The sequence below is a fragment of the Protopterus annectens genome, chromosome 4.part0 (genome assembly GCF_019279795.1).
Source record: "Protopterus annectens isolate FY-2018-M chromosome 4.part0, PAN1.0, whole genome shotgun sequence".
Taxonomy (NCBI): domain Eukaryota; kingdom Metazoa; phylum Chordata; order Ceratodontiformes; family Protopteridae; genus Protopterus; species Protopterus annectens.
In genome coordinates, this window is record NC_056733.1 from 730,975,614 (window position 1) to 731,047,702 (window position 72,089).

Here is a 72,089-nt window from a genome sequence, read left to right on the forward strand (position 1 = left end):
TTATTCACTAAGTCGTATAAATATGGGGAGATTCCTCAAGATTGGAGACATGCATTTATTAACCCTCTCTTTAAGGGAAAGGGTTGTAGGACAAACCCAGAGTCATATAGACCCTTAAGTCTACTTTCATGTTGTGGAAAAATAATAGAGAAGGTAATATTTTATTTATTTTTATTTTTATTTTACATTTGTTGACCGGGCTAATCTGGCTGGATACCTGTCCATTTTCAGCAGAGGCCCGAGGAGAAAAGCTCCACTATATACTAGTAAATCATAAAAGAACATGAAAACAGCACAGTAAGATAACAAATTATAGGCATGTAAAGAACTATTAACATAGTAACAGAACAGAAGCAAATTCAACAAAATCTAAAATACAGTGAGGATTCCTAATCCCATATTCTTTACAAGGCAAGAATATTAAAGTTGAACAGAAAGAGAGAATAGTGACTCGCCCAAGAGTCTATATAATATGTACAGTATTAACAATAATGATAAACATTTAGTACCAGAGCACTAGTTATAAAGAAACAGTTAGCACATCAGGGAGCAGGATAAGGTTTAAATAAATGGAGAGATGACTGGTTGAAGTAATATATCAAGTAGAACGAAAAAAGGGATGTTGTAGGAAAGTAAAATGCAAGTGACATTCAAGGTGAGCTACAGAGGAGGGGTAGTACTAGTGATACAGACAAGTAGAAGAGTAAAGGAGAGAACTGTCAAGAGAGTTGGATACTGAGGTCAGTCAGGATTAGAGCAAGGGCATAGCCAGTGAGATTTGAAATAGTTCTTTAGTTGTTTCTTGAAAAGTTGTGGAGAGCCTAGAGTGGTCAGTTCTGTGGGAAGTTTATTCCAGTATGAGCCAACACTATTTGCAAACAAGGAGTCACCAGCTTTATTGTGTGATTTGAAAGTGGCAACTAGTAGTTTGTTAGCTGAGCGGAGGGAAGTAAGATTCCTGTAAGGGGCAATAAGGTTATTAAGTATGGGAGTATTAGCAGGGTAATGGAGAATTTTATAGGTGATAACTAGTTGATGTAGGAGAATAAGATTTTGGAGTTCGAGCCAGTCAAGCTTTTTGAGATTAACACAGTGATGGGTTTGAAATGGGGAACCTGTGGCAAACCCCGCAATGCTATGGTAGGCTGTGGCAAGTTTCTGAAGGTTAGATTTTGAAAGGTTTATGAGAGAAGGAGAAGCATACAATAATGTAGAGATGAGATGAGTTTGGGCTAGAGACATCCTGGTGGTAGGTGTAAGAAAGGGCTTAAGTCTATAGAGGGCACCTATCTTTTTATTAACTGTTTTGATGGTTAGGTCAATGTGGCAATCAAAGTTTAGTTGATTATCTACTGTAAAGCCTAGAAGTTTAGTGGAAGAATCAGGTGTAATGATAGTGCCATTATTAGACACAACAGAAAAGGAGAAAGGGGCAGACTTAAGGGTTGGGGAGAAGAGTAATAATTTGTTTTTTTTGGGGGATTCAGGAGGAGACAGATATGTTGGAACCATTTTTCTGCTGCTGTAAAGACTTTTTGGGTGGTAGAATGAAGTTCAGGTGGAGAAACAGCAGAACAGATGAGAGTTGAATCATCTGCATACTGAATACATGTGGATGTTGGGAGTGAAGTAGACAGGTTATTTATAAATATGGAGAATCATTGGTTATGGTAAGTATCATATCCTCCATCAATATTGGATAAGTTATTGTCAGAACTGGATAGGTTGGGACTTGAAACCATATATTAGCATGCATATGTTGAAAACATATCTATTACCACCTGTAACATGATGTTCTATAACAATATAATAACAACTATGAATGAAAAAATTGTGCTGTGATGTAATTTATATAGATTTAACTTCAACGTATGACAGGATCATACACAAAACACTGATCAATAAAATGAGTACAACTAGGTATTAATATACTCTTGATAAGATGGATAGCTGCATGCCTTACAAATTGGTTATGGTAAGTATCATACAGTAACTGGACAAGTGAAATTCCTGGTTACAGTCAAGGTGTCCCACAGGGATCTGTCCTAAGTCCTTACTTGTTTAGCTTTTATCTTTCAGACCTAATTTTTTTCATCTGAGGTGTTCTACAGTCTATATGCAGATGACCTGAAATTGGGTAAAATAATTACATGTGATACGGATAAGGTATATCTGCAAAATAACGTGTCTATATTAGATGATCGAACTTTTAAAAGTTCGAATGTCATATGGTCGACACTATATGATCGAACTTTTAAAAGTTCGAAAATCTAATAAAAACATAAACCACAGAAAAAAACCTGCCTGAACATTTTAAGCAGGAGACAAGCCCCCCTTCAACCCCCACACCCCCGCTCTTTAAATATACCAACTTCAAGATCGCACTACAGTGCAGGACATAGAAATCTTCCCATTCCACACTGTATGGAGATCTCCATTGAAATGTTCGAACTTTTAAAAGTTCGATCATGTGATGTCGACCATGTGATGTTCGAACTTTTAAAAGTTCAATCACATAATATAGACCCAAAATAACTTGACTAAATTGATCATTTGGGCACAGGAGAATAATATGCTGATAAACACATCAAAGACTAAGCATGTGAGATTTGGAAGACATAAATTGAAAGATGAATATTTAATACAGCACACAGTGATTAAAACTGCAGACTCATTTAAGGACCTGGGTATGTGGGTAGATTCAACTATGAGTTTTTCTAATTATATCAACCAATTGATTAATGATAGTTTTATAACTATAGGTTGTATATAAAGATTTATAAAGTCTAGGAAATCAAAAATGATGATGTCATTGTTTGTTGGCTACATTAGACCCAAACATGAGTATGGAATAACAATATGGAAACCCTATAAGAATACAAGTATGAGTAAACTGGAAAAAGTACAGAGGAAATATACCAAGAGCATCCATGGATGTGATTATGAAAGACTAAAATATCTGAACCTGTACAGTGTCTCGTATAGATATTTAAGAGGCGATCATATTCAGGTATTTAGGGCATTTAGAGACAACTACCTCTGGGAATGTTTGGGATTAACAAAAAGTACTACAGAATCATCAGACAACCTATGTAGAAGATTCTATAGGAATGAAAAGTGTATTAATTGGTTCTCTGACAGAGTAGCTGATGCATGGAGCAGACTACAAAATTACATTAAAAGAAGCTTAGATATTTTTAAGAACAGCCTGGACACTTATTTTGGGAACAAATGTTTTGATATATTGGCAAGCTAAAAGGGCATTAATGCCCATGCTTAAAATATTTGTATTTATGTATGTAAATTTAGGGATCCATTTTTATCCCCCCCCCCCTTTCCTTCTCAGGAATTGTTCACAGATGCTTCAGCCATGAAATGGGTGGCAACATTTGGCTCCTTAAAAGTACAGGGGGTGTGGTCACCTCATCAGCACAAAGAGCACATGAATGTCAAAGAGATGAGAGCTCTTCTGCTTGCTCTTCAGGCCTTTCATCCTCTTTTTTTCTCCAGGGCCTCTCAAGGTGTTCACAGACAATGCCACAGTGATGTGGTATATCAACAAACAGCAAGGAATGATATTTTATCTTCTTTGCCGGTTGGCACTTCAGGTATGGGATCTGATATCAGGTGACTCTTCAGGCAGTTTATATCCCTTTTGATCAAAACATTGTGGCAGACACTCTGAGAAGGTCCTTAACTCAGTCCCATGAATGGATGCTTCATAGGGATGTGTTTCTGTACATTATCCACCAGTGGGGTATTCCAAAAGTAGTTCTTTTGGCATTTCATCTGACCAGACAACTTCCTTTGTTTTGTGCCAGAGTCCCAGGTCCTCTGGTGTGAAAGCTGGACATCCTCTCATTTTCTTGGAAGGTGATTTTTATTTATACATTCCATTCAATTCCTCTTATTCTGAAAGTCCTGTTCAAAATTCAACAGGATGCTCCCAAAATCTTGTTGGTGACTCCCTTTTGGCAGTGGCAGCACTGGTTCCCTCTACTTCTACATCTAGCCAGGGCAATCATCACAAGGTACCTCACAGGGTGGATCTAATCACACAAGCCAAAGGATATTGCATCCATCCGCACCTGTCCACACTTCAACAGGCACTGTGGATGATAGGATTTTGATTCCTCATAGACATCTTTTTTCTGAGGATGTGCTGCAAGTCCTGCAGGAGGCCACAAAACCTTCTACTATGAAATCCTACTTATCCAAATTGAACACATCTTCTATTTGGTGACTCTCTCGTAACCTGGACCCACTTACTGTTGATGTTCCCCTCTACTCGACACTCATTAGACCCATTATAGAGTACAACACCCCTTTTGGAATGTACCTCACAAGACATCTGTAGCAGCTGGAAAGGCCACAGAAGTACCTCACAAAGAGGATTACTGGCCTCAAACAAATGCCCTACACTGACCGCCTTAAAAAACTCTAGCTTTCCTCTGTAGCATATCGCCTATTCCAAGGTGATCTCTGCCTAACATATAAAGCTATATCAAATCCAGAGCTGTTGGGCATGCTACACCTAAAGAAATCCCATCCCTCCAAGCTACATGCCACAATAAACAGGACATGCTGGAGGGATAGATTCCTGTCCCAGAGACTTCCCCTACTCTAGAACAGGCTACCCATCTATGTCAAGCAAAGTTCTTCATTAGCACTCTTCAAGAAAAATCTTGATGAGTGGATAGGAAATAGGAAACACACCCCGGGGATCACTTCTGTGTCTCTGCTCAACAGCGGCACAGGAAAATAACTTTTTTGGGTGGCGTAAGCCAGGGAACCTTGTTGGCTAGGCTTACGTAGGCCCTTGGGCCGATAGCCTAGTACCTGCCTATGAACCTATGAACCTATGTTCCTTTGGTTCTCTCTTATTGGCAAGACTTACTCAATGCTGGTTTGGCCTATGCTTCTATCAAGGCCCACTTATCAGCTATCTCTGCTTGTCTACATTTTTCTCCTCCTTTAGCTTCTAGATTTGAGGTGAAGCAATTTCTTAAAAGTGTCCTTAATATTAGGCCTCTCAGAAAGCCTGTTCCTTCTCCCTGGGATCTTAATTTGGTTTTGGAAAAGTTGACTCAAGCTCCTTTTGAGTTTGCTGCTTCTGCTTCCTTGCAATATTGTTCCTAGAAGACTGTTTTTTTGTTACCTCTTATTCTGCCAAATGGGTGTCTGAGTTGCAGGCCCTTATGGCTTGTCCTTATTTTCTGATCTTTCACGACAACAGTGTGTCCTTGCGCATTAACCCTTCTTTTACACTTATGGTGGTTAATGAGCTATCACGTAATCACTTTATTAATCTGCCTACTTTTTTCCCCTGTCCGCAATCTGACAATGAGAGGGTGCTGCATACTTTGGACGTGCATTGGCAACTCAGAGTTTATTTGGATAAGACTAAGGCTATTAGAAAATCTGATCAGTTATTTGTTTCTTTTCATCATAGATCTTTGGGACTTGCTGTATCCAAACAAACTATTTCTTCTTGGATTTCTAAGGCTATTTCCTTGCCAAGAGCCTTCCTTCTTCAGTTAAGACTCATTCTAGTAGAGTTGTACCTTCTTCTAGTGCTTTTTTCGAGGACTTTGATACTACTTCTATTCTTGAAGCAGATACCTGGACTTCTGTGCATATGTTTACTGAACACTATAAGTTGGATGGTATCTCTAGAGCTAGGCTAGTGCCATTCAGCATAGCTTTTTAGGGGTCTCTTCTGCTCCTACCCCCTCCCATTTCCTCTTGAGCTTTAGCACTCTCCCATATGTTAAAACTACTGCAGCAGTGAATGTAAGGACATAGCACCATTGTGTAAAATCTTACCACAGCAGTAGATGCCCTTGCCTTCAGCACTGCAGCATTCACTCCTTCCCTTCATTCCCATAGTCCTTTGCCTTCCTGGATGTAGAGTTCCTTGGACTGGTGTTCCTACTGGGACAATCTGCTGTGATTATGGTAGGTCTGAACATCACCTTTATGCCCTACACTATGCAAGGAGTGCTTGGATGATGTTCGGCATATGTTAAAGCAGCAGTAGTTGTTGGTAGATTGGCCGGACATCAGACTTGCACAGCATGGAATCTTTTATTAAGAATACTGCAGCAGTAAAGGCAAGGACATCTACTGTTATGGTAAGATTTTACACAACTGAACTGTTCAGTGGGTGAGTTTGCAGAATGATTTTACAGGAATTGCTGCTATTAGTTTACCAGTTGTAAAGCACAACCTCAGCTGTCAACTGCTTGTTTGCCTTAACCATACCGTTCACCTCAGCATGTGGCTTATTAAAGCAAAGCTTGTTAATTACAACCCCACAAACAATTTTCATATTATCATAATAATAATAATAATAAATAAAAATAATAAGCTACCTTGTCCAGATCTACTCATAAATTGTTCACATTGTCATCATCTCTGTTACATAAATATCATCAAGGCAACATTTTATATTTGGAGTTTACTGGAGCACTTCATCTTTTGCTGTTTGCCAAATGCCTGGTACAGACTCCACATTAACATACAAGATGTCCTTGGAAGATTCTTAATGATTTCTTTGCAGATGTGAATCCACAAAGTCAGCCTGTCTAGATCACCCCTTACCTTAGTAAGGCAAACAGATAGAAAACAGTATCCAGTGCTGACTTAATAATAGCTTTAAAAATATCTCTCTAAATTTGGACACCATATGTTCTGCCTTAATTAAGGATCTGTGGGCATCCCACCCACACACCATTCCACCTTGGACTTTATTCTAGAATTTTCTTGGTTTGATGTCGGCTATACCTTGGGCATGAGAAGATACAGAACTGTTTGGCCTCTATACAGATTAGCACTTTGACCTATCTCAGTCCAGGACCTCATGTATTTTAATGTTTCCATTCCTTCGGTAAAAACTCGTTTGGCATCTGCCAAAATTTGAACAGTTTCAGCAATACAATTAATATACCACTCCTCAATTCTGGTGTAAAATCAGAAAAAAAAATCACCGCTCACAGACCTTAGTGTTTTAATCCAAACTTTACTCTACTTTAGTGCAATCTTCCACAGTATAAACAAGGACGTAAGGTCATAAGCTCTGCCTGTTCAATTTTTGCACCTCCTTCCCTGGCATCAATATTTCTTTTATGAACTTCCAGAGTAGAAGACCGACAAATGTTAATTAGTATATTATTCGATAACATGACCAGATAATTTATTTGATCAGATCTGAAATTTCATATTTTCATGCCTTGGAGCCTTTTCATTCTTACAAATCTCGATATTGAAAAGAATTTGTAATGTAACATTATGAAAAGTTTTATAGACAAGAATTAATTCCCCTCCTATACACTAGTAACATATAGAGCCTTCTTCTTCTCTTATTCCCATTAGGGGTCGACACAGTGGATCATCTGTTTCCATTTCTTCCTGTCCTCTGCATCTTGCTCTGTCACACCAACCACCTGCATGTCCTCTCTCACCACATCCATAAATCTAATCTTAGGCCTTCCTCTTTTCCCTTACCTGGCAGCTCCATCCTTAGCGTCCTTTTCCCAATTTACCCAGAATCCCTCCTCAGCACATGTCCAAACCAACACAATCTCACCTCTCTGGCTTTGTCTCCATACTGTCCAACCTGAGCTGACCCTCTAATATACTGATTCCTAATCCTGTCCATCCTCATCACACCCAGTGCAAATCTTAACATCTTTAACTCTGCCACATCCAGTTCTGACTCTTGCCTTTTTGTCAATGCCACCTTCTCCAACCCATATAACATAGCTGGTCTCACTACCCTCTTGTAGACCTTCCCTTTCACTCTTACTAGTACCCGTCTGTCACAAATAACTCCTGACACTCTTCTCCACCCACTCCATCCTGCCGGTACTCTCTTCTTCACCTCTCTTCCACACTCACCATTTCTCTGAACTGTTGATCCAAAGTATTTAAACTCATCCACCTTTGCCAACTCTACTCCGTGCATCCTCACCATTCCTCTATCCTCCCTCTCATTCACACACATATATTCTGTCTTAGTCCTGCTGACCTTCATTCCTCTTCTCCCTAGAGCATATCTCCACATCTCCAGGGTCTCCACAACCTGGTCCCTACTCTCACTACAGATCACAATGTCATCTGCAAACATCATAGTCCACGGGGCCTCTTCTCTGATCTCGTCTGTCAACCTGTCCATCACCATTGCAAATAAGAAAGGGCTCAGAGCTGATCCTTGATATAATCCTACCTCCACCTTAAACGCATCTGTCACTCCCACCGCAGACCTCGCCACTGTCACACTACCCTCATAAATATTCTGTACCACTCTTACATACTTCTCTGCCACTACTGACTTCCTCATACAATATCACAACTCCTCTCTAGGCACCCTGTCATATGCTTTCTCTAAGTCCACAAAGACACAATGTAACTCCTTCTGACCTTCTCTATATTTTTCCATCAACACACTCAGAAAAAACATCGCATCTGTAGTGCTCTTTCCTGGCAAGAAACCATACTGCTGATCACTAATCATCACCTCCCTTCTTAACCTAGCTTCCACTACTCTTTTCCATAACTTCAAGCCGCAACTGATCAATTGTATCCCTTTGTAGTTACTACAGTTCTACACATCACCCTTATTCTTAAAGATAGGTACCAAAACACTTTTTCTCCACTCCTCAGGCATCCTCTGACTTTCCAAGATTTCATTAAACAATTTGGCTAAAAACTCTACTGTAACATATAGATACACACACACACACACACACACACACACACACACACACATATATTTTTTATATATATATATATATATATATATATATATATATATATATATAGATATATATATATATATATATATAGATATATATATATATATATATATATATATATATAGATATAGATATATATATATATATATATATATATATATATATATATATATATATATGAGATCCGGACACATGCTCGACTAGCATATGTCCAAATCACAAAACATAGAATAGGCATACATGAAAGTGCTTAACATCGACAAGCGCATCCATGTATGTGTGCCTGTTTCGTAGATCGGACTACAGTTTGGGTAAGGGAAAATTCCCTTTTCCCCACTGTAGTGCAATCTCGGAGTGAGAATAATAAAGTAGGGTAGATATGAGAGGCAGAGCTCCCCATGTGGGGGTGCAGGTGGGCGAAGCCCCCCTGCAGAAACGCAGATTTTTTTTTTGAGCTACATGTACACAGAAGCACTTTTCAATGTTAAGCGCTTTTGTGTATGTGCGTTCGATGTTTTCTGATTCGGACATATGCTAGTTGAGCATGTGACCTAGACCCATATATATATATATATATATATATATATATATATATATATACACACATATATATATATATATATATATATATATATATATATATATATATATATATATATATATACACACATATATACACGAGTAACATATAGGGCAGGATTCACAAAGCCTCGTGTAAGAGATACAAGGCTTACACGGAGGCTGCAGTTAACGGTGTGACGTCAGCATGTCATGCATATGCATGAGGGCATGCTGAATCACACCGAGGCTAACACGGTCCGTGGAAGACAGTAGGGGGGCCCATAAGCCCTGCAAGCGGACACGCCCCCAGAAGAGTAAAAGTGCCCAAAGTAAACACCCACGACAGAGTCCATGGAAATGTGAATAAACACAACACAACACATGCCCCACAGACTATGAACATAAAATATATAAATGAACATGTTATATATTTTTTTAATTGTAAAGATGTTTGCCCGTGAGTGCGCTCGTTTGCGGCGTGCCGTAGCTCAGCCACAGTTAGCAGTCTTACTTAAGGATCTGTGGGCATCCCACCCACACACCATTCCACCTTGGACTTTATTCTAGAATTTTCTTGGTTTGATGTCGGCTATACCTTGGGCATGAGAAGATACAGAACTGTTTGGCCTCTATATAGATTAGCACTTTGACCTATCTCAGTCCAGGACCTCATGTATTTTAATGTCTCCATTCCTTCGGTAAAAACTCGTTTGGCATCTGCCAAAACTTGAACAGTTTCAGCAATACAATTAATATACCACTCCTCAATTCTGGTGTAAAATCAGAAAAAAAAAACTCCGCTCACAGACCTTAGTGATTTAATCCAAACTTTACTCTACTTTAGTGCAATCTTCCACAGTATAAACAAAGACGTAAGGTCATAAGCTCTGCCTGTTCAAATTTTGCACCTCCTTCCCTGGCATCAATATTTCTTTTATGAACTTCCAGAGTAGAAGACCGACAAATGTTAATTAGTATATTATTCGATAACATGACCAGATAATTTATTTGATCAGATCTGAAATTTCATATTTTTATGCCTTGGAGCCTTTTCATTCTTACAAATCTCGATATTGAAAAGAATTTGTAATGTAACATTATGAAAAGTTTTATAGACAAGAATTAATTCCCCTCCTATACACTAGTAACATATAGAGCCTTCTTCTTCTCTTATTCCCATTAGGAGTCGACACAGTGGATCATCTGTTTCCATTTCTTCCTGTCCTCTGCATCTTGCTCTGTCACATCAACCACCTGCATGTCCTCTCTCACCACATCCATAAATCTAATCTTAGGCCTTCCTCTTTTCCCTTACCTGGCAGCTCCATCCTTAGCATCCTTTTCCCAATTTACCCAGAATCCCTCCTCAGCACATATCCAAACCAACACAATCTCACCTCTCTGGCTTTGTCTCCATACTGTCCAACCTGAGCTGACCGTCTAATATACTGATTCCTAATCCAGTCCATCCTCATCACACCCAGTGCAAATCTTAACATCTTTAACTCTGCCACATCCAGTTCTGACTCTTGCCTTTTTGTCAATGCCACCTTCTCCAACCCATATAACATAGCTGGTCTCACTACCCTCTTGTAGACCTTCCCTTTCACTCTTACTAGTACCCATCTGTCACAAATAACTCCTGACACTCTTCTCCACCCACTCCATCTTGCTGGTACTCTCTTCTTCACCTCTCTTCCACACTCACCATTACTCTGAACTGTTGATCCAAAGTATTTAAACTCATCCACCTTTGCCAACTCTACTCCGTGCATCCTCACCATTCCTCTATCCTCCCTCTCATTCATACACAAATATTCTGTCTTAGTCCTGCTGACCTTCATTCCTCTTCTCCCTAGAGCATATCTCCACGTCTCCAGGGTCTCCTCAACCTGGTCCCTACTCTCACTACAGATCACAATGTCATCTGCAAACATCATAGTCCACGGGGCCTCTTCTCTGATCTCGTCTGTCAACCTGTCCATCACCATTGCAAATAAGAAAGGGCTCAGAGCTGATCCTTGATATAATCCTACCTCCACCTTAAACGCATCCGTCACTCCCACCATAGACCTCGCCACTGTCACACTACCCTCATACATATTCTGTACCATTCTTACATACTTCTCTGCCACTACTGACTTCCTCATACAATATCACAACTCCTCTCTAGGCACCCTGTCATATGCTTTCTCTAAGTCCACAAAGACACAATGTAACTCCTTCTGACCTTCTCTATATTTTTCCATCAACACACTCAGAAAAAACATTGCATCTGTAGTGCTCTTACTTGGCATGAAACCATACTGCTGATCACTAATCATCACCTCCCTTCTTAACCTAGCTTCCACTACTCTTTTCCATAACTTCAAGCCGCAACTGATCAATTGTATCCCTTTGTAGTTACTACAGTTCTACACATCACCCTTATTCTTAAAGATAGGTACCAAAACACTTTTTCTCCACTCCTCAGGCATCCTCTGACTTTCTAAGATTTCATTAAACAATTTGGCTAAAAACTCTACTGTAACATATAGATACACACACACACACACACACACACACACACACACACACACATATATTTTTGATATATATATATATATATATATATATATATATATATATAGATATATGAGATCCGGACACATGCTCGACTAGCATATGTCCAAACCAGAAAACATCGAGTAGGCATACATGAAAGTGCTCAACATCGACAAGCGCATCCATGTATGTGTGCCTGTTTCGTAGATCGGACTACAGTTTGGGTAAGGGAAAATTCCCTTTTCCCCACTGTAGTGCAATCTCGGAGTGAGAATAATAAAGTAGGGGAGATATGAGAGGCAGAGCTCCCCATGTGGGGTGCAGGTGAAGCCCCCTGCAGAAACGCAGATTTTTTTGAGCTACATGTACACAGAAGCACTTTTCAATGTTAAGCGCTTTTGTGTATGTGCCGATGTTTTCTGATTCGGACATATGCTAGTTGAGCATGTGACCTAGACCCATATATATATATATATATATATATATATATATATATATATACACACACATATATATATATATATATATATATATATATATATATATATATATATATATATATATATATATATACATATATACACGAGTAACATATAGGGCAGGATTCACAAAGCCTCCGTGTAAGAGATACAAGGCTTACACGGAGGCTGCAGTTAAACGGTGTGACGTCAGCATGTCATGCATATGCATGAGGGCATGCTGAATCACACCTAAGGCTAACACGGTCCGTGGAAGACAGTAGGGGCGTGTCCATAGGCCGAGCCCTGCAAGCGGACACGCCCCCAGAAGAGTAAAAGTGCCCAAAGTAAACACCCACGACAGAGTCCATGGAAATGTGAATAAACACAACACAACACATGCCCCCACAGACTATGAACATAAAATATATAAATGAACATGTTATATATTTTTTTTAAATTGTAAAGATGTTTGCCCGTGAGTGCGCTTGTTTGCGCGGGCGTGCCCGTAGCTCAGCCACAGTTAGCAGTAAGTGGAAAAGCATATAAGAACTAACTATGCAAAGTAAGCCAAAAAGCAATAGCGTAGCGGTAGAGACGTCGGCTGAAGAGCAGGCAGTCATGGTTCGAGCCCCCACAACATCAATTTTTATTTTTAGTAAAATAAGCACAAAACAAGTCCCTGACATATATGTACACATATAAAATTATATTTTATGTAAAATGTAATGAAATAGGCCATTTATTTTGAAGAAATGTGAGATAACAAAATAATAAAAAATGCCAGATGTGCCTATAGCTGAGCTACAGTTTAACAAGGTGAGTGCATCTGCCCGTAGGTGAGCAGTGGTTTAACAGGTGTAAAATGAGTGCCCGTAGGTGAGCAGTGGTTTAACACGCTGAAACTGTGTGCCCCTAGCTGAGCTGAGCGTAATATGCGTGCTGACAGCCAAATGAAGCGTAAACCAGCGTAACCCATTTGCGCTGAGCTGCGCACCGCGCCAACAAGCTAACCGACGGGCAACGTTGAGCAAGCTGTAACAAAACTGCCTTTACACAGACACACCCCCTAGCCTGTCTAGACAGTCATAAAATATAAAAAGCAGTGGCCAGGTTCGAACCCAGGATACCATGCACCATAGTCAAGGTACTGAACCACTAAGCCATGACAGCTGTACTTAGAAATGCAGTAATAGCAAATATATAGGAATGAATAGAAAGTGGAGCATGACAAAGCAGGTTTTGTGAAGTTGATACAATTCCAAAATGGCCAATCACAGATAAGTGCGGGAAAAACGGCATATATAAGCCCCATAGGCGGAATACACAGCATAAACGATTGTAGAACTAACTTGCAGCCAGAATGTCAGGAGTAGGTGAGGGTAGTTGCTTTTGAGCACAGAGGTGGGGCATTGAGGAGTCCAGATATATGGTCTGGCTCCTAGTCCACAATCATGAGGCCCAACTCATGCAGGGCCAGGTCCTGTGGGGAGCATATAGGGCTGAGGCGTGGGACCGGTTGGCTCATGATCTCACCAGTGCCACAGGGATTCCAAGGACTGGTGAGCAGGTCCGTCACCACCATGCGGACCTGAAGAGACGTAAGCAGGACCAATTGAACCTTTGGATCCAGGAGGCCCGGCAAATGCCCAACACCCCACTACTGAGTAAGTTACATTTAATTATGTATGTAAGAAATTAAACTAGCTGATATTATGGAGATGTGTATTCCAATATTACTTCATTTATATTACAGCTGCAGGTGTCCGTTCTGCGAACCGCAGAGCCTATGGCGATAGGCTGGTGTGGTTGCGCCACCAGGCAGGTCAGTAATCCTCTCCCAGTAACTGTAAAGAAATATAAAAGTATGACAGTTAGCAAAAGAGTGCAGTGTAGTCACTAAGTAATAAAATGTGCAAGTAACAGTGTAAGAGTGTTTGCAAGTATTGCTTGATTACAAAAGTGTGTTGCAGTCTGTAATCCAAACAGAAAAATGAAAATGTCTGAAATAAAGTCTGAAATAAAGATGCCCCACCTGTAATATAATAGTACACAACCTGCAGCAGGCTGAAAAGTACAGCTGCAGAAGATGAGCAAATCACATGTGTGAAATATATCCCTGTTGAAATACTGAAACATGACAGAAGTGAGACTGCTGGAAAGGATTGTAATAACTACAGGTAAAACATGTCAATAAAGCCTAGAAGTAAGTACCATCCTGAATAGTAAAATGAAAACAAGTGAGAGAGTGTGAGAAAGAGTTATGAATCCACCAATAAAGTAGTAATAACCCCTGAATAAAGTATACTGCAGTCAGTACAGAATGAAATGAATGTGACAAGCAGAACCAAACTGCGAAATGTGTTCAAAGTGTTGCTGCAGCTGGAATGTGTATCCCAAAATCTGGATATGTTGCTCTCAGTCTGCAATATGCAGATAGTATGATTGTCTGAAATACCAAACATCCACAGTTGTCTATAGCTATATAAAGCAAATGTAGCAGGATGATGTAGCTGAACAAAGCCAGATATGAACGTGTATGAATAACAATAAAATGTATATTGATGTAGCAGTAACAGTCCTATCACCAAATTGAAGTAGTTATCATATAGGAAACTGTAGTTAGAACAGTAGTGTGTATATATCTGCAGCTATTAGAAATGTACAGCATATGTATTGGTATTCAAGGTGTTAATAATATTTTCTTCACCCCACCCTATAACCACATATAATCCATTCCACGTGAAATTGGTATGTGCAATCACAATTAACACCCCTGGACATTTGTCCTGTTGGGTCATAAATATTTGCATGTACGTTGATGCATCTGCCCTGTTCATACATCCAAACCTGATGGCCTGTTGCCATCAATCAACCCTGCATGTTGTTGGACTGTGTATTGCTGTTCAAATTATGCATGTGTTATGCTCGCTGTTCAATGGTGTGAATATCTGGGTGTTTGGTTAATGGGAATACTAATGCATGCTGTTACAACTAATTGCGAATGGTATTGTATGTTACTAACCCAAACTGTCATGACATAATGCAAAACATAGGATGACAGGGAAGGCGGGTTCCAGCGGACCCACCTCTCCCACCTCAGCTGGCGAGTGCACCTGGCACTAGTGCCCAGTCTGGACCCTCCTCCGGTGGCCCTGTGCCACCTGTGGGTGGAAGCACTGCAGGGGATGGGGCTCGTCACCCCTCTGCAAGTGTGGCCAGAGGAGAACCACCACTCACCCTCCGTAGCGTCCGGACTGTGGTGCGAAGGGAGATCCGGGACTCTGTTCTTGGGCCCCTATGCCAGCTTGAGGCACAGGTGGCACAACTTACGGGCATGCCTGTTGCCCAGCCTACACAGACCCCAGCACAGCCCCATCCTGGGCAGTGAAGGAACAGTGGCAACTGCCCATGGGTGGGGATATCAGTTCCACTGTTGCCATCTGTGGGCTCATGGGCTCTGGATATCCAAACATCCGTCCCTTCAATTGTGTAACCCCCCCCACATGTCATACACCGCCCCTGTATGCGTCTTGTTTGTCTTGTCTGTTGACCTACCCAACCTACCTCCCCAGCTATACCGACTTCCTTTACCTGACATACCACTCTCACCTGGAAAAAAAAAAAAAAGGGCACTCTGTACCCACAAATTACACCCCATACCTAGCTGCCCATTCCGCACACATGTCTGCTGGACATGGAAACTATCAATTACAATTGGCTGTACAACAAGTATTATTGTTGTCCTGACACCTCTCTCAGGGTGGAAGGTTTCAAATGTCACACCAAATTACAAACATATGCACAGCTGTTGCTGATGAAGAAATGGGCAGCTATGGGCCTTACCTACATCCCTCCTGCAAAACCCAAGCTTGTTTCCCTACTGTCTTACCCTCTTTGTGACCCCTTTTTACCACTTTCCTTTCTCCCCATTTTCATTTCTTTCAAAGAAAATAGCGCGGTGTGCCAGAGTAAGCACTGTTAAGCGGTTGTAGCGGGTGTCGTGGAGCTGAACGCCAGTGCGCATGCGGAGCTCCGCAAACCAGCGCTAACCCGGTTACAACTGCTTAAAAGTGCCTTAGTCACTCTGATTGACAGGTCCTGTAGTCAGTTCAAAAGCAAAATAAAATCCCACTGTCAGGACCTTGGAAACAGTAGTCTGCATGACCTACCACTAAGCCATGACTGTTATACAAGAACATTGTGCTAAAATAAATATATCATGTAATAGTAGGAATGAATGTAAAGGGAATATAGGATGTGTAGTACACAAAGCATGTCATGTATACTTACTGTCAAATCTAGTGGATTTCTATAATAGTAGTGTGTGAACAGAAACAGCCATGCTAGTTGGTAGCTAGTAGGTAATAATGTCAGTTAATGTACATATATAAATGTATGTATATTTACATATATATATATATATATATATATATATATATATATATATATATATATAGTTGTAGGTGTCAGTGTGCATACACACTTACTACAGGAAACAGGAGAGAGGAATGGAGAAATGTGAATCTACAACACAGCCTGAATCATGAGAGAGATACTAACCTTTACACTCACAGAACAGTGTCCACAGCATACCAGCATGGTCCCCGCCCTTACAATCTGAAAGGGCAACGCCTATCTCACATACCCTTTTATAGCACTGTCCTGAAATCACAGTGAGAACTGCAATCAGTACACAACTGGCTGCATGCAATTAGCAAATGCTGGCTTACAATTGGTGCAGAGGCCATCACATGGACTTATGCAGATACCTACAAAAGCATCCTGTACTCACACTCCACACATGCAATACTTTCATTGCACCATCTGGAGGCAGACAGAGAGAGAGAGAGAGAGAGAGAAAGAAAAAAAAGAAAATAAGAACACAAACAACAACACACGTTACACAAACTAAGTTGAAGCTGTCAGCAGTGTCAGTACCAAGCTGGGCTAGCAGCAGCAGGAAGCTGTAGTAACGGTAATGCAACCAGCTGCGACAAACACAGGTAATGTAAAGTAACAAGTTAATAGTCTACATACTGTGAACCCTCCATATGTGTCATAGGTCTGTATCTATAGGTATGTCCATGTGATAAGTTGTGTGCACGTAGTTTCACCCAAAGGGGATGACTATACATTACATGTCATTCAGTGTTAGGCCATGATCCTGGCACCAGTTGTCCGTTTCAGTGAGGCCTGTCTGTAGGATGTGTGTGTCAGCTGGTGTAACGACTATGGCTTAGTTTGCAGTCATCTGGGAACTTTGTCATCCACAACCCGCACGTTTGCTTTCACATCTGAGAAGTAAATGCCAAACAAGAGGGGTCCTAGGACAGAGCCCTGTGGGATACCACATGTGACTGGCATTGAGTCTGACATGGCTCCCGCAATATCGATATTATGGATTCTGTATGTCAACCAGTGTGCAACCCATCATGTGACATATGTAGTAACATGTAAGCTAATGAGCTTGTCTATGATGCCTGAGTGGAGTACTGTGTTGAAGGCCTTAGGCAAGTCCAGGTAGGCTGTATGGACTGCGTTGCCCTCATCAATGGCTGTAGTGACTGTTTTGAAAGGTCAACCAGGTTCAAAAGGCAGGATCAGCCCATCACAAAGGCAAACTGGGTGGGATCAAGTGTCTGCAGGTACCCAATATCGCTGTATATGTCCCATACTGAATCATTCCATAGCTTTGCAGACCAGGCTGGTTAAGCTTATGGGGCGGTAGTTCCCAGGGTCAGTAGAGGTGCCTCCTTAGTGGAGTGGGACCACTGTTGCTGTATGCCAGTGTTCAGGTACATATCCCGTAGTGCGGCCAAGGTTAAATATCAGTCTTATATGCGGTTGTATGTCCTCTTGGAGTTCACGTAGCACACATCCAGGGATACCATCAGGTCACATTGATGCTGTGTGTTCTGCTTTGCTGAGGGCGGTCCTCTCCTGGACATCTAAGATGAAAGGGAGGTTACATTCAGCTGTGATAAGTATTTCTAAGTGTGGGGAGAAGGAGGGGGATACGTGCACTGAACCTGTCTGCCAGAATGTTGCCAATATCTGTGTGTTCAGTGAATGTTAAGTAGGTGTGTAGTAACTCAGAGCATATCTGAGGCATTTGGTCCATATGTCTAACATAACTGAAGAAGGCCTTGTGGTTATCTATAGTGTTCGTGGCCATTTCCCTCCCAGAGTAGGCCGTGGATGTTGTTATGAGAGACCGTAGCTTATTACCAGTGCTGACCACAGATGCCTTCCCTTTATGTGAATCTGCTCTGTCCTGCAGTAGCCTCCTTCTATCATTATACAATCTGCCTTTGGCTGGGGTCCACCAGACAGGATGCCTAACCTTTGTGCATAGGGTCTGGGTTAGAAATGTGTGTGCATGTTCCATGCATTCTTTGGGATGTCCGTGGGAAGCATTCGCAAAGGGGTCAGCAGTGTGGGTTGTGGCTTCCACTGGCCCAGTGGGCTGCATGGATACCATGTCAGTCCTAACAAGTGAATATCTGTCTAATCACATATATATCAAAGTAGTCTACTGTGCTGGTGGTGGTGGTGGGATATGTATATCCAGGCCGAGTAATTTGTGTCCAGATCACACTAGTGGATGGCATTCCACATACAGTACCTTGGTATGAACCCACAGAGTGAGGTTGTGCATTGGACCTGTCTCAGTGTGCTGACCGATGGGGCATGCTACTATGTTGTATGGAATGTGGCAGGTATTGTTGCACAGGTGTTGGCTGAGCACTGATATCTGGCCATGTACTTGTGTATCCACCAAGAGACACACATGCTACATATGGGAGTAGTAGTATATCACTACAGTTGAGTATCATGTATAGTATGTGTGCCATATATTGCTGACATAGTCTGCTGATATCCTGTTTGTGTTCTCTTCCAGGGACATGGCGTCAGCGAAATCCTGCCTACTCTGCTGCAGAAGATGAAGAGATACACCAGAGCCTGGTGCGGATTATGACATACTGTTTTTCCGCACCAGCCAGAATCAGCAGGAGAGGGCTGCACTGTGGCAAGACCTTGTCCGTAGGGTAAATGACATTGGCACGCATAATAGGACATATGAGCAGGTACGACATCACTGCAGTGATTTAATCAGAAATGTCCATCAGCGTGTGTCGGATATCCACAGGCAACAGGTCGCCACAGGAGGTGGGGTGGCCACACATCCCCCTCACCAGACTGGAGAGGCTACTCCTAAGTGTTGTGGCTCCAGCCCCGGAACATCAACAGCAACACACCTGCATCATGATGGAGGCTGGATCCACACAGCAACACGACATGGAGCGTGCAGGTAATATGCCATATGTACACTTGACTGTTCTGTACACTGTTAGTTTATGCATGTGTAAGGTGTGTCCGTGGTATGTAGCTGTCAACATAGTATGTAATTGTGCAGGTGTGATATTGCCAATATCAGCAGCTGACATGTGAAAGGCAACTGGTGTACTACTGCACTGTATCATGCAGTATCAATGGCACAGTTGTGCCCACTGACATTAATCTCCTCATTTCTGCAGGTCCCTCCGGTGTTACAGCAAGGCAGCCCATCCATGCTGGTGAGTGTGTTTTAACAATACCTATAATAGTCCTGATAGTGCTAGTAATACTAGTGTAACTCAGTAGTGCTCTGTGTGTATACTGCGGGGTGTGCATGTGTGCATGTGTGCATGTGTGCCTGTGTCCACGTGTGCATGTGTGCATGTGTGCCTGTGTCCACGTGTGCATGTGTGCATGTGTGCATGTGCATGTGTGCATGTGTGCATGTGTGCATGTGTCCATGTGTGCACGTGTCCATGTGTGCATGTGTGCATGTGTGCCTGTGTCCACGTGTGCATGTGTGCATGTGTGCCTGTGTCCACGTGTGCATGTGTGCATGTGTGCATGTGTGCATGTGTGCCTGTGTCCATGTGTGCATGTGTGCATGTGTGCATGTGTCCACGTGTGCATGTGTGCATGTGTGCATTAGTGCATCACTGGTAACATTGTGTAGACATTGTAAACTGTGTTTCCTGTCTTCCTCCCACAGGTTCTGGTGCTGCTCTGGTGTCCTGCAGCAGGGAACCTGAATCTGGTGCCACAGGTACTGATAATGATGATATCTGTGTAATGGCACAGGAAGGTGTGTCAGGGTCCGTCATTGGTCAGCCAATTGACAGTACACAGCTGTCAACCCCATCATTGCGCACAGTCATCCTGCCAGTACATCCTATGTCACCATTGTCCCTAGGTGATGGACAGGATACAGTGGGCATTGACCAGGGTAATGTGGTATCTGTGGCACATGCTTCCCCACACAGCAGCCATGGGCAGGGTCCTGCGATGGTACCACACAGACAGTTGCCCATGGGTTCTCGTGGGAGCATCCGTGGGCGTACTGCCTCTGGCAGACGTGCCCAAAGAGGTCTGTCAACCTCAGCTATGTTTCGGGCTGTCATGCAGGCACAGTCGCGTATGGAAAGGTACACCAGACAGGGTCTGAGGGAGCTGAGAGCATGTCGCACAGCCATGACTGACAGTATGCGTGACATCGCGGATGCTATCCGTAATTTCACCGATGTCATAGACAGACGTTGTGGGGACATATTACAGCAGTTCCACAACCACATGTCCATGAGCCAGGGCAATGGTGGACGGTTGCGGCGTCGGCGTGGCCGTATGCCAGCAACAGCAGCAGCTGGCAGTCGGCGCGGATGACAACAGGCCCGCGGATGCCCCCATAGTGCCAGCAGCAGCCCCAGCAATGCTGGGTCTGTGCTGTCATCGGAACGCCCCAGGAGACCACGTGCACGTGGCTCTGGACAGTCCCAACAGGGACCTGTGTCCAGTCAACACACTCCCGCTTCTGATGACAGTACCCAGTCTGGCTTAGTACTGGATACGGTCCGTAGCACCTCTGCCAGGCACAGGTACCATGTCCGTGCCCACAGACACTGATCTGTATGACCTGCCAGGTGCAGTCTGTGGCTGTCCACAAACTCCAGTATATGGCAGCCATGAGGTGGAACTGTGTGCATGCATACACACATGCGAAATGTTAACACCTAGGGCTACCACATACACGCACACACTGCACCAACAGTGCCCCACCCTGTACTGCTGTCCCTCACCAACACACATACACACACATGTCAATTGGTGGTATCAGTGGCAGACTCAGGCATACCTAATTCACACCCTGTGCATATGATGAAACTGTGCCACCTCCTGCAATCTCCAACATCAGTGCAGGAACAGGTAAACACGTTGCTGATGCACAGGGTGACTACATAGAAGTGTATTACTAGTATCATGTTGGTAACAGTACAGTGTGCTGATATGACTGTGTGTATATCCCAGCATGCCTGATGCAGTAACTGTATGACTGTCCTGAATTGTTATCTACACCCATAGTAAGTACCATAGTGTAACAGCTGCACATTATTGCATACCGGTGGTAAGGATGTCAACAGATAGCCACATACATAGGTAGCACAGGGGAGAAGCTAATGCAAGTAGTGATACGCAATGATGGACATGTACAGTAATGGTGGCAAGTTGCCCACAACGACTATGCAATGTGGATGTTTGCGCATGTTGATATGTGTGCAGTACCAATGTAATACAAATCACAATTAACTATGACATAATATCAGTTCTACCATGGACATCTGAGCTGTGCATTCCTGGGTACATGTTGATAGTGCCTACATATTTGCACTGTTACCTACTGTAAGTGTTACCCCTTCTTTGTTGTACAATGGACTACTTCCAGCCCTGCTTACTGTAGCTTTGTTTGCATGCATGTTTGCTTGGGGTTCCCTGGAACACTGCTTCCACCTGCAATGCAGAGTTACAGAGCTTCTGTGGACTCCTAGTGACATCTGCATAGCGTACTATATGTATGTCAAGTTTCCACATGACAGAACGTCACTGTCTGTCCTGTTCACATGTACGTTGCCTGTGACACATTGCACATGACTTACCTGGCATTTACCCACGTGTGCAGTCATATATGCCAGTGCTATGAAATCAGTAGCAGTACACCCACACATACTCACCTTCAGTATGTTGTTCCCCATTGGCCCTATGTGTTGGTAATCACCATGGCAATCACACTACTATGGTAGCATGTGCAAAGGTAACCTGAGAATCACCTCTATGGTCCAGTTGTGGTTTATGTGAGTCATGTGGCAATGTCACAGCTGCCACATGTATGCAGTCAACCCTCTCCCCTGGCCAGGAACATACAACACATGTGTGGGATGCCACCACATAGCCAATCTGGGGACTGAGCACTCTGAACCCAGTACTGCCATACCCTGTCAGGTGGCATGACATACTACAGTGACTACAATACCAGTCTGACATAGACCCGCACTGACAGCAATCCGAACACACTGGGGCATACTTGGAGACTCAGAATAGCATCCTGCCTGAGCATCACACACCTCCGCAGCTGGCACACAGGCATACGTTACGTCAGAACAGAGCACATGCCACACATGGCACACACATCCCATGTGCCACACACTCACAGCCTGTAGGGCTACACAACACACCTGCTACAGATGTGTCAGGTACCTCTCTTGGCCGCTGCAGTGGGGTCCCGCTCAACAGGCTGTACATGGTGAAGGTCACAGTGATATGCCTGTGGGGCACTATGGTCCACCACAAAACACATGCATACAGGTCAGTCAGAGGCATGGACACATATGACTCAGTCATTGACCATGCCACTATGGATGACCTGAGACATACCTCCCTGGACTACATGATAGGGAACATAGAAGGGATCTCTCAGCATGTGGCACGGGCCAGTATGAGCCTGATCTTGGTTGCCATCATACCCTCACCAGGTATGCTACCACAATATGTAGGAAGGGTGTTCTATGTCTACATTCTGCTCAATCTCCAATGTCATTCATAGGGTATCCAATGGCTGTCAACGTGTGCTTACATGCTAGGGAAGCCACAATGATTTGCGAGAGGCAGCTTGCACGTGACACCCAAGGGCCATTGTATATTGGCAAGCCCCTTGATACACACATAGTGCCTTTTGCTGCAGGACACGGATTACATAGCCACCTCCGTGGGTATCACACAGGATAGGACACTAACAGTGATGCTACACAACACCAGCAGTGTACACCGCAAGATGCATGCACTGGACACTGTCCTCAGCACGGTGAACTGCAATATCTGTGCAGTACCAGATTCCTGATTCACGGCTCACAGGTGCAACCCATCACTGCCAGGTTATACCTCATACCATGCCTGTCGTCCCCTACACATGTAACACACATGGACAGGGGGTGGTATCTCAAGGCACCACAGATACACACACCTCCAGGTTGTTGGCACAGCACAAAGCATCAGGGCCTATCCATGAGCAGCTAACAGTGTGTTGGACTGCCTTCTGGTTCATAGCCTGGCACACACAACCCTCCCATACACAGGAAACCCACCTATCCTCCTAACAACACTGGCAATATGACAGTCTCAAGAAATGTCTTTATATGGCTGGACTGCATCCAGCCAAACATTGTGCGTGAGCATTACTGTAGCTACAACACACTAGCTGAAAGGTTCCCAGCATGTAGTCACTGAATTGCAGTGGAACAACATGTTACCACTCCCACAACAGGTGGGAACATGCAGCACCTGTTCATCGACTACATGTAGACTATATGGCCCAGACCAGATGTGTATCCCCTGCTGTAGGTATTATACCATATACAACCCACACTGTATAGACACATACCACGTGCGGCCCCTGCACAGTAAGACACAGTCATATTGTTATGCATTGCGAATACCATTTATCCACTTGAGGCACGTGTCAGACATGGTAACTACTGAAGGTCACAGGTATATATGTGTATGTGTCACACACATACATCATGTGTGCATTGCCATTGCTGGTTTAGGCAATGGCATGCATTGTTATGAACAACAACCCACACATGGTCATATTGTGTGACACAACCACACGTGGCAGTTGTGGGTTTCCAAAACATACCTATCTGTGCTCTGACAGTGGTAATAGACCCAGTAGCGGAGCGCACTATTGGCATTACTGGGCAAGTAGCCCTGTTTGGCTGTACTGATAGTGTGGTGACATCCCCTGTGTTTACTGGGGGAATATGCAGCATCTGGTGTATTGTAGTATTTGCCAAAAGGATCTGTTCTCTCACACTTGCAATTACACACACCCTACTACCCCACACACACACACTTGCCATTTGCAGGATTCATACCCCTACCTAACTATGTCACGACACGTGAGAGAGACACATTAGCGAAGCGCACTATTCGGATTACTAGGAAGTTCCTCTTCTCCGGCTGTACTTATAGGGTGCTGACATCATCAGTGTTTGGAAAGGGTAATGTGCATCATGTAGTGTGATCTCCTGATTGCCAAAAAGCACATGTCTTTCATACAGAATTGCACACACAAACTCCCCTCATCCAAACACACACACTTGCCATTTGCAGGTTTCAAACCCCTACCTAACTATGTTATGACACTTGAGAGACGCATTAGCAGAGTGCGCTATTCGGATTACTGGGAGGTGTCCCTTCTCCAGCTGTACTTATAGGGTGCTGACATCATCAGTGCTTAGATAGGGGAATGTGCATCCTGTAGAGTGTTTTCCCAGTTGCCAAAAGGGACATTTCCCTCACACAGACTTGCACACACACTAACCCCCCTCCACACACACTGGGCAGTTGCAGGATTCAAACCCCTACCTAACTATGTTATGACACTTGTGACAGACGCATTAGCAGAGCGCTATTCACATTACTGGGAGGTTTCCCTTCTCCTGCTGTACTTATAGGGTGCTGACATCATCAGTGCTTAGATAGGGGAATGTGCATCCTGTAGAGTGTTTTCCCAGTTGCCAAAAGGGACACTTCCCTCACACAGACTTGCACACACATCAACCCCGCTCACCCACACACACACACACACACACACACACACACACACACACACACACACACACACACTGAGCATTTGCATGGTTCAAACTCCTACCTAACTATATTATGGCACTTGAGGGAGACGCATTAGCAGAGCGCTATCCGAATTACTGGGCATCTGTTCTGCACCTGCAGTATTTATAGGGTGCTGACATCTTTATTTCTACAGAGGTATGTACATCTAGTACTACCTGTCAGGTGGGGGATAGCATATATATGCATTTGCAGCCACCTACTTCAGGGTCAGATATGCACATCGCACTGGCAGGTTATGTTCTATACCATGCTTCGTGACCACAGGACCTGTAACACACAACACAACCAGTCCAGAACACCACTCCCACATCCAGGACACACACTTTGCTTCCCTGGGAACAGTGCCGGGATATGCAGGTGTTCACATACACCATTCCAGTTGTTAACATCAGGTACAGGCATATTGTGTGTGGGAACTACTCAGGCCTCTACAACATTACCCTACAGCCACTACAATTTGTGGGTCCATGTGCTATGGCAGAACCACTCACCACAGCCACATGGGGAATACATATTGCACCTGTCCATCTGCAACATGGGTACTCACTGTTCCACACCAGAGGTAGACCACCATTGTTGATATCTGACCATACCCACCTTTCCCTGGACATCCATATCCCATCCCCACCCCAGGCAAGGTTGTCACTGCAAACAAACTGTATTTAGCACAAGCAGACTCTACACTTGTGAAGACTGGGGTGGACGACTTCAAAGGACCCATGCTGGGGGCTATACTGGCCACTCTGCATAATCCTTGACAATTGCATTCTATGAGCATGTGTAAGGTTTGCATTGATCATGCTATCCCACATATACCCATGACTGCTCCACAACAGGACACCTGTCAGGTGTACACCAGCCATATATGAGCCGTCCAACAGACAGAGTGAGCTAATACATTGCAGAGCTGTAGCCCACAGAGGGAGGACATCTGTGAACAGTACCGCACGACACTTCAATCCCACATAATCATCACAACACAGTGTTGACAGTGGAATTGTCCAGACAATGCAGATAGGGCTCCCTTCAGTCTGTTATTGATGCCCACTTACTGTTAGAGGTCCTCAGCAACCCTCTTCCAGCACACACCAACAACATGGATGTGGCTTAGCACATTCAAACCCTGGGATCTCCACTGTGTCCCTGCTTGACAGAGGCACAGCACACTAACCTCACACATTGCCTTATGTGACCTACTTTACAGTGGCACAGTAGCCTACTGTACTGGGGATGCAGATGCCAAGCACACTCTGGCTAAGCTGTCATTCCCTAGGGCAAACAGCCTAGTATTGACCTCTACACCCATATGTTTAATTGTCAGATGCACAATATTTGTTGCTGTTAGACTGTTTGCAGGTCTTTATTGCCATAGCATTCCCTGTTCCTATGAACAACTTGTGTATCTGTGGAAGATGTTTGAATATGAGGGCGATCCACTATATCACTTATGTCTCTGTAGTCATTTACTGTGTGCACTGGGCAGATTGCTGTGTTGTGGTTGGTTCCTGGAATGACACGTACAAATACCAGATATGTGTGGCCAACTGCTAAACGGAGATATGGCCTAAGTGTGTGAGCATGCCCAGTTCAGCCTTTCCATGGCATGTTGTCTGACATATGCCTCATTTATCAAAGTGTGCGAGCATGCCCAGTGTGAGCTTTCCATATGTTGAACTCTGCAGTCCACCACATATTTGGGTGAGTGTGAACTTCAACAATATCTCACGTTTATGGTTGTGTGTTGGGTGTCATGTTGTGTACTTACTGGCCAACTGCTTCGTGTCTGACCACAACAGGGATTATACTGTGCCTGCAGGGATTGCATGGGATACTTTGCATACAGTTGTCAACATCCTTTCATAATGACCTAACACTGTAGTACCGTATAGTGTACTGGTTCAGTACTTTCACTGTGGTGGACAGTATCCTGGGCTTTAGTCCTATCACTGCTTGACATCTTCATAGTGAGCACAACAGACTGTGTAGGGGCCAGTTGTGCACATATGACCATGTTGCATTATGTTCAGATATGGACTACCTACACCAGGCTTGTCCAACATTGGTAGTGTATTCCACAACATAGGTGGACATTGGCAAACACTAGCGATGTTCCCTAGGCCATTTCTGATGCTAGTCAGAGAGTGTGTTTGTCCTTCGACACACATTGTAACTGGAGTTTGCCATGACATATGTCATGGTTAGTATACTGTGCCTCCGTCTACCTGTGACATAACAGTGATACCCAGGGTAAACCTACCATCTCCCATCCACTCATCAAGATTCCTCTTGAGGGGTGTCGATAGGTGACTCTCTGGCTAACCTGTACTGGGAGTTTACTCAAGAGTGGGGTGGCTTCTGTGTTATGGATCATTCAGTACAGCTTGTCCTATGTATGTCAGTGCTGGGGTTCAGGTCTCTCATGTGCATAGCTCACTGCCATTCAGATTGTACAAGGTGCAGCATGTTCATTGATTCCAGCTTGGACATGGCTTCATACATCAGGCACAGCTTGCCTCTGGGTGGGCAGTATGGCAGTGTGTGGAGCTGCAGTTTGTTTAATCAGGCAACACATGGCATCTGTTCATGCTCTTTGCTACTCCTGGTGAGGTACTGTTGTGGACTTTACAGTTGATGGAGGTGTCTGCTGAGGTACATCCCACAGGGGCTATTGTAGTCAATTGTGATGCTGATGAAGGATGACTGCAGAGCCACAGTGACCTCCCTTATCTAGATCTGACAACCTTCATGATTGGGTGGGTATATGGTATGTTTCTGTGAACACTACAGCCACATGTTTGTCCAATGCAGGATATCTATCACCTTGTGTCCCCAGGTCTCTCATTACATGTTAGGTACGTAATGGGTTAACACCTGTGTGGTAATTGGTGGGCACTTACTGTATATCCATGGTGGTTGTCTATACACATTTCTGCAATTAGCTTGCTGACATGGCTATGGCACCAGTTGTCTGTTTCTATGTGGCCCTTTGTGGGTTGCTTGTGTCAGCTGGGGGTCAGATATGGTGGGCAGTTTGTACTCCTCTGCATACATGTTCAGTCACAGTCCTTCCATGTTGGCCTGTACCTATGGGACATATATACTGAACGGGAGGTCCCAGGACCAAGCCTTGTGGGATGCCACTTATATCTGGTTTGTAGTCTGACATGGATGCAGCATGTCTGACCATGTCAGTTCTGTCCTTGGTCTGGTTTGCAACCCTCTACTGACATAGGGGTTTATATTTAAGCTGGTGAACATATCCATACTGAACACGTAGGGTATTGTCTGGAAGCATTTGCATGGTCCAGCTACGCTGTGTGGACCACATTGCCCTCATCGATGACCTTAATGACTGTTTCAAATGGGTCAAACATGTTTAGGGGCAGGATCTGCACTTACGACAGCCACACTGGGTAGGGTCCGGTGTCAGTAGGTCCCCGATAGCTTTATGTCTGCGGTACATGCTGATCCTTTCCATAGCTGTGCAGACCAAGCTTGTCAGGATCCTGGGGTGGTAGTTTGCAGTATCCATTCAGGCAACACCTTTGTTGTGAAGGACCACTGTTGTTGTACACTGCTCTTTGGGTACATATCCTGTGGTAAGGCTGACATTGAGCAGTAGTGTGATTTGGCATTCCATTCTTCTTGGAGTCCATGTTGGCCTCAGCCCAGGACACCATCTCATACCTTTGCTGCTGTGTGTTTTGCTTTGTAGATGATGGCTGTTACCTCAGCATCTGCAATGTCAGGGGCCAGCAGTCTGCTGGGATAGATATTTTGCATTCTGGGGGGGGGTTTGCACTGCACCTGTCAGGTTGTATGTTGGCAATATGTGTGTGTGTTTGGTATGTTGTTTGTAATATCTGTGTGATTCGAGCATATCTGTGAATTCCCAACATGGTTCCTACCATCAGTTGAGTAAGCCTTGTGATTATCCTTAGTGTCCTGTACAATTTGTATCTTCATAAGTTCATAGGTTCATACTAGGCTATCCACCCTAGGGCATTAGTAAGCCTAGCCAGAGTGTGTGTGTCTTTCAGCCCCTTGCTATGTGAATATTATGGCCATTTATGATTTTCTTTACTGTGCCTCTGTCTGGACGTGACACAGTGAAGACCCCAGTGTACATCTACGATCATCCATCCACTTGGCAATATTCCTGTTGAGGGGTGTCAGTGAGGGGCTCTGCCTAACATGGAGTGGGATCCTGTTCCAGGGTGTGGGGAGCCTCTGGGTTATGTATCTGTCCCTCCAGCACATCCTATTTCATTATGTGTTGAGGTTGACATCTGTCACTCTCACAGCTCCAATGGCTTTGATTTCCTGGGGTGGAGCATGTCCATTACTCCTGTGTTGGACATGGCCTTGTACAACAGACATACAATGCCTCTGTGTAGGCAGTCTGTGACTGCATTCAGCTGGGGTGTCTACAGCCAGGCAGCATATGACATATATTTGACACCCTTTATCCTCTTGGTGAGGTACCTTTGAGGTCTTCCTAACCGCTGCAGGTGTCAGGTACGGTACATCCCATATGAGTCATTGTACTAGATTATGGGTCTGATAAGAGAACAGTACAGGGCACAGTGACCTCTGTTGATGTAGATGTGAATCCTTTCATGATACGGTGTCCAATATAGACAGTCTTCCTAGCCACATTGGCATTGTGAGTGTCACATGACAGGTTACTGTCGACTTGTGTCCCTAGGTCCCTGATTACTCCTTGCATACATAATGGTTTACCACCTATGTGGTAATTTGTGAGTACCTTGTTTGGTATTTGGTGGGACATTCATACTGTCCAGTGTCTTCAGGATGTCTGGGTGGGGTTCCTGTGTGTGAGAGTGTGGTCTGTCGCATGCTACAGACTGTACAGCAGTTTTGACTACAGTTAGGTGCACATGGGTGGTCTCCGCTGCTTCGTGCATTGTCAGTTACCTGGCTGTATGGGTGTCTGTGCTGCATATGGATACTCCCCTCCTTTGATGTTTTGGTCCAGGTGTTGGGGCCATAACGCATGATATGAGGTATAACCTGGTAGTGCTGGTGTGCTGTCAGTAGGCTTGCAGCAGGCTTCTGTCACTGCACAGACATCGATGTTCTCCATACTGGGAAGTGCCTCAGGAGCATGCATATTGCAGTTTACACATCTGGCATTGGTCAGCATTACCCTTATGTTTCTTACCACTTATGTTTTCTAGGGTGGTGGGTTAGTCTTTTCGGCCTTGCCTACATGGCTCTATGGAGGTGGCAAAGGCCTTATCCAGTATCCAGATGCCCAGGGTAACAGGTGCAAGCCATCCCTGGAACAGCAGCATGGCTTGTCATGCATGACATCTCAAGCAGACAGACATTAGATCCTCTTGGACTGACAGCTGTAATTGTGCCACCTGTTAAAGCTGATCATTCTGTGTTTGTACTGTGGCATCATTCTTGGTGAGGGTTGGATGCTGCAAATGGCCAGTGTCATACTGGCCTGGAGTACATACTCAGAGAGCTCATCCATGTCTCTTTTCATGTAGTCCAGGGAGGTACATCTCGGGTCATTCACACCAGCATGGACAATGAGTGCATCATATTTCTGCTTGCTTTGGGGTGACCTGCATACTTGTGTTATGTGGCATATTGTGGCAGCCTACAGGCAGCTTACTGTACCCTTTCCCTTGTTCAGTCTGGTGAGTGGGACAGCAGTGTGTCTGCCTATACAGACACCTATTACAACTGTATCAGGCATGTTGTTTCTCCTTCTGGCCTGTGACTGTTTGGCACACCAGCTTTGTGTACTATGTGTTGCATGTGCTATGTTTGGAGGTTGTGGTTGCTTGGGGTCTGCTTTGGAGGCCTCTGTTGGTGTGGTGTGTTTGTAATTAGGGCCTCCGGAATGTTTTTCTGTGTTTATGTGTTTGGTTTACAGTTGTGATAGGTCTATGTGGGACTGGGTTTGTGGTGTATGTGGTTACCTTCTCCTCCTGACTAGTTTTGACAGTACTGAGTTGGGGGAGCTCAGCCTCCGGTTTGGATAAATGGTTGCATCTCTCACATATATTTGTATTTATTGGGGGGAGTTGAGGGTTGTCTGTGTACTTGGGGCAGGTGTAACATTGCCTCAGGATTCATAGATTCTACTTGTTGTGGCTGGCCTTAGTGGATTGTATGTGTGGACATATTTTATTGCCATACTACTGATCAGTGATTACTTCCCTTTTATGTTTGCTCTATCATGTAGTAGCTTCCTCATTCTCTTGCATGGTTTGGTAATGGCTGGAGTCCAGCATGCCAGATGCCTGCGTGTATGGCATTGTGTCTTGTTGTTATTTGTGATTGCATAATCCAAGCATTCCTGGCTGTGTTCATGGAATGCCTGTATAACAGGTTCTGCGGTGTGTCCCATATTCTGCACCTGCACAGGGCCTTTAGTGGATTCCACATCAGTTTGGAGGGGTGCAACTTATGCTTTACACATGTTTTTCACTGTGGTTTTCTGGCCAGGGACTGTGGTTAGGATGTGTATATCCGGTGTGATTACTCTATGGTCTGGTCTTACCAGTGAGGGATACACTTCTCATCTTGCCATCCAGTACGCATGTTGCTGATTATCACATCCAGTATGCTTACCCCTCTTGTGGGAGTGGCACGTTGTTCCTGGGCATTTTGGTTTATGGATTCTGGGAACTTTTCTCCTACTGTGTTGGTGCTAGTATAATGCTCCCAGTGTATGTCTGGGTATTTTCAGTCAACCAATATAATGTGGTTTGGGGGGCTTGATATATTCATGTATTCCAACATAGGCCAGGTACAGTTCCTGATGTTAGGACAGTAGTCTGCAGCAGGCTATATACTGGGAGGCGGTTTTAGCCACTGGTACTTGACCATGGCTAATCCATGCTGCTTCTTGTTGTGGTACCAACATGGGGGTGTGGTTATCTATGTCCAAGGAGTGACAGTTCTTCAAGTAGTTTGTGGTCGGGAACAGTATCAAAGGCTTTCGAGAGATCCAAGAAGATGGAAGAGACTGGTTTTCCATTATTTCTATGATGATTAATAGTATTAGTTAAGCTTAGAAGGACAGTAGTGGTACCGTGGTGTGGGCAGAACCCATGTTGTGTATTAGACTAGACGTTATTAGATAGCAGGTAGTTTAGAAGGGGTGGTAGGATAGCAATGGGTATGCAGTTTGATAGCTCAGTAGAGTTAGTCCCTTTGTGCAAGGGAATGATGCAGGAGATTTTCCAGTTTCTGGGGACATAATGTTCTGAGATAGTGTCATTGATCAAAATAGTGATGGGATAGACAATAGCATCTGCAGGTATTTTTAGAAATTCAGTAGGAGGATTGTGTGCTGCAAGGGTTGTCGGTGTAAGTTTGGAAAGTATTTTTTTTTTTTGGTGAGTTTTGAACAGGTTTGTAATTGAAGGGGTTGCAGTTGTCACTGGATGGTGTTGGAACAACTGAAGGAGTATTGAGATGAGAGTTAATAATAGAATAAATGGAATTTGTAAAAAAAAGTATCAAATTGTGTAGCAATACTAACAGTGTTTTAAGTGATAGAGGGTGTAGGAGTGGAAGTAATACCGGGTTGAAGAAGTTTTTTTTATTGTGGGCCAGAATTTTGTGGGATTGTTATGGTGCAGTAGCTGAGTGTTAAAGTAATACATTTTTTATCAAGTTAACTTGGGACTTAGCTTTTCTAAGTTGTTTGTATTGAAGTAGGTTGGCTTGGTCATTGTTGGATTTCCAGACAGACCAAATATTGTCTCTTTGTCTTAATAAAGTTTTAGTGTCATTTGTTAGTCATGGTGCATAGTGATATGTTATTCTAGGAGTACTACAGGGAGTAGCTTGTTTAGAATATCAAGGAAGGTGCAGTTAAAGCAGAGTACTGCAGTGTTGAGGGGAAGAGTTTTAAGTGGTGCCCAGTCAAAGAGTTGTAACAGTGAAAGAAATGATTGAGTATTGAAGTTATTTTTTTACAGAAGTAGGCTTGTCTGGAGGGATTGAGATGATGTCTGATCAGGTAGGTAGGGTGATTGATGATCACTGATGCAAACGGGGAGGCAGCATGATTGGAATGTTAAGAAAATATAAATACCTCACAACAGTTAGCTGCACAAAATCAAACAGTCAGGTAAAAAACAAGAAAAGTGCAGTCCCATGTCTGATAAAAGATGAAATTCCAGATCCAGTGTAGCCAAAAAGTTTAATGAAAAAGATGAGCACTTTCACAATTCAAATATTCATCGGTTGATAAAGATGAATTTCCAGATTCAGAGTTTAATGAAAAAGATGAGCACTTTCACAATTCAAACAATTGCTTCATCTTGTTTGAATTGTGAAAGTGCTCATCTTTTTCATTAAACTTTTTGACTACACTGGATCTGGAATTATGCCTTTATCAGCCGTGGGACTGCACTTTTCTTGTTTTTTACCTGATTGTAAAGTTAATGAAGCTTTGTTTGTGAGAATCTAGTCCAGTATGGATTGCCACTTGGAAATGTTGTCATTTCTAATTGCTGTATGGAGTACCTGAATAAAGTCATGTAGACTGATGAAATTAGTAGGATTTTCAGTTATATGAGAACCAATCAGTATTGAGGTCACCAATAATGATAGTTTAGAGTGTAACTCAAGACAAGGACAAATATCCTATTGCAATGATTCTCCTGCCCAAATGTTTCTACTTGTACTATTTTTCTATTCCAGAATTATGAAGTCATTGTAGAACTGTGGTCTTGAGGCAAAGGGAGCAATTCTGCAAGGCATGTGATAACTAACTTATTTTGGAAATCTTCCATTACTGGCAACTTGAGGTCCAAATATCATACCTTGAGACATTAGACTTGAATACCTCATAAAGTTTCCTGGGAAAAGAAATGAAAAATTATACACCAGCTGAGAGAACATTTCTACACACTTGTGGCTAGAAAGCATATTGAAAACATTATAAGATAACAGGAACATTAAGGCCTCTTCCTTAAACTGGACCAGTGCTCTCCCAGTTCATTCCAACCACTGTCTGACCCCATTTACAGAAGACATAAAAGAAATGGGTCAAACAGCAGACCACCTCTTTTTTTCAAAGGAACAGGCATTTAATCCAGAACCTTTCTCATTTCAAAGAAAGGAAATTTGTGGAGACCATTTACAGATTTCTTTAGGAAAAACAAACATTTCAGGATCAGAATATTCAGGATGGTAAAACCTCATTCATTAAGTCCATTTCTTCCCCAGGGATCATGGATAGTCATACTGGAATGAAAGCTAAGCTATTCCAAAATTCAAATTTCACAAGAAGGCTCCTTGAATTCCATGTGGGGAGAACAACATTTCCAGTCTGTATGACATCTAAGATTGTAGCACAATGATCAACAGGTAGATTAGTGCTCTCTCAGTGTGAAAACTGAAACTGAGAAAAAAAGCCAGTAAAAGTTAACAATTCAGGTGAAATTTGGCCACTGTCTAGTAATTACACTGTCCGGAAAGTAATGGTGAAGAAAAAAGGTTTGGCTCAAAAGAATCTTGCAGCTATTCAGAAAAACAAAAAAAAAATTCAAGTTTCAGCTTCATCATAGGAGATGGTATCCAGTAATTTGGCCTAGAGGTGTTAAATTTGATAGTCAGAGGCACGGGGAGAAAAGCTACACAGTCAAAACAAAAAACATAATTTAAACACCATTTTAACAAACTTAAAATAAATAATCTTAACAAAAATGTAGTTAGCAATATAACAATATCAGTGAATCGCAAGCAATATGCAAATCGTAAATTCACAATGAGTAAGACAGATTAGATTGATTAATGAATTTTGCATGTAGAGCATACCCTTAATGGAACTCATACTAAAAACTTACAAGTAGAGAAAACAAGGTAGGAAGAGAATGGGAGTTAGCAGAATAGTCAAAATGAATAAGCTGAAAAGGTAAAGTGGCGAGATAGGAAGTACAGAGGATACTAGTGATGAAGTTTAGAATACTAGAGTTGATAGGTAAGGAATGGATTTAGCCTGGACTGGTACATGAGCAAAGCCAATTTTTGCTATGGAAATTGTTTAGGAGTTTTTTTTGTTTTGTTTTTTATCGTGAGATGGATTAACTGTGGTTAAAATAGCCTGAGAAACGGTATTCTATGTTTTAGAGATGTAGTTGAGTAAAGATAATCACCAGCTTTATTGCTGGATTTGGAGACCTGTAATAAGAATTTGTTGGAGGATCAGAGAGGGCAGGGGTTATTATAAGGTTAGAGCATTTGTTAAAGGGTGGGAGTTTGATCAGGTTGAGGTACTATTCTGTGAGCAGTGGTGAGTTCAGGATAGGTTAAGTGGTCGGGTAGTTCCAGACAGTTTAGTTGGTGTAAGGCAGACCAGCGGTGAGACCTATGTGGTGTGTTAGTCAAAAACTTTGCAATTTTATTATAACAGAATTCCAACTTGGATAAGTCGTTTTTACTTAGGTTCATGAAGATAGGAGAGGCATATAGAAGGGTGGAAAGCAGATGTGTTCAGGCTATATCCTGTACTGAGATTACAGTAAGGAAGGGCTTAATTCTGTACAGTGAACCTAGTTTAATATGTGTCTTCCTGATGAATTGTGATATGATTGAATAACATTTCAGACTATTGTCAATTAGAACAACTAATAATTTAGTTTGGGTGATGGTTGATATAATGGTGCTGTTTTAGGAATGAATTTGGAATGGAGAAGGGAGATCATGTGATTTTCTGGGATGAAAGAGCATCAGTTTAGTCTTGGAAGGGTTAAAAATGAGTTGAGATTTAGATAACCAAGATTCAACTGCTGAGAAGGACTGTTGTGTTATGGATACAAGTTGATTAAGAGAGGGCATGGTACAGATAAGAGTTGCATCACCTGTGTATTGAATGATGGAGGCAAGGAGAGTAGATATGTGGAGTCAGTTAGATGGATACAAGTTGATTAAGAGAGGGTGTGGTACAGATAAGAGTTGCATCATCTGTGTATTGAATGATGGAGGCAAGGAGAGTAGATGTGTGGAGTCAGTTAGTAAAAATACTAAAAAGTAGGGGACCAAGGATAGAACCTTGGGGAACAGTTATGTTGACAGGCAAAAGGGAAGAAAGTTCCTGTAGTCATTTTACAGCTTGTTGTCAGCTAGATAAGTAGCTATGGAATAAAGTGAGAGAGGAGTGACTATGTCCAAGGAGTGACAGTTCTTCAAGTAGTTTGTGGTCGGGAACAGTATCAAAGGCTTTCGAGAGATCCAAGAAGATGGAAGAGACTGGTTTTCCATTATTTCTATGATGATTAATAGTATTAGTTAAGCTTAGAAGGACAGTAGTGGTACCGTGGCGTGGGCAGAACCCATGTTGTGTATTAGACTAGAAGTTATTAGATAGCAGGTAGTTTAGAAGGGGTGGTAGGATAGCAATGGGTATGCAGTTCGATAGCTCAGTAGAGTTAGTCCCTTTGTGCAAGGGAATGATGCAGGAGATTTTCCAGTTTCTGGGGACATAATGTTCTGAGATAGTGTCATCGATCAAAATAGTGATGGGATAGGCAATAGCATCTTCAGGTATTTTTAGAAATTCAGTAGGAGGATTGTGTGCTGCAAGGGTTGGTGTTGTAAGTTTGGAAAGTATTTTTTTTTTTTTGTGAGTTTGAACAGGTTTGTAATTGAAGGGGTTGCAGTTGTCACTGGATGGTGTTGGAACAACTGAAGGAGTATTGAGATGAGAGTTAATAATAGAATAAATGGAATTTGTAAAAAAAAGTATCAAATTGTGTAGCAATACTAACAGTGTTTTAAGTGATAGAGGGTGTAGGAGTGGAAGTAATACCGGGTTGAAGAAGTTTTTTTTATTGTGGGCCAGAATTTTGTGGGATTGTTATGGTGCAGTAGCTGAGTGTTAAAGTAATACATTTTTTATCAAGTTAACTTGGGACTTAGCTTTGTTACGAAGTTGTTTGTATTGAAGTAGGTTGGCTTGGCCATTGTTGGATTTCCACACAGACCAAATATTGTCTCTTTGTCTTAATAAAGTTTTAGTGTCATTTCTTAGTCATGGTGCATAGTGATATGTTATTCTAGCAGTACTACAGGGAGTAGCTTGTTTAGAATATCAAGGAAGGTGCAGTTAAAGCAGAGTACTGCAGTGTTGAGGGGAAGAGTTTTAAGTGGTGCACAGTCAAAGAGTTGTAACAGTGAAAGAAATGATTGAGTATTGAAGTTATTTTTTTACAGAAGTAGGCTTGTCTGGAGGGATTGAGATGATGTCTGATCAGGTAGGTAGGGTGATTGATGATCAGTGATGCAAATGGGGAGGCAGCATGATTGGAATGTTAAGAAAATATAAATACCTCACAACAGTTAGCTGCACAAAACCAAACACAACAAGAAAAGTGCAGTCCCATGTCTGATGAAAGATGAAATTCCAGATCCAGTGTAGCCAAAAAGTTTAATGAAAAAGATGAGCACTTTCACAATTCAAACAATAGTCCCACGGCTGATAAAAGATGAAATTCCAGATCCAGTATAGCCAAAAAGTTTAATGAAGAATTTTGTACTTCACCTATTATACCTAAACATATGGTTTGTTACCCATTAAATATTATTATTAGTTATTGTAACTTTATATTCATGCACCCTAAGTATAGGGAATGGAATTTTATTGTATTTCCTATAATGTATACTCAGGGTATGCTTTTGTCATCTACTTCTGAAGGAACTCATTTAGCTATAGATAATGATCTAAAGTACTGGTATCAGTTGATATCTGATAATAAAGTTAAAAATCTAGATTTCTTAAAACAAGAATTTGATCTAAGAGAAACTTGCTGGTTAGAGGTTCAGACCTTTAGACAACATCTCATTAATAAAATAGATTTAATGCCTATAACTGTTAAAGAATCTATTCCAACACTGATTGATTACTTGATATTAAATTTACAACATAAAGTTTCTGATAAAGGTAAACTTTCATACATACATAAAGTTATCAGACAAGAAACTTTTTACAGTGTAGATTCATACTGGAATTATTTCACTTCTATTAATGGGGACCCACCAAATCAACAAGATAAACAATATATATTGGAATCTGCTTATAGAACTACGTCTTCCATTGTCTGGAGACTTTATACATGGAAATTTTTACATAGATCGTTTTATACACCTTTGATGATGAATAAAATAAATAATAAAGATAATCTATGTAAGAGGTGTAATGTAGAAATTAATGCTGACTGGGCTCATATGTTTTATGACTGTATAAAATTGAAAGAATACTGGAAGTCAATTAATGAATTTTTGCAGGCTCTTTTTACAGATAATTTCATTATTTCTAAATCTCTTATATTATTCAACACACCTGTACCTCAAAGTGTTAAAAAGGTTAAGCTTCCCTTGTTATGGTCTATTCTAGCAGTGGCTAGGAAATAATAACTAGAAATTGGATTTCAGATACACCTCCTTCGTTTAATGAATTTAAAAATGTTATGAATATAGTGTGCCATATGGAAATAAACACAATTAGGACTATTACAAATAGAAAAACATCTTATTTTATTGTATGGGATAATTTACAAAATTTGTTAAAAGAATTTTAATTTCAATAGCATGGTATTTTAGTTTAATTAATTGATCTGATTGTAGTGGATGTCTTTGTAAATACTTTAGTTGTTTTGTTGAATATTATAATAATACCTATTTTTAATTACTTGTATAAAATTGTTATGATATTTCTCTTATATGTTAAAACAATAAACCTGTTTTGAAAAAAAAAAAAAAAGTTTAATGAAAAAGATGAGCACTTTCACAATTCAAACAATAGTCCCACGGCTGATAAAAGATGAAATTCCAGATCCAGTATAGCCAAAAAGTTTAATGAAAAAGATGAGCACTTTCACAATTCAAACAATTGCTTCATCTTGTTTGAATTGTGAAAGTGCTCATCTTTTTCATTAAACTGTTTGACTACACTGGATCTGGAATTTCGTCTTTTATCAGCCGTGGGACTGCACTTTTCTTGTTTTTTATCTGATTGTAAAGTTAATGAAGCTTTGTTTGTGAGAATCTAGTCCAGTATGGATTGCCACTTGGAAATGTTATTTCTAATTGCTGTATGGAGTACCTGAATAAAGTCATGTAGACTGATGAAATTAGTAGGATTTTCAGTTATATGAGAACCAATCAGTATTGAGGTCACCAATAATGATAGTTTAGAGTGTAACTCAAAACAAGGACAAATATCCTATTGCAATGATTCTCCTGCCCAAATGTTTCTACTTGTACTATTTTTCTATTCTAGAATTATGAAGTCATTGTAGAATTGTGGTCTTGAGGCAAAGGGAGCAATTCTGCAAGGCATGTGATAACTAACTTATTTTGGAAATCTTCCATTACTGGCAACTTGAGGTCCAAATATCATACCTTGAGACATTAGACTTGAATACCTCATAATGTTTCCTGGGAAAAGAAATGAAAAATTATACACCAGCTGAGAGAACATTTCTACACACTTGTGGCTAGAAAGCATATTGAAAACATTATAAGATAACAGGAACACTAAGGCCTCTTCCTTAAACTGGACCAGTGCTCTCCCAGTTCATTCCAATGACTTTCTGACCCCATTTACAGGAGGCATAAAAGAAATGGGTCAAACAGCAGACCACCTCTTTTTTTCAAAGGAACAGGCATTTAATCCAGAACCTTTCTCATTTCAAAGAAAGGAAATTTGTGGAGACCATTTACAGATTTCTTTAGGAAAAACAAACATTTCAGGATCAGAATATTCAGGATGGTAAAACCTCATTCATTAAGTCCATTTCTTCCCCAGGGATCATGGATAGTCATACTGGAATGAAAGCTAAACTACTCCAAAATTCAAATTTCACAAGAAGGCTCCTTGAATTCCATGTGGGGAGAACAACATTTCCAGTCTGTATGACATCTAAGATTGTAGCACAGTGATCAACAGGTAGATTAGTGCTCTCTCAGTGTGAAAACTGAAACTGAGAAAAAAAGCCAGTAAAAGTTAACAATTCAGGTGAAATTTAGCCACTGTCTAGTAATTACACTGCCCGGAGAGTAATGGTGAAGAAAAAAGGTTTGGCTCAAAAGAATCTTGCAGCTATTCAGAAAAACAAAAAAAAAAAATTCAAGTTTCAGCTTCATCATAGGAGATGGTATCCAGTAATTTAGAGGTAAAATAAATACAAAAGCACTCAGAGGTGTTTTAAATATGTGAAACATTGGAGTATATACTGTCAAACAACTAAAGGATGGAAAAAATAGAAGCTGTAATTAGCTATACAGCTGAACTGATAAAACTGAAAACTGAAAACAAAATGTTAGCTGAGCATGAGGCTTTTCAAGAAGAGCTGTTTCAAAAATAATAAAGTTAAAAGACAGAGCATGCAGAAAAAATCTGAGCTCTTCTGTTGTACCAGAGAAATTGGAAGAAAAAGACTGCATTAATTTTATTAAACTTGACATAAGCAACTAGAATGATGCATCACAGCAGGACTTGTTAACTGGGGGAACACATTGTGTATGTGCTCCATATCTGACCATAGGAAAACAGCCAAGGCCTACATTAGTAAATATGCAACAAACTCAGTAGAAAAGGTGCTCCTGACAAAATAGTGGAAGAAGGGAATGTATTAAAATTGGGGAGAGCAGAGTGTTTGTGGGAAAATATTTTCACTGTACACCAGGCAGAAGGGAAGTTTATCCCAGCAGCAATTATAGACTGTTGAAAGACGGATGGAACATTCAAGCTGCTGTATGCATCCTTTTTTTTTAGAATGTTTTTTTCCAGATATTTTTGTATGCAGAACAGGCTAAGAAGGAAAACAATAAAGTTTAGCCAACAAAGGGTGACCCAATAAACAGAAACGGAGTCTGCATGTTATTCTTCTGACAAAAATGAAGCAACAGAGAATTTGCCAGTGAAACCTTTTCTATTGTTCCAATGAAAATGCTTGAGCAACACAAAAAAAACAGGAACTGGCCAGAACAGTCAGAAGTATAGTGGACTTGAACCAAACAATGTTGTTGGGAGATTGAGATGACTAGGAAGATCAAGCAACAATGTGAAGTTAGTGAATAAATGGGAGCCCAGAAAGCATCAATCCCAGTCAATATAGGAACAGAAATGTGAAATGTGGCTTTTGCAAGAACTTGCTGAGAAAGAATGGAATTTATCTGACTCTTAAATTGGCATGTGAACTGTAAAGCATATATCCCACTTTATGTCATTCACAGGAGAAACACCAAAGAAGCAAAACCAAACCCAGAACAATGAAAAGATGCAGGAAAACTTCAGAAAAGCATGACCAACATGCCAAAACAAATAACTTTAATTTAGCACTTTCGTCTTAGTATATGACTAAAATGAAAGTGCTAAATTAAAGTTATCTCTTAGATTTTGGTGTGTCGGTGGTGCTTTTCTGAAGTTTTCCTGCATCTTTTCATCGTTCATTCATAAGAAAAGCTATCTGGAATCAAATCCTATCAAATATCAGTAGAAAAAACTCTGGAGGTCTTTAAAACCAAGTTTTCTCATAAAGGAATCTACCCGTACATGCTTTAAAGATAATTGTTAAAGATGGCAACACACATTCATTGTCAGGGGAGTAGTACTACAACTGGACCTACCTGAAGGATCACATTTCAGAATAACAGAAAATAATCATGTAGTAACTGACATTTAACTAATTCTTTACACTAATGGCATGTGTCTTTATCAACAATGAAAGTGTCCACATAGCTTTGTGTACAGTCAAATTTCATCTATATGTAATATGTTAAATATAATTATGATATGTATATACAATACAGTTGATTGCCAGTAAACAGACATGCATGCTATTAAACTAATTCTTTAAAATAATGTGTCTTTATCAAAAATGAAAGTGTCCACATAGCTTTGTGTACAGTCAAATTTCATCTACATTATGTTAAATATAATTATGATATGTATATACAATACAGTTATGATTGCTCGTAAAAAAATGCATGCTTTCAAATTCTACAGTTTGTATTGTCACAATCGCATATGCACTGTGCTACATAGGTCAGCTTAAGCTATGCGTGTTTCATGGCTTGCATGCATTGTATGTTTTGTATTGTCAAAATGGCCTGGGTGGTGATTGAAAAGGGTCTGTTATCCAATTTATACACTCAGTTAACAAAATTAAATTACTACATGTTTAAGAAGACAATAAAGTGACTGACCAAGTAACTATAAGTAAAACAGTTGTTTTTGTTCTTATTAATACTTCTATGGAAATCTCATGATGTGCTTTGCAAATTATATTGCAAAGCAGTTTTTATAGTGCATAGTCAGAGGTATTTTAAATGTATGGTGGGAAAGTCCTATCAGTGACTGATGTATATGTTAAAGATATTAAAGGAAGAAAGTACATTTTCAAAGGTGTATACACTTCTGACATTAATGTATGGTGTCTCCGAGGAACCTGTTTGATTCTCACTGTAGTGTCCAGCTTCCAATGTTTTCAATGAGCGTGCAAGATGTTCTTTTGAAGTTTCAGATTCTTGTCATTAAAATAGTTAAAGGCAAGAAGAGGAACTTGTCCTTATGTTGGTGAAGACAACCATCATCTTCTTTCTGTTCAGCAGCATGATCTGGTCCCTTAATTTGCCACATAAAGAAATTTTATTTTACAACAAAAGCATGTCAGGATCCTTTACCCTTCCCTTTGCAGTCTTTATATATCAGTGCTGGTGCTGATCCAGTAGCAATGAACAGCAAAACATTTTCTTTACCAGCAGCACTATGACATAGAGGGATGAATACCTGACTATGGGCATCTAACACACTAACAAGAGATGAGAGCCAATTCTCTCTTGGAGCGAGTGGGACATAGGCATACAAATTAGACCAAGCTCTCTGGTGAGGACTTTGGAGCAAACTACAGTTTGCTTCCTGAACTATGGATTGAGCAACTTGCCAGTATGTCAGCTCCTATAAGAAGTGAGAAGCAGATCAGCACTTCCAGTCACTACACGTCTTGCACACAGGCAGCAAGGAGTTAGATAAAAACACTCCTGATATTAGTGCAACACACACATAGGATGCCCTGTTCTCCTTGCAGCCTGACCATTGTTGAATTAAATCCAAGTGATGTCAAGAGGGGAATGTAGATCTGGCAAGTGTGGAGGGGGCATTAAGATCCACTGATGGTCGGCTGCAGGAGGGAAACAGAAGCAAAAAAATATTTTTTTCAGGGGTGAAACAGCTTAACCTCTATTTTAGAAAAATGTTTTAAAATATGCATAATATCATTTCTAAAGATCGATGCTACATATATATATGTGTGTATATATATATATATATATATATATATATATATATATATATATATATATATATATATATATATATATATATATAATATATATATATATATATATATATATATATATATATATATGTGTGTTTGTGTGTGTGTGTGTATACACGTTTTTTCCAGAATTAGACATGCATACCAGCATGGTTTTATAAAAGGAAAGACTGCTATTATATACTTGGCTGAGTTTTAAACATACCTAATGCATTTATTACAAACATATATCTCAACTACTTAATACAGGAAATCCAGACAAAGCCTAAAATAATGGGGGGAACAAAGGCCCCAAAATGGGGACAGATTTTAAAGATTGCTCTTATAAACTTAAAAAGTTGCTAGAATAACAGGATTTGTGTTAGCATACATTTTCTGGAGGCTATGAAGTCTAAAACTCAAATGGATGTCATTATGTAGTGACTCCAATCCTCAGTAATTTGCCACCAAAGCAAACATTTTATGAGGAACAGGCGAAAATTAAGAGGCAAAAATCTGGGCATTCTGTGAAAATCTGGACAGTGGAGAAGTATGCTTACAAAATGCCTTCCGTGTAGTGGTTGAAATCTATATATAGTTAGGTAGCTCCAAAACAGGTCTATGGGAGGCAAGAGGTCGGGATTATTCAGAGAAAGGCTTCTAGATGGTCATGTTTATATTTCAGTGGTCACTAAGCTTAGTACTGGGCTATGTTCTTCTCCATATTATCTTTTTTTCACTCAGGTTGAAAACATTGGATAGTCAGGTATACAGATTATATAAAATCATGGTTAATTATTGCCAACTAAGAAGATATAGCATCAGTAAATATGGATTTGGGAGCTGTGGCATTATGGTTAAAGGAGCCTGGCCTCTCTCTGAATACTAAAAAAACACAGCTTGTACACTTAAATGCCAATATCCACAAGAGTGCCTGGTTCTTCAAAGAAATTCAAAAGAAACATAAACCAGCAGCCAAGCCATGTAATAAAATATTTAATCCATAAATTGCAGCCTTTGTAAGATAAAAGCTAGTTTCATCACAATAGTCACATTCTCAGTAAAGCTAACCACAGCCGACTTGTTCAACTTTATTTAAGAACAAAAACCCTTGTGTGCATTCTTTCCACCAATCAAAAAACTTGAATAATTTCAAAGGTCAAAGTAACAGTGAATGAATAATATATTAAGTTGAAATGCTACACTTCGGGCTCCTAACTATACTTTACACAACTACTTTGCCTTAGCATATACACCAATAAACCTCCAGTAAGCAGGAATAAACCAATTAATTAATTCATAATATATTAATCATTTCTATGTTTGGAACAATGCAAACTCCATTTTCTGGATGAAAGTATAAATGCATCTATGTAAAGTGAGATCAGAAAGCATCATTCAGTTCTGGTTTAACTAAGCAGTCAGTATTTATGAGCCATAAATGTTCTTTCTCATCTAAAACACCCGGTGAAAGAGATCTGGTGTAGTATTACCAGCTACATATTTATCTACAAACAGAAAAACTCCAGGATGCACCAAAACAAATTTTATATAAAGCATTAGTGATTGTTTTGTATCTGTATGTCACTTAGATGCTCATATATTTGAAATTTAAAAGGGCTTTATAACTAGCTTATAAAAAGACGGCTCAACATGAAGGCTGAGATAGATCACATATTTTTAATGGAGTAAATATTTTTATATTCCTTTGTTGAAGGCCTGAGTTTACTGTCCTTAAATACTACCAAATATAAGGGTGCTAAACATTGGTCCTTAAAAATACCTATCCCCGTAATACTTGAATGAGATATTATGTTGTCCCTAATTGCATAGAAAGATCTAGAATAATTAATAACAATCTTTCCTTTAAGGTTGATGCTGCAGCTGTCAGGCCTAAGGCATTATGAACTGTGGAGCTTAAAGACTATCTTCATTTCCCCATCAGGCACTAGGTAGAATGTATGTTTTAAACATTAGCTCTATACCTGAGCGCAATACAACATTATCTGTTTATACTACAGGAGATGTATGACGTTCATAGAGGATATCATCATGTAGAGCAATGAGCTGTCATGAGCATCTCAAGACTTAATTACTCAGACACTTTAGAGGTAGCCTATGCTTAGAGCACAAAGCTTTAAGTGATATAGTGGTTTGAACAATGCTGGAATTGGATATACTTGCAAATAAAAGAGCACTAAAGAACAATAACTCTTGTTATAATCTTCTTATTCTCACAATTAGCAGGAGGTGCTGGATTGTTTCTTCCTTCATTGTTTCCTGCTGGAATATGCTTACAACATTTATTGGCTGTTTCCAGTCCACAAAATTGTTCAAAACTGGACTGGATTTGTTGATTGGCCTGAAGTATTTTAGCCGAAAGTTTATTTTACAAATTTGCCTTAAGGCCTGCACAGCTGTCTGTGAAACTGAACAAATAATCCGTAGACTTCAGCTCTAATAACTGTGCATCATTAAGGACAATTGCTTAACTTATATCACAATGAATAGAAGGCCTAACATTTAGACAAGCATCACTAAAATAAGCGAGTCTGGTTTAACTGTTAATAACATTACATTTAACACAGAGAAAACTGGAAATTTTGTTGCTGATAAATCAGATAAAGTAACATCTGAAGAATGTATAAGGAATAGAACACATGTTCCTCAAAAAAGGAAGGAAAAGATTAAACATCTTGTAAGCAGCTAAAAGAAAAGTAAACTTATTAATTATGATGTATATTTGGATCCCCTTTCTTATAAAGAGGTTAAAATTGGAGAATCAGGACCAAACTGAAGTAAATAATAATTATTCCTTGGCATTAGTTTTTCAGTCAGATTTAGAAATAAATTCAGTCTAGGTAGTCAAAAATGATGACACATTTAAAAGTACTGGACACAGGGTTTCATATTCCAAGGAAGTAGGAAAGACATCAGAAAGTGGTAAGGTCAAAAAACAAGTAATAGAAATCAAGTAAAGTAAGACAAAGAAATTGGTCAGGAGTAAAGAGAAAGCAAGGAACTAAATTTTGTGTAAGAATGGGTCAATTATAAGCCTTTATGACACATTAGAAATCTGAGATAAATTCTCTCTTTGTCAACAATCAACATAATTTAATTGAATAGGTAATAGCTCCAGTCTGGAGTGCTTCTAACTTTGAGAATCTTACTGTGAAACTATGGTTTTGGAAACCAAACAATTGGATGCTGAACGTGACACAAACATAATTACTCATGAGCCTTCTTTAGTTTTTTCCAAACTGTAACAAGAGAGAGAGACAGAATGAATAATAATTACAATCCTGAATAAGAAATTAAAACAAAAAAACATTGTGGACTGCAAATGAAACTCTCATGAAACAGCAATTAGTTAATATAGATAATACCATTGATTCTCTTATATTTGAAAACAAAAATTTGAAATCAGAAGACACAAGCTCACCTACTGTTTGCGAATTGGAGACATTACCACTTATTGACCCCATGATTAAACAATTGCCTATAGCTTAGAAAATTTATTTTAAAAGGAATTATGGTTCAATGCACTATCTTTTACCCCACAGAGCTCATCTTTGTCAGCCTTAAAGTTTATACATTTACCGTGAACCTAGTTAGTGAGAAAATAAATTGTCAACATATAATTATACATGCAGGTGCAAATGATCTTAAAGATACATCATTAAAAGTCATGAAAAGAAGTACCTTACAAATAAATGAATATCTGGAATCAAAACAAGCAAGTTACTGTTAGTGAAATTATTCCTTCATTGTCATTGACTGACTACTTGTTTTCCAAAACTCATCTAGTCAACACATGGTTAAGATAACTTTATTTATTTATTGACACTTAATGTGAACTTGGAACAGTTTATAATGTTAATATTCTAACATATTGGGAATACTGTGTTTATGAACAGAGAATGTCTCATGTTCTCAATGCACTATGCGCAGCATCGCTAAGCTATTCTAAATGGTGGTGTATTACTACAAGCATAATAATCATGTTCAAAAGTACACCTGCTCCCTATTTCGAACCCAGTACCATTTCACTTGAATAACAATGCATCAACCCACCAAGCCACACAGCCAGTTAATTATCACAGCTGTTTTAAGCAAAACATAGTAATTGTCATGTTCTCACCATTAAGCATGTTTACGCAATGCTGCCCATTGCGCAGCAAATCTGCTAAAAGATTAATGGAAAAATAAGAATTTAACTGAGACTCTAGTAGAGAAATACATCACTATAAAGCTATACACTTACTATTAGATGTAAGTGGGGTATGTAACAGCAGCTGATTGTGCAAATATATCCATAACATGTAAAAATACACCTGCTATAACAGTGACTCTGTAGTTCATTTTGTCAAAAGCTTTGCAAACATAAATTTTTGGTCCACATGGTCCTGTGTTTAAATACAGCTATGTCTTTCATTTAAAATACATGTATGTGTACATCAATATTAGAAATGGTGATATGTATGACTGTCTCATATTTATCCACCCAAAGCTGTACAGATGGAATATCTGCTTCTAAATAATGAAAGTGAAAGGCCTATAGATAGGACCACATTTTAATTATTTATTCCTATTACACCCTAGAAAGTGTATAGAACATCAGGTTATGCATTAGCATGAATTTCCAGAGGATTTTGAAATATGTAATTCAAATGTGGCACAGTAATATCAGACTGCAGCCCACAATGATTTGCTAGTAATATTAAAGACAAACACAGCTGCACAACTAACATACATATATGAAGGTCATGCTAGAAGCAACAGTTGCCAGCACACACGTTCCAGGTGACTACCATGACATAACACATGACTTGGCAGTTGTCTAACTAGTTGACATAATGGTTAATGTATCCCCCTACCTTGTTCTAGGACACAGCAAACATGTTGCCTTTTACTCTGTTAATGATAACTTGCCTAACATATTTGCCTTAAACACATACCTTCATTTCCATTCAGATGAGTTCCCTCAATCTGGCTCTGGCTGTACACCAAGGCTGCCACAGGTCCCACAGTTACTCTTAAGTGTTGTTGTCCTGCACATTCTTCAGCCTTTCTGTCTATGCCTATTGCCTGCAGCAGCAGCAGCATCAATTTCAGCTGGTAGCACACACATCTGTATGTAAAAAGTAGCTTCTACAAACATTCTGTCTGTGCTGATGTAATATCTTTATCCCAGTAATTTCCACCCAAACATATGAGGAAGGGGATGGAATCTACATTGAGGCCTTAGATTTTGTTGAGTAGTTGCATGGGACTGGCTGATTATACTGCAAATCGTCTGTGCAGGCTGCATGTAGCATTTCTGAACCACAGATTGGTTCAGAGGCAATTACCTGCTAGTAGGGGAGCCAGTGTGCATGAGAGTTAGTTTGCATGGTTAATTCATTGGCATAGTACTTATATAGCAGCATTGTACTCCATCAAGTATGCAACTATTTTGTTTCCAGCATGATGCATATGTTTGAATATACATAGGGAGAATGGGGATCACACCAGTAAGCATTTGTTAGAATTGTACTGATGATATGGCATTGATCTCCAGCAGTGTTACATGTACAGAGGATGAAGAGTACAGCAAAGGTATAATGTTGTGTGGTAGCTAGGTACACAGGTCTCCTGGATATTTCCTTTGAAAGCAGTTGTAATAGCACACTGCTATTTTGTTAACACTGTTGTTTATACATATTATATGGGGGGTTCCTGCTATGGAGCACACTACAATAGACTCCTGCATTGGCTGTGTGATCATACATGAGCATCTGTCATGGCACAACCAAGAATAAGTCACTATTGCTACTATGCTAGTTGTGTCCACACCCTTTGTATGTCTGGCTCACTGTTAAATATGAGATGTGTAATGAAGCTGCAAATACTGATAGCCTTCCTTTATTGCTGTATCTCTGCATACTGTACTCCCATGTATGTGATCCTGACGTGTTTTCATTTTCTTGTATTTCAGGAAATATCATGAATGCATGATGCAGGACACCATTTACTGAGGTAGAAAAGGACTTCACATTGAGGCTTTGCACCAATATTACCAAGTCCTGCTGTCCAGAGGAAGGGCAAATAGGTCAGAATACGCAGCCCTGTGGGATGAACTGGTGCATTACATCAATACCATGGGTCACCAGAATCGTACCTATGAGCAGGCGCAACACTGCCACAAATATGATAAACTTTCATGCAGACATGCATCTGACATGGCCAGGGATTGTCGGGTCACTAGTGGTGGGCCTGCAGCAGAACAACCTCTCTCAGCCTCAGAAGAATTCCTGGTGAACCTTGCAACACAGGACAGCTCCCATGCATCCATCAGCCAATATGTTGTGGAAGTGGGTACCACCCATTCCTCTCAAGATGAGCATCCAAGTATGCTTAGTTAGATCATCATTGGAATACTGTTGCATTCAGAGTGTCAAGGTGTATATAGTTTTACGTGGGTGTCAGGTGTTTTCTGGAGGGGGAAGGAGGTTAGCTACAATTTTAAGCTCATGTAGAGCTTGTGATCCATATACATGTTAACATAGCACCTACTGTAAATGTGAGATATTTAGATATATTACCCCTGTTATACTGCAACACGTGGTACTGTTGCCATTACCTCTCCCCCAAATTATTACAGAATTGTCAGGAATTGGAAAAGGCTGTGCTTCTGCTGCTGGTAAGGACAAACCTGTTTTGTAAGAGATGTAGATTTAGTTCAATGTATTTACTAAAGTGTCGTCCCAGGCCTGCTGGCTGGATTGATGTACTGTCTGCATGATTGCCAAATGGGCCAATATTTTCTGAATGACCACAGTGTAGAGTCATACCTCTGCCTTTTAGGTGTGACCATAGTGATTGACTTAACAGTATTCTCAGAACATTACAGATTGCCACAGCTGTCAACTGTGCATATTTTTGCAGAATGTCAACAGTGTACATAATATATGTTTTGCTCATGAGATTCTTGTTTAATGAATAATTATTTCCAAATAATTACAGATTGGGGTTAGAAAATATTGTCCTCATGTCCTAGTATGTGAGGTTGAGGGTTATACAAGTCTGTAATAGTGATAGCAGTGTATACAGCTTAACATATACTGCACCATAGTACTGCAGAGCACAGAAGTACAGATAGTAATGTATTGCTTTTAGGTTCATAGGTTCATAGGTTCATAGGTAGGCACTAGGCTATCGGCCCAAGGGCCTACGCAAGCCTAGCCAACAAGGTTCCCTGGCTTACGCCACCCAAGCAAGTTATTTTCCTGTGCCACTGACAAGCAGACACACAGAAGTGATCCCTGGGGTGTATTTCCTATTTCCCATCCACTCATCAAGGTTTTTCTTGAAGAGTGCTAATGAAGAACTTTGCTTATAGGTTCATAGGTTGGTATGTTAAGGGAACATGTATCCCTTTGCTCTGCCACTCCTGTAAAACATTATAACTCATAAAAAGGACTTCAGTTCCTCCATACAGACTTACTAATTCTGGTAATGTTCAAGAAAAAAAATAATCTTTACAGATCATACTTTCAGTTACTGGAAATGATTCACTTGTGATATGTGAGGTTTTAATTTTTTCTCTAGTTTCTAAGGTAATGTGTTAGTAAACAACCCATGTACAGCAAACATATGTCAAAGTCATATTTTAGTTTGTTAGTTCTTCCACCCCTTGTGATACATTCTGGCAGCTAAGTCTTTTTAGTACATGGAGTGCTGAAATTATGCTCCAGTATACGAAAAAAAAAACTTGTTAACAGCTTCCGTAGTGTGAGTCCCAGGCATAACAGCATGTGGGGGGGTGCTTAACAATTGTTAAGCACTCCCCTAAAGACTGTTATGCTTGGGTTTCATGCTAAGGACTAAAAGCTGACAGTGCTGGCAAGAAAAAAAAATAGCAGTAGAAGATAAAACATATTTCTTTTCTGACTGTTGTCCCTGCCTGTCAAGTTTGACTTATATTTTTTTCTCTGCACCTCATAAATATTTTTGATTTTCTGGTAAATCACTAAGGATTGCAAGTCAGTCTGGGATAATACCAGACATTAGAGTTTCATACTTCTTATTGTTCAGAAAAATGCACATTGATGCTAAATCTGTTGTTCTAGTAACTTCTTAAGTAAATAAGAGCAATGTTTAAAATCTGTCCTTCATTTTGATCCTTTGCCCCCTGATTATTGTTGGATTTGTCCAGAATTCTTAAGCAAAGAAGCTGAGATGTGTGCTGTTGTCTGACAGCATTAAGTGCTTTACATGCTTTCTGTATAGGAATACAGATTCATGTGACCTGATTAGCCAATGAACTATAGACATAATGCAGCAATATCATTATTTAGACTATCCAAAGAAATCACTTTGTGTTCCTACTCTGTTTCTTTTTTGCTGTAACTGGTAGTACATGCAGCAGATAAAACTGCATACACTACACCAATTGTAAGCTTTTGTTAAATGTTCTCGATAGGGCTGCCTAAATACATCACTTGAGCTTTACTCTGGAGGTGAATTACTTGGCATCCATGTCCCAGATACATAATAAGTCTTTTGCCTTTTTATCACATGTAACTGGGGAGGTTGGTCTTTGTCCCCTTCACAAACTGATGTCAATGTCTCTCCAGACTCTGATGATGATGGTGGCCAAATTGAGGAACAGCTGGGGGTTGCAGAGGCTGAATCAGACAGAGAGGTTGACATTCCTTGTCCACCCTCATTATCACCATACACAGCCAGTATGCCTACGCATACTCAGTCCCCTGATGCCAAAGATATTGAACAGTTAGAGGGTGGAGATATTGAACAGAGAAGTGTGTCTACTCTCACTTCAGTACTATCAACACTGGCCATAGCCAGACAGTTGGCGAGGTTCCACATAGGCAGATTGATAGGGGTGCTCATAGGAATACTGCTGTCCCTCCACCACTTGTTGCAGGTGTCTCATCATGTGTCACTTGTCCAATGTTTAGGACCATCATAGAGGCACATGTACATTCAGAAAGGAACTCCCAATGAATGCTCAGGGTTATGGATGCAACACAGTCTGACATCTGTGACTTCTTCCACGGTGTTGCTGATACCCTGGAGCAGTTGACTTACACAGTGGAAAGAGGTAGTTGTGAGACAGATTGCACACTATATGTTTTGGAAAACACATTGGCTGTGATGGAATATCTGACTGGAGATGAGCATTGGCCTCACAGGAGTAGGTCAGCAACTACATCTGCTGAGAATCAATGCGGCCATGCACAATTATGATCCCATAGTAGCAGTACATCCAGCGTTCCAGAGGGGAGTGTGCTGTCCACACCAAGACTTTTCAGGCCATGGGCTCATGGTCCTGGGTGTTCCCTTGGAAGACACATTCGCAGGAGAAATCAGTCACCCACAAGTAGTATCATAGCATCTGGCCTTGGGCATGAAGGTGTCAGTGCATCTTTTGGCAAAGCCAGTTCTCATGTTCAGGGAGCAGAGATGATGAACTGTCAGCTGTACCATGCATGGCTCACAGCTGTCCAACATACAGACATGTAAGGCTAGCACTTAGCTTGGCTGTGTTCATGCAGACACTCATACACCACTGTCACAATGAGGGCACCTACAGACACAGGCAACATTTCCATGGTCCATCTTGCCTACTTCTTTTCCTGAATCACACACACGCTTGCCAACCTGTTGGGTCAGTCTAGGCCTCCTGCACCCCACACATAACCCTGTGCAAGTGATGATAACTGTGCCATATCCCTGTCATCTGGATGCAGTGAAATAAAGCTACGTGTCTGATACACAGTGTGACAATCTACATTGATATGCATTTGTTTCAGCCATTGTTGCTGTGGACATGCTACTTGTATTGGTCATTTACAAATATTGTACTTTGCCATTTATAATGTATATAGCATCATTTCTGTATGTTATGATGGATGCTGTTTTAAGGGCTGTGGAGTCACACAGTGAAATGTGTCTCATAAAAATGTTCACGTTTCACTTTCAGGATTGCGTTGGACACACCTATGGGTACACATCTACAAACAACCCAACAATGTCAGAGTACAGGATTGAATGTCAGCACAGGAGAGAAATGTCATCAGAAAGGTAATACAGTATAGGTTCATGGGTGCATAGGTTCATAGGTGTTTACTAGGCTAACAAACATATACCCAAGCAGAGCTACACGTGGTCCTGCAGAGGGGTCCTGGCTACAGAGAACTGAAAGAAGAATGACCACTTCTTCCCTGATTTAAGTACTTTTTGGCTTTTTTTATCTGCATTGTCCTCTCTGGCTTTCATTTAATAAGTTACAACTGTTTTTGTGTTTTTCTGCTGTATTCTAAAGTATCTGCACTTAAAAGTAGTACATTTTTAGTGCGACTCTGGTGGAATATTACTGTTTTTTGCTAATTTAATTGCTGAGGCTGCTCAACAACTTCAAAGTGTGCTAGCCTGTGTGTTAATTCCATTTTACTGTTTGCCTAACTGCATTTCTGTGTTCTTTTCTCAAAAAAACAAAAAACAAAAAAAAAATACTCCTTGTTTTCCGCCTTTTGTCCGACTATTAAGACCAGTATACAGGCTTTGCTGTATTCTGGGCTGTGTGTAGTTCCTGTGTTGGCCATTGCCTTACTTGGATAGAAGGAAAGTTTCTGAGCCTCACCAGTGGGAGTGGGAGCCTTGAGCAGCCTCATCTGTCCTGGGGAAGTGATCTCAGCACTTGAGCTGTAATTCATTGGGTTTGCCTTGGACCATTTCTAGCTCTTTCAAGTTCCTGTATAAAAATCCGCCTCAGGGCAGCTTTTGGCTATATACCCAAGCAGAGCTCCACGCATTGGTCCTGCAGAGGGTCCCATGGCTACAGAGAACCGAAAGAAGCCGACCACTTTCCTGATTTAAGTACTTTTTGGCTTTTTTTATCTGTACGTTGTCTCTGGCTTTCATTTAATAAGATACAACTGTTTTTGAAGTGTTTTCTGCTTGTATTCTAAAGCATCTGCACTTAAAAAGTAGCATTTTGAGTTGGACTCTGTGACTAATATTACTGTTTTTGCTAATTTTAATTGTTGAGGCTTGCTCACTAAAAGTGTGCTTTAGCCTGTGTTAATCGATTTTACTGTTTGCCTAACTGCATTTCTGTGTTCTTTTCTAAAACAAAAACAAAAAAATACTACCTTTTGCTTTCCCCGCCTCTTGCTTTCGACTAGATTGGAGACTTAGTGGTACTTAGGCTTTGCTGTATTCTGGGCTGTGTGTAGTTCCTGTGTTGGCCATTGCCTTACTTCTTGGATAGAAGGAAGTTTCTGAGGCTCACCAGTGGGAGTGGGGAGGCCTTGAGCAGCCCATCTGTCCCTGGGGAAGTGATCCTCCAGCACTTCTGGAGCTGTAATTCATTAGTTTGCCTTGGACCATTTCACAAGCTCTTTTCAAGTTCCCTGTATAAAATCCGCCTCAGGGCGTTTTTGGCTATATACCCAGAAAGCAGAGCTCACACGGTCCTGCAGAGGGGTCCATATTGCTAAGAGAACCGGAAAGTTAGCGACCACTTTCCTGATTTCCAAAGTACTTTTAAAGCTTTTTTATCTGCATTGTCCCTCTCTGGCTTTCATTTAATAAGATACAACTGTTTTGTGTTTTCTCGTTGTATTCTAAAGCATCTGCAAGGTTCAAAAGTAGTATTTGGTAAGGACTCTGCCAGAATATTACTGTTTTTGCTAATTTAATTGTTGAGGCTGTCACTAAAGAAATGTGCTTCAAAGCCTGTGTTAAATCGGAATTTTACCCACTGTTTTGCCTAACTGCATTTCTGTGTTCCTTTTTCGAAAAACAAAAACAAAAAAATACTCCTACAGGTTTTTCCCGCTTCTCTCTTTGCTTTCAAGATTAGGTTAGAGACCAGTATCGCAGGCTGCCATTCTGGGCTGTGTGTCAGTTCCTGTAAGCGTTGTCATTATTGCCTTACTTGGATAGAAGGAAGTTTGAGCTCACCAGTGGGAGTGGGACCTTGAGCAGCCTATCTGTCCTGGGGAAGTGATCTCAGCACTTTGAGCTGTAATTCATTGGTTGCTCTTGGACCATTTCTAGCTTTTTCGTTCCTTGAGTAAAATCATCCGCCTCAGGGCGCTGGCTATATACCTGCCAGAGCAGTTCCTACCGGTCCGCAGAGGGGTCCTGGCTACAGGCAGAACTGAAAAGAAGCTGCACCACTCTTCCTGATTTAAGTACTTTTTGGCTTTTCTATTTCCTTGTTTGTAAGCATTAGTCCTCTAACAAAAACGTCCTTATATCCTTGCTCACTGTAGAAGATACATGTTTGTTATTTATGCTGTCTGAAATTTTACAAATGTTTTGGATAGCTGTTTCAATACATTGTAAGTCTTTAGGCATCGTAAATGTATGTTTTACACTTACTGATGCTGCTGCTTAGCTTCTTGCTATCAATTCTAAAACTCCTGTCCGTTTTTTGCAAAAGACAACAGTCCTGTTTCGGCCTTGCTATATTGAGATACCTTTGATGTAGATTTTGGTTCGTGTGTCTGCCTTGTACTATAAGAACTCGCTGTGCTGGCTCAAATACTGACTTCAGGTTGGTCTCACTGCTGTATTATTGTTCCTAGGATTCTGCTGCAACTCTGTCCTAACTGCTCGTTTATGTATACAAGCATTTCCTGTTGTTAAAATTGTCTAAATACTTGTTCCCTTTCTATAAGTAATGTTTTATTTGCTGTATTCAGGTTCGTTATAAGATCATTGCTTGTCTTGGAATTTCTGTTCTCATTGAAATGTGATTGTCCTCGTTCCTGTGTAATTGTTATTGCCTACTCATTGTGCTGCCTTTTAATTTAATTCTCTTATATCCGCCTTTGTCGTGTAGAAGACCAAGAAGCTCCTGTCGTGTCTGCTGTGAAGCCTTATTAGGTTTCTGACTTGCTTGGACTTGCCTTTGTCCATATTACTAGGATTTTGAGCTTATTCAAGGCTTGCCTATTGCTTGGGTTCTAGCTGTGAATATGTTGCCTATTTATCTAGTGCTTCACTTAATGTCCGCTTGGTTTGTCAATTTTGCTAACTGACTGTTCCTATTCTAATAGAATAAAATGACTCTTTCCATTTGCTTTATTTAAACTATTGTGCTTCCTACTGGTTCCTTAATAGCATTTTTGTTTAGTGATTTCTTTTTCATAAAATGGATGGACTGATTTCGCCTGGCTAATGTTACATTTGACGTTACTGTTCTGCTGTTTATCCATTCAATTCCTATATCTTGTTTTTAAACCATAGCAGAATTATCGGTTCGCCTGGTGACTAGACTTACGTAACATTCTTCTAGACTGTTGTCCTTTGCATTGCCTATTGGTCAGGAAGTTTTAGTAATGTGTTGCTTCCTTCAAGTTATTAAGTTACTGTAAATTCGATTAGTTTTGGATTTATCAGCTCTGTCTTAAAAGCCGTAACGATTTCTGTTACAACTGCCACTGTCTATTCTAAAAAGAATTTCATTGTCGCCTTTCTGTTAAAATTATTGCTTTGCTGTATTCAAGTTGCTTTAATGATTTCTGTCTTTGATATAAAGTTTCTTCAATAAGAGAAGGCCTACTGTCCCTTACGATTTAACTTTAACTGCATTCTTTTCGTTGCATCCTAGTTATCAATTCCTGTTTAGCCTACTCAGTCGTTTTGCAAACGAAGAATTTCTGTTCCGCTGGTGTCACATAAAGGATCTTCTGTTGCCTTTTGGCTTTCTTACGATTCGTCCTCAGGGATTAGCATTACAATTCATGTTCCTGGCGTTCAGTCTGTAAATCTTGAATCGCATTTCTGTTTTAGATTTAGCTGTAGCTCAATGTCCTCAGGGTTCTGGCTACATTAAAGATCAACTGTTTCTGGTTATACTAAAAAATTAAAAATGCTCTTGTCCGATTTAAGTATTTGTTTTTTCGCTGTTTCTAAGGTTGCTTATAGTATGTTTTTGTTTGTGAATGATTTTTGAATTTAATGGAGTGGATACGTTTTCTGTTTGGAATTTTACCTAACTGATTTCTTGTTTTGATTTAATTCTATCCTTTTCCCCTTGCGATATTTGAAAAAGCATGAGATCTGCGCTTGTCCGGGAGCGATCTAGCCTGATAAGGTGTTTGATCTTGTTTGGTCCTTATCCCTTGAATCGATAGAATTTTTGGCTTATCAGGAGCCTCACTTCTAGTCCTTAGAACTAATAGACCATTGTTTTGGCTTTTAGCCTTTTAACTCATGAATCTAGGCTTCTTAGAATAAACCATGCACTCCCTGTTTAAGTACTGGCTTAAAGCTAAAGCACTTATAAATTACTTTTTTCTATTACTGCTGTTTTAAAGATAAACTTTTTGGTTTCTGGTGAATACTGTTTTTGCAATTTAAATAGCTATAAAGAATATTTGTTTTGTATTACTTGCAGCGCTTTCTGTTTGCTGAAACTATTTCTTGCTTCTTGTAGACTTTAAACACAAAGATCGTTGGGCGCCTTGTCCTGTGACCAGTCCAGCTTGATGAATTTGGGCTTGATGCTGGCCTGCAGCCTTAAATCTGACTCAGCTTGGGTATCGCTACTGCCTTGAGTTCTCAACTTCCGTAAATACTTAGGCTATCAGCTCTTTCAGTTCCCAAATCCACTCTTACAGTTTTTAGTCAACTCTTTAATTTTCTTAAATTATCAGACATCTAGCATCTTCTTTATGAATCTCTAACTAGTAATAGCACTTTCTAGAACCTCATTCTACCTTAAACCACTTACTAAAACTCTACTGATCGTGGTAACCAACTCTTATTCAGTTATAGATCTAAGAAAATACATCTCATTACACACCTCTACTCTGAACAAAACTGTGATACATGTACAGACGAGCTGACTCCTAACCAGATGGAGACAGCAGAATAAGCACCGACCCAAACAACACCACTTACACACATGAAACCAAAAAACCAAAAAACCGAGCTTAAAAACTACAAAACAACAAGGCTCAAAACCAAATAGCCTAAAAACTACCACAACAACACAAAGGGTCAAACACCCCAAGCAAACCTACAAAACCAGAATGGTATCAAGCACCTAGCATTACAGGACATTAGAGGTCATGCAAACAGGAGTCCATACCAGAATAGGACCAATACGATTCAGGCTAGACCGTAAACTAGCACTCCAGAATATAAAAAGCATTGCAGTTCGAATGACCAAGGCCTGGCCTACATTGCTCCCGATATACCCCTGTACAGACATGACAGATCCTGCTAACCGAGCAACGATCTAGTTACATTGGCTATATGGTGCACTTCTAAGGGACAGTGTACCTGGGATATTGGACAAGCCTTGTCAAGGTGGCTTCAGAACACAGGCCAACGCCAAGACTTACCGAACACATATGCTTATGCTGCTCAAGACAACTGATCAAAACACTCAAATCAATGGAACTCAGTTATATGAAACGGCCAAGCACTAGGACAGTTCTATACCAACTCAGTGGTCAGAACCAAAGGACCATCATGCTAGCCTCATTCGGCAACTCAGAGATCCATCAAAGAGCCACCTCATGCACAAGTAAACCTCATTACACAAGCAATCACAATTCCATATGAATCAATCCCGTCCATAGATCTGAACCAGGATAATCCACCAAACATCTAATGGGACTCATCAAACTGATGCCACTACAGCCACACTAAGATTCAATTAACTCAATGCTGGCAATTCACCTCCTCAAATAAATATGATTACAACATGGGGTAATGACCGAAACCCTACTATAAAGACATAGACCTGATTATACCCACCACCCGACAAACACATCTTCAAAAGTGCTCGTCAAGCAAAATGATATTTTAACATGGTTAATGGCATCAAAACAATCTTCACGTTTCGGACACCAGTGCTGGATGCTCACTAAACAGCTTCCGGAACGCCGGTTTGACCCCATACTTACAACAAAGAAACACTCAAAAACAAATAAAAAGGTCTGTCACCAGAACTATCTCATAACTAAGCATTAAAGCAGATCGCATACAAACCTTTCAATTGAGACCTAGGATCTCAATATGCTTTGCCAATCAACACAAGATGCCATTTCAAAGGCATCATTCTTCTACCTAAGATAGAAACCTCAATTACTACCTGCAACGCACACGGTGAATACACTCCAAGCAACCCATAGACCGACCCGGTTAGTAACCAAATGACTAACCCAACATACTGCCCATTCATAAACCTGCAAGACTGTCACTCAAAGGAAACACTGGTACCCCTACAAGTTTACACCTGTCAACATGGAAAACTCGGAATAAAGCATGAGATCTGCAACTGATCAGTTGTTTTAACAACCCCTCCCAGGAACTATATACCTATTAGCCTGACTAGCCTTATCTGCAAGGCCATGGAGAAAATCATCATGGGCCTTATCAACAAAGACATAGGTAATCTCCAAACACATGACCCTACCCAGTTTGGATTTGTCAAAGGGAGATGATGCCTGTTAAACCTGGTGGACTTCTTCGAGACATTCACAAAAATCCTTGAAGAGGGGAAATCTGTGCATACAAGTAACCAATGCAAAAATCACAAACCAATGAAGAATGTCCACTTCACAACCAGAAGAGCATCCAAAACCTATAATCCAACCTTTTATTTCCACAAGCTTTTATTTCGACAAGTTTAGCACTTTCTTCCCTCGGTCAGGGCTTTCTCAGAACCCTGAGGAAGTCCCGACTGAGGGAAGAAAGTGCTAAACTTGTCGAAATATAAACTTGTGGAAATAAAAGGTTGGATTATAAGTTTTGGATACTCTTCTGGCTGTGGAGTGGACATTCTTCATAAATCTGTGCATACAGCCTACTGGACTTAGCCAAGACATTTGACACTATCCCCACTCAGGCATCATTGACAAACTCACCCATGTAGGCATAAACCCTTATATCATTAGATGGGTCACTAACTGGCTCACCGATAGAACTCTTATAGTCAAAATAAGGGAATCCACCTCCAACAACAGACCTGTAACAAGTGGTGTTCCACAGGAATCAGTCCTGGGACCTGTACTATTTGGAATCTATTCCTCAGAAGTACAAGAAAAACTAAAGGTCTGTGACTTGACAAAGTTTGCTGATAACTGCAAACTGGGAATGGTCATAGAATAAACAAATGATGTCAACATCCTACAAGAGGGTCTTACAAAACAATGATTTGTGCCAAAGTCATGACCTTAAACTCAATGTAAAAAAAATGTATTACCATTCCTTTCAGTAAAAGCAATGTTCCTGCTAATTACCTCATCAATAGCAACACATGGGTACACAGGTTGACAGCTACCTTACCTTTGGCCTCTCCACAGTGGTAAGAAGGACATTCTATCTTGCTCATGCCATAGGTAAGGGCATTGTTTCCAGAAAAAAAGAAGTTATAGCCTCCCTGTACTCTTCCCTCATCAGGCCAATAATTGAGCACAACACCACTTTTGGTATGTACCTTTCCAAGCACCTGCAGCAATTGGAGAGGCCACAAAGGTTCCTCTCAAAGAAACTTCAAGGTCTTCAGCATCTGTCCTGTATGAATCATCTGAAATCACTATCATTATTTTATTCTGTTTCATACAGACTACTCAGAGGTGAGCTCTGCCTTGCATAAGAGGCAATCTGTGACCCTGTTTATTGGAAATACTGCATATCCATAAGTCAAATGGTACACAGGTTACTTGCTCTAAAGACCTGAATCTGCTATGAGACATTAATAAAACCTGCTGGAGGGACAGATTTGTCTCCCAGAGGTTACCACACCTTTGGAACAGACTCCCATTTCATGTCAAACAGAGCACCTCATTGGCCCTCTTCAAACACAATCTGGACAATTGGATGGGTGACTGTAAATTAATCCCAGGGATTTCCCCTGCATCCCTCTTGGACAGGTCAATAGGTGCTGATCATGGGAATAAGAGTAAAAACCTGCCAAGGATTATAAGGGCCCTAGGACCATTATCCTAGTAACTTCCTATACTCCTGTGCTCCTATGATCCCATAGGCTTATGTAAACTGCTCTAACATCCACACACACCAAATTGGCTGCAGTGACAATAATACCACTATCTATCAATGCTTACAAAACACTGCACAGTGCACACACACACACACACACACACACACACACACACACACACACACACACACACACACACACACACACACACACACACACACACACACACACACACACACACACAAGGTTTTCTGCAATGAGAATATAAACACTACCTATCGAAGGTAATCTTATGCTGAATGACATTAGTAGGCCTTGTGGAGGACAAGAGTTTGGAGGGCTGCATCACCTGCAAGCCCAAAACAGTGCAAAACCATGCCAGTTTGGGAACTACACGTGTTCTGTAGGAAGATGCACGCATGGACATGCACACACACAAACACACACACACACACACACACACACACACACACACACACACACACACACACACACACACACACACACACACACAGCAAGTGGGCTGTAGTGAGATTGGAGCCCCTCCCTATCTAGTTTTACAGGCTACAAAAACACTATCCCCACCATGGCTCAAGTCTAATGTCACCATGGCTTTAGGAAATGTTATGGTAGATGACATCAGCAGGCCTTGTGGAAGACAACAGTTTGGAGGCCTGCATCAACTACATGGCCCAAAAAGTGCAAATCCATGCCAGATTGGGATGCACACTTGCTCTTTGGGTGTATATATATATATATATATATATATATATATATATATATATATATATATATATATATATATATATACACACACACACACACACACACACACACACACACACACACACACACACACACACACACACACACACACACACACACACACACACACACACACACACACACACACACACACACACACACACACACACACACACACACACACACACACACACACACACACACCAAGTAAGCTGGAGTGAGATTATAACCCATACCTATCTAGTTTTTCACATTACAGATCACAGTCCTTAACACATACACCGTGGCTCAAGTCTGACATTAGTATGGCTTTAGGCAATGTTATGGTAGATGACATCAGCAGGCTTTGTGGAGTACAACAGTTTGGAGGCCTACATAGGTTCATAGGTTCATAGGTTGGTAAGGTCCAAATTTTGTTTATTGACAGAGTATAGCTGGAGCCAGCAAGTGCAAACCCATGCCAGTTTGGGAACCAGTGTGGGATTCACATTTGCACTATTGGGAGATACACACACACACACACACACACACACACACACACACATATATATATATATATATATATATATATATATATATATATATATATGCACACACACACACACACACACACACACACACACACACACACCTCCCAAGTGGACTGAAGTGAGATTAGAACCCCTACCTGTCTAGTCTTGCACACTACTAATCACAGAACTAAATGCTTGCACCACAGCTCAAGTCTGCCTTGTAAATGACTGCAGGTGAACTAATTCTAGAGAACATAAACAAGCCCTATGTTGAACAGCTTGGAAGGCCTGTAGTGTTAAAATTGCTTCTTACTGTCATCTGCAGATAGTAGCCTAAAAGTCAGAAAACTGTTTTGTAGCCTAGCTATGTGACAACAGTAACCATTTTGGGCATATGTGTCTGTTTGCATTTGGATGGGCAAGCCTGTGGTAAGCCTAAATTAGCCCTGTCAATGAGTGTGCGCACAACATAATACGTTATACAACTTGTTCAGTTATTGAAGTATGTGTGGTGAAATCCAGCAGACACAGTGGACTGTAGTGAATGTGGGTGTTGTTGCTGCAGTAGATGCAAACATATGGCTTCACAATATATGGACATATTCATATACTGTACCATACATTTTCAAGGTTTCCACATCCTGTCTTAGGGAAACGTGGTTTGACTCACCATTGTCCAGATGTTTGCAGCAAGTACACAGGATTAACTCATATTTATGTGTGTTTCACACTAAATTGTTGCTTGCTGACAAATATAGAATCATTTACACATGACATGAGAGAAGATTGACAGAAATCTGAACTTTAATTGCTCCAATAGTCCTCCAATTGCAACACATGTTATTTTAGGTACTTCCAAATTTTTGTAAGTGCATTATCTAATGTTGAGTCTTTCCATTTGGTCCTTTGTTCAACATTATATGTGTCGTAGTGCAGCTGTAGTCTCCATTATCTGGGTATGTAGGGGATTATAGACATACACACAGACACACACATATATATATATGTGGGTGTGTGAAATGTATATGGATATATATATATATATATATATATATATATATATATATATATATATAAAGAGACAGGTATGTATATGTGTATATATCTATATCCATACACACACACACACACACACACACATATATATATATATATGTGTGTATATACATATATATATATATATATATATCTATACATATATATATATATATCTATATATATATATATATATATATATATATACACATATGCACATATATATCTATAGATATATATATATATATATATATATACACACACACACACACACACACACACACACACACACACACACACACACACACACACATATATATATATATATATATATATATATATATATATATATATATATATATATATATATATATATATATATATATATATATATATATATATATATATATATATATATATATATATATATATATATATATATATATAAGATTGTGTGAGGCACAATAGATTTGCACTCTGTTTAACTAAGTGTACAGGCATGTGCGGTAGCATTTTTGGATTGTTCGTGCATTGCTAAGCAGGCACAAATGGCAGGCACATTGCTTACGTCAGAGACTTACTGCTCCATATACTGACTCCAGCCCACACCTAGCTGTACCCCAGGCCAGGGTTATGTAGGTTACATGATGTGACCTCTGAACCTGTCTCTGCACTGCTGTGCTTCAAGCAAATTGCCTTAGACTTTTTAAACAGGTCTTAGATATGCTGTACAGCATGCAAATGTTTATTTAATATGTGAAAGAGGTTAATACCTGGATAGCACGCACAGAATCACAGTCTGTTAAATGCTACTTATTACTACTTCACATGCAAAATAGCTGGATATCTTGGGATTAGAACCCTGAACATCATCACACAAGCTAACTGCCTTAGACCTTTGAGCCACAAAAGCTGTGTCACAGAAAGGGGATCATTCATTGTGCAATCTCCTGCATAAATATGTACATTGCTGTTCTTCAGTTACCTTACACATACAATGTAAGTTCAAATTGCACATTACTGTCCTGATACTGTGTAGTATACTAACTGTGTGAAATGCTCATATAACATAGATTTGCTACTGTTATGGCAGTTACAAGGGGACACTGCTGTTTTGAGGGGTGGGGTAACCAAAGACCATGTTCTGCTTTGATACACACTAGTCTATCATTTAACCTCACTTTCTAATATGTCCCTTGAATGATGTATTTATTTATTTATTTATTTCCAGTTTGATAACCGGGGATGTCCACTGGGTCCGACAGCCCATTTTCAGTGGAGGCCCAGGGAGAAAAGCTCCATATTACAAACAAATTGCACACTTAAATAATTGACAAACAAGCAAAAAATAAAATTTTATACAATTGTATTGTTAGCACAGAAAAAAGCAAAAATGAAATACACATACATTTGAAATGCAAAAGAAGTAAATTAGAAGAGAAGTGTTGGAAAGAGGTGGTGCAAAGAAATAAAGGAGAAGAAATGCCAGGAAAAGGAAAAAAGAACAATTAGATGAAGATTCATTTTATGTTTGTGGTCAAAGATACATTTTACATTTGTGGTCAAAGATACAGTTGCATGAAGAGGCATTATAGGCAGTAGGGAAGTGAAGATATAAAGAGTATTTACATAGAGTTTATACAGGGGGAAAATTGTTAAAGAAGCTGAGGGAGGGGAGCTGAAGAAAGAGTTGGATGAAGAGGGGCAGGAGGGAGAATCATGAATAGGGAACGTTAGAGGATTTAGGTAGGAAGTATACAATTACATTAATGTACCAGTAATCTGCTGCAGTAGGGCTGCATAAATATTCCATACATGAGTCCTACTGATTACAAATGGTGGCATGATAGTAGAATGGGTGTCTGCAGTCCCATGTGGATGTAATTTCTGTCCAAATAGCCCATATTATTATAATCATGAATGGGGAAGTTAGTGGATTTAGGTAGGAAGTATACAATTACATTAATGTACCAGTAATCTGCTGCAGTAGGGCTGCATAAATATTCCATACATGAGTCCTACTGATTACAAATGGTGGCATGATAGTGGAATGGGTGTCTGCAGTCCCATGTGGATGTAATTTCTGTCCAAATAGCCCACTATAGGTAACTGCATAATGTATCGTGTCCATAGCTACAATGACATAACATAACAATCCTCTATACTGCTGTGTAGGTTACGGACTTACCTTGCAATTGCAGCAGTTGACAGAATTGTAGTTCAGGGCTGACTCTGTCTGATGGAAACAGTACACAGTCAATACATGGATAGGTACAGGATGTGTGATTTGGCTGGCATCAGTTTTAATATATGAGTGTGAGAAGGAGTAAGATGTTAATTCATAGGTCCCTAGGTTTTCCATGAATGTGCTATGTGTTGCCTCTTAGCCAAAGCCAGGGCATACTGAGCATGCCTACATCAGCCTACAGGGACATCAGCAGGGAGCTCCTCCTCCGAGTCCAACTGTGACTGTGGCTGTGGTGACCTAGGCACACGTGGGGGTGCTATTTATCCCTTCTCTTTGCTGATCCTGCTTTGTAACATACTGTGAATATCTGTGCATATGTGGCTGCAAGGCTCTAACAGATATATCAAGGCACAGGAACCATGACTTCAGAAGCCAAACATACTTTCGATGATATTCCTATTTTGTGTGTGTTCCTCATTATGGTGTTCTTCTGTGGGTGTGGGTGCATTTCTGATGGGTGTCATCATCCACAGTTCTAGGGTGTAGCCAGCATCCCCCAGTAAATGGCTCTGTGGCATACCTCTCAACCTCTTAGCCCAAGAACTCTGGACAAAGACATGGATAATGGGAACACAAAGGCCCAAAAATAGGGACAGATTTTAAATATTGCTCTTACAAACTTGGAAAGTAGATAGAATAACATGGTTTGTCTTAAAATGCATTTTCTAAATGATATGAAGTCTTAAACTGAAATATATGTCATTATTTAGTGATTTTATTCCTCAGATCATCCCAGGGAACAGACTGAAATTCTGAAGCAAAAATCTGGACATTTTGTGAAAATTTGTACAGTTGAGAGATATACTCTGTGGGATTTCCCCCCTAGCAAACATCTGGTACAACTGTGATTTGTGCCAGATATGAGAGTTGTGATAACTGCCAGGATTGCCAGCACACACTTTCATGATAATCTCCTGGGTATTGCACAAGACATGGCAGTTGATGGAGTGGTATCCCTTGTGGTTAACACAGATTCTACCCTGCTCACCAGGTGGTGCCTTGATGTGTACATGAGTGCAGTCTATGGCACCCAGTACTTTAAGGTGGTGTGTTACATCATAGAAGTGTTGCATATTGCTGGCCCTCACTTCAGGGGAAAGGGGAAAAGATATGTGCTCACTGGCATTTGGGACCATAGCATCCAGGATCTGGTGGAGTATCCTAGATGCAGATGTAACACCCCTATTATGTCCCCATTTGGTATTTGAAAAGTACCTGTAGCTAGTATCCTAAGGGCTATACATACCTTAGTTTCCACTGGGATGGGTTCCCCTTTGTTAGCTCTGGCCCTGAGATGAGGGTGGCAGAGCTCAGTGATTTCTTGTAGTATGTCCCTGTCCACCCTGAAGCACTCTACAATCTCCAGCTCATGTAGCACCTGGAGTGTTACTGTGGGCCTGAACATTCTCCTCATTCTTGGCCTAGGCCTATTGTCAGCAGCACCAGCAGCACTGACTTCAGCCACTATCACATACAGATGTAGAATAGCTGCAGCAGCCCCTAGCATTATCTCACTTAAAATTTCCAAGTCTCCACTCCAATGGTTCAGAGTACTGAGGGAAAGTCAGAGTGTAGGGTGTATGCATACTTTATACAGCTTTGCTGTAGGTCCACCATGTAGGATTGGCCAATTATAATGCATTTCACCTGCTTAAGATATAACTGACATGATTAAAGGCCCTGCTTTATTGCGTGATGTGGTGCTATGCATAGCATCGTGCAGCATAGTCTATACAAAAAAAAATATTATTAATTAAATATATCTGGTTTTCATTCATTGCTGGCTATGTCGTGACTGTCACGTGGGTGGTCTTGTTACATGAACATGCTAAGCTCTCCCAAACCATTTGCAGCAAGTGGTGCACTGAGCCAACATATGCACTGAGCACAATAAATCCTAAAAGCCACATGACACACCCCCTGATGTCATCCACATTCAGTGGGAATATAAACACTCTGTACAGCCTACATGATGTGGATATGCAGACATGGTTGCTCCCTTTAGCAATTCAACAAATCCAGGCCATTTAACCCTCATTTGCATAATATTCATGCTGACAGCCTGGACTACATGGTTCCTAGCCATGTAAGCTTGGTAACAACACAAATGCATCATTGTACAGACCTGATCCAAGGTCTTACAGTACATTGGTCTGAAGTACATTATAGGTATTATTTTATAATTTGTTTTTATTTTATGTTAAGCATGCTTGTATAATGTGGCGCAAAGTGCAAATGTGGAAATTATTTAAAAAAATATTAATTTCACATAATCCATACTGTTTTCAGTCATCCACAATGTATGTTTTGCACATTTATGTATGTGATCTTACCTTTTCAGAGGGAATTATGTCTATATTTGTGGACTTTTACATCCCCATCTTCCAGTGTAGACTCCTGTACATGGAACATTTCCATATACATGTATACACTACTGACATGGACACAGAGTCTACCCAGATGTATTATGTAATATTGGATTGCTCCACCTGGCTAATGTGCATGAAATTCAAGTACTTAAGCCAAAATCTGTATTGCATGGAAGTTTAAGTGTTTGCATGTGCTACCTCATTGCTACACTGGGTTTACTGAATCTAAAACTGTTCTCGCTCATGTATGCATCACTCCACGATGTGCAAACAAAAAATTTCTGTAGGCTTTACTGAATTTCCCCTACTGTTTTTCCTTATTTTAGTCCCTTTATCATCCTATACCTCTCCTTAATTTTTCTTTCCTCAACACTATTTTTCTAGTTTTCTTCCATCATCCCTTTTTATCCATCATTCATCTCTGTTGTCTCATTTTGTTGGTTACTTATCTGAAACTCTTCCGCTACATTTGACATTTCTTTCTTCAGGTATGCAAGATCTTCTGTTCTTTCCCATTCAACATAAGTCATTTGTTGTACAATCATATTGTTTGCCTTGACATAATCTTGCATACATTTAAACAAACTTTTCGAACAGTATTCCATGACATGCCTCATTAGAAAGATCATTTCCTAGTCCTTCTCTCACACAGTCATATTTTCCCATAATTATGTTCTCGTATTCTTCATTGATCTGCTATTCCAATAGCATTTCGAAGAACATGCAAGGCATCTGAATGAAGAGATGAAATCAGCAAATAAAATGAGAATAGCATCACAGCATTGTTAGAACTAAATACATCCTCAAGTCTTGGTAAGTATTCACATGATGGGCCGCGCTTTTACAAAATGTCACCAAGACAACACTGACATACAGACTGCATTGTATTTATTGTATAGAAAGGTAGGATAAAAAATAAAAAGAAGACTGGGTGTACAGGTTGCTGAATAAAAAGGGACCCAATCCTGGTGCATACATTTGTGCCTGGTCTGGAAAAAAAGACAATATAGAATCCTCGGGACATGAAAACATTCTTACCACAAGGTTAGGCCAGGATCATGGTGAGAGTGCCCCCCCCCCCCCCCCCCCGTGGCAGAAGGAAGAAGTCCACAAAAGGTGAAAGGTCAAATAGAGGCCTAGAAATAAAAAAGTGGACTTTTAAGGATATGGATAAATTATGTATTGTTACTGTTAAGAAAGAAGCCCAGACTTTCCAGACAGAGGATACTTAGAAAGATTAAGAGAGAAATTAAAGGAAAGAAAACTGTCAGACACTACAAATAAAAATCTGTATTCCTTAATACAACAGATTAATGAAAATATCATATACACAAAAAACTGTGGATTGCCTGGTAAAAAGAAGTGACAGAGGAAGTGCAAAAATGCAAAGAAAAAAAAAAACTAGAATTTTTTGAAAGGTATGCAAAAGAAGGATGGACATGGGAAAGAAGAAGAGATTTGTTATGGTGCAATATTTATGCAAAAGAAAAGCCAAACTAATCAATACAAAATAACTGCTTCAAAAATATTTAAACAGAAATACAGGCAAATGCCCCCTGATATGAAAAACTTCACAATATAAAAAAAATAAGACTGCAAAAGGGGAATGCAGAAAAGAAGACTAGTGAGGTAAAAGATAAATAAATAGAAATTGAAGTGATGGAATATCTTCAAAGTGAAGGGTTTAGTGAAGAAATTTCAACACAACAGGCAGTGTCACATCATGATGGGGCAGTGGGTCTCATGATGAAGGAGCAGTGGGGGCGCAGGATGCATCTGAAGAAGATATACCATAGAGTAATGTTTCAGAGCCTTCTGTGGGACACTCGCATGAAAATTCAGCTAACGTTCCACAGCAAGGGAAGGAACAAGAAACAGTAGCAAACGATGGGAGAATAGGTCCACATATGCAGGAGCATCAGCTTAAGCAAGATGAATCTGAAGAGGATATATCACAGGACAATATTCTGGAACCTTCTATGGAAGACTCACAGGAAATAGCAAAGAAGATGCTCTCAGTCCAGATGAAAATGATCTGCTTACATAATAGAGATGGACAGACATATTAAAATATTTGAAAGAAACAGATTTCAGAAGGTAAATAAGACCCCAAATCTTAGACGGCTGGTAAAAGAGATGAGCACAGTAATCAAGACCATTAAGAGAATACTAAAACAGACCAGGATTTATCATACACTATTGCAAATAATAAACTAAAACAATCAGAACAAGCAGAAAACTTAGAAGGCATGTGAATAAATATAATGTCTTCTTCTTTCGGCTTTTTCCCAGTTAGGGGTCGCCACAGTGGATCACTTGTCCGCTCATGATTGGCAGTGGAGTTTTTATAGTGTCGAGTTGCCAGCCCGGTGCCCAACCTTCCACAGAAGGCACACACATGCATGCACTCACACCTAGGGCCAATTTAGAGTGTTCAATCCACCTATAGCATGTCTTTGGAATGTGGGATGAAACCGAAGCACCCGGAGGAAACCCACATGACCACATGGAGAACATGCAGACTCTGCACAGAAGGCACTCCAGCTGAGGATCAAACTGGAGAACCTCTTGCTGTGAGGCGGCAACGCTAACCACTGCACCACCACGGCCGCCTGTGAATAAATATAAAGTAAAAGTCTTTTTTTGAATAAATATAAAGTAAAAGTCCAAAAAAAAAATACATTGATGACCCCAAAAAGGGTTTATAGCAAAATGGGAAATAAAGCACAATAAATAGAAACACCACCAAAAAAGAAAAAAATAACCATATTTTGGAGAAGTATTTATGAAGACCCTGTTGAGCATAACAAAATGCTGAATAGATAGCAGAATTAAAACAAACAGTAAGCATCTCTAATGCAGAGGATATGAAAAAGAATAAAGAAATGGCCAGATAAATTGAGACTAAATTAAGAAAAAACTCCTAAAAAAAAAAAAAACCAGACAACTGATACAGCACTTAATTTCTGGGTAAAGGTATTAACATTTTTACCCAAAGATTTAGCTGTGAGTAAGAATTACTTATATGTGCATCCTGAGCAGACACCAACCTGATTAACAACAGCAAAAAGAATATTCTACCTTAAGACTGAATCTGCAAGTCATTTTAAGAACTATAAAACAATAAGTTCCTTCTGACAATTTATAGGTTTATAGGTTCATAAGTGTGTATCAGGCTAATGGCCCTGGAGCCTTTACAAGCCTAGCCCATAGGATTACCATGGCATTGTGCCACTTGACTTTAGTTCCCAGTGCCTCTGTCAAGTAGAGCCACTGGAGTGATCCCTGGGGTGAATTTTCTATTTCCCATCCACTCATCAAGATTTCTCTTGAAGAGGGCCAGTGAGGTGTTCTGTTTAACATGCATGGGAAGTCTATTCCATAGCATGTGCAGTCTCTGGGTTATGAACCTGTCCCTCCAGCATGTCCTGGTAATTGTGGTAATGAGGTAGAGGTCTCTGGAACATGTGGTGAGGAGGGATTGGGATTTCTTTAGATGTAGCATTTCTAACAGAGCTGGGTCA